The 71,310-nt window shown below is 39.3% G+C and overlaps 1 protein-coding gene across 1 annotated transcript; it reads right to left on the bottom strand.

Annotated features, from left to right (window-relative positions):
* Positions 1-26,824: 26,824 nt before the first annotated feature.
* Positions 26,825-64,144, bottom strand: gpr174 (G protein-coupled receptor 174). Its single transcript, XM_055178346.2, has 3 exons — positions 63,886-64,144; positions 32,938-32,993; positions 26,825-31,135 (listed from the first exon to the last, which is right to left on the bottom strand). Exon 3 carries the CDS (start codon positions 30,908-30,910, stop codon positions 29,933-29,935), a length of 978 nt encoding a protein of 325 aa, XP_055034321.1. The 5' UTR covers positions 30,911-31,135; positions 32,938-32,993; positions 63,886-64,144; the 3' UTR covers positions 26,825-29,932.
* Positions 64,145-71,310: the final 7,166 nt, after the last annotated feature.

Genomic DNA, 71,310 nt, shown 5'->3' with positions numbered 1-71,310 from the left:
CTAAGGTAATACAGCTGGGTGTTGAGGCATTCTCCTAACGTAAAATAAAGTCAGATGTATTCTCCAAACACACTGAAAACTGTTTTGAATAACTTGAAAGTTTAAGGTTGAGGCAATACTTAATCCAACCTAAAACAGGGGACATTACTTCATCTGTGTTTTCAGTAGATTACTCTTAATCCAACACCCCCTGCAGTATCTTTATTTTAAACACTTAAATCATAATAGAAATTACTTGACACGTTTTTAAAACTTCTTAACACACACCGGCCCGGCGGCGGGCCCTAGGGGGCGTTTTTACATGTTTTTGTACTTTGTTTAACCCTCTGGGGTCTAAGGGGTTTTTAGGGCCCTGGGGAAGTTTTGACATGCACTGACATTTGTGCTTTTTTCAGTTGCTTAAAAACATATTAATGGCAAAAGTCTCATAACACTGCGTTCAGCACAAACTGGGCTACAATATCATATAATCAACATGTATGTACATGTTTGTATTTTTGAGAGAAAAATCTTTATGCGTGGTTTTTGAAAAAGCAAAAATTTTAAGTCACTGATATAAGTCCACAAAACTAATTCTAAACATGTTTTCCCAAGACTTTTCAAAACAGGATCTAGTAGTCTAGAGTTTTTTCTTCAAAATGATGTGAAAATCATTCGGCCTACTCGTTCACATAAAGCAAGATATTGATTTAGAATTTCTAAGACACTTTTGCTTGGGAAAGGCTGTATGCATGGAGGCGGGGAAAGCTCCTGAATAATCAGTGATTGACAGCTGAGAAACAAAAGGGTTGCATAATGAGCCACATGAGCCTTGTGGGGATGTTCAACAGGAATGTAACTTTCTCTGTAGTAAACCATGATGGTTTACTTTTTAATTTAAATGTAAATACACACACAATATATATATATATATATATATATTACATTAATTTCACATGTAGGCTATAAGTTACCTTTTAAAAACCATAGTAGCCTAATCAAAGTGAACACAGGGTTTGTGTGCAGCAAAAAGCTCAAAAGAACAACTGCCTATCGTTGTTTGGACTCTTAGTTGTGTTTTTGTAATCATTATATCATTATAGTAGAAACACAACAAGGGACAAGCATGATAAACTTGCACGATAAACTTGCTCAATGTTTGTTTACAGCCGCTGCCATTACCTCACGTGTTGCTCATGAGGGCGGTCGGCTTGTTCGACTTCGTGCGGCGCTGCAGGGATCGACAGCCGGGTGACGTCAAACTACCGCGAGAGTGATCCGCAAAATCATATGGAAGAGTTTGCTTTTAAATCGCTCTCGCGAGACTCTGGCGTCATTCGGCTGCCGGTTCTTGTGGCGCCGCATTGGGTCGAACAGGCCTATTAACTTATGTGTGCACATGCGAGTGATCCTGTGTTTAATAAACGTGCTGTGCGGAGATATATGCTTAGACGCAACTAAATAAGGATTGTACTGTTTGCAGTCGCGTATTTTATAAGAATACCAAGAACCGCGTCGATTTCCTGACTCGCGTGTTTGTGCATGCGTTTCCCATCGCGTGAACTGTTTGACGGAAGACAAAGAAAACACTCGCGTCTGGAGATAGTGACACACATACGCAAGTAAATAAGGATTCTACTGTTTTCAATCGCGTATTTTATAAGAATACCAAAAACCGCGTCGAGTTTCCTGACTCGCGTGTTTGTTTATGTGTGTTCCCCTCACGTGAAATGTTTGACGGAAGAACAATGAAAACACTCGCGTCTGGAGATACCGACACACATAACGTACGCAAGTCAATAAGGATTTAGATGTCATGTTTTGGGGCAATCGGATGAAACAACAAGGAATGGAGAGACTGGGTTGTGGACTGGATTGCGTAAACATTGACTGCAGGAGGCACAAGTTATGCATATGGATGTCTCTGCTCATTCACTTCAATGGCGCGGGGGCGTGGCGATCTCTTCTCATTACAGATAATCAGGTAACATTAGAAAGACGGTCCCTCTCCTACTTCTCATACAGTTTACACCGAATGACAATATATGTTTTCAATCTCACTTACATCATTTAAAAGCTGACATTCCAAGCATTATGTAGACATTTATCTTTTGTTTATATGACATGTATGTGTGAAGTTACAGTTAATTTTCTGACGCGTTTCTGAAATGGCTTCACTGAGGGAGAGAGAACAAAACGCGCATCATGTTTATTTTCTTAATTTTGCGAAAAGCACAACATTCTGTTTTTATTGGGAGTGGACAGAAAAAAACTAGACACTTTAACGTTTTAAATGATGTATAAATCATATCTGTATGTCCAAAATCAGCAGAGTTATCTAAGTCTCTTTACGGAGTGATTGAAAAATAAAGAGTTGGCGGCGCCCGTGCCGCAGCCGACCCCAGAGTGTTAACATCAAATATTCAATCAACAATCATAAACTTTGCATTATTTGAAATCCAAATTCATGTTCTGAGCTTATTTTTGCAATCAACACAATGGTGTTGAAAGGGTTAAATGAAATGCAGACGGAAGGCATATAAAAAGGGATGTGGGTACTCACATATCTTGCCATATGGTTCTGATCATTTCTGACAATTCCCAAAAACTTCAACGTACATTGCAACGTAAGGGTCCACTCTTCAAAGAGCATCCCACGTTTTAATCCAAAACAACGAAAAATAGTGAAAAATCCAGCAATATCCTCCTTTGTTTACATCCGCCCGTCGGCTAAGTATGATCGATCATGTTTATTTTCTATCAAATATCGATTTTTATCCGTGAAAATCCATCTCTTCCTGCTTTGTTAGACTGTTCCGATAAATATCCCGCCCTATTTTTCTGTTTTGTCCAATCAGAAAAGGTTTGACAACTCAAAATGTCCTGGGAGCACCGATTTGCCAGATGTCCTTCAGCTCACCATAGGCTTTTGACTAGATTACGCCAAAACGAAGCCAACCAATGCATAGCCAGCAAAGCTTTGATGGGAAGGGGTAGTAACCAATCATGAAATGATTACAAGGATTCAACTAAAGTCCTATTCGCACGGGATTAGTATTACCTGGTGACCTCTAGTGATTTGTAATAATTACGGAGGTTGTCTGTGATCTTAATCCCAGAGCTCCGTCAGAGCTCCGTCGAGTTTATCATCCAAATCCTATTTTTCTGACTACCTTGTTCCTATTTATATAATATAACATATTCGTTTATCTCAAGAATACTTTACCGTGTCGACTATTGAGCAGTACTACCACGTGAAACGATTTATCACTGCTAAACACCCAGTGTTAGCATATAGCCCGCTAGCATCAACAAACAGGTGCCGGTTTTAGTTACCATTTTGCCGATCTAATGGCGGACTCATCCACTGTATGCTATTCAGACCTGTCCTCACCTGAGCGGGAAGCTGTGGAGCAGTTGATACCCGGTTATCGCAGATCCTACGCGACGTACAGCGCCCAGTTCACCCAGGCTCCAGACATCCACAAGCGACCGAGAAGTGCAAAAAGCGAACACCCTACACGGTGCAGCTTCACGGACCGCACTCGAGGGAACGGAGACGCCATCGCCCAGAATGAAAGCGATCGGGAAGCCGTGGAGGAGCCGCTGCCCGGCCGTCGCAGATTCAGCATGCCTCACATCACACTGGCTACAGACGTCCGCAGGCGATCGGGGCGTGCTGCGAGTGAGCTTCCCTCGCGATGTAGCTTCACGGACCGCGTCCAGGCGACCGAAGACGCCATCACCCAACATGAAAGCGGTAAGACTGCGCTTGTTATTGTAACCTGCATTACTTGCCACATGTACAGTTTAGCTTCTTCCATCAGCACAGAGGGTTTTACTTGTGCTAAGTGTATTGAAGTAGTAAGGCTGACGGAGAAGATTGCAGAACTAGAAGCGCACATCCAAACGCTAGTTGATGACAGCAATTCCGCTAATGCTACGAACGCTAATACCGCTAATGCTACAAACGCTAATACCGCTAATGCTACAAACGTTAATACCGCTAATGCTACAAACGCTAATACCGCTAATGCTACAAACACTGTTTCGGGTGCGCCTAGTGTTAAACGTAATACACATAGCTCGGTTCCATCATCTGAGTCAAGGGGGCCGACTAACTGGGTGACTGTCAGGCGGCAAAGTCGTTTCCGGTGCCCACCCAAGACCCCCCTGGTAATTTCAAACAGGTTCGATATTCTAAGCAATACACCGACTAAGACGTCGTTAAAAGTGCCTTGGTCATTGGAGATTCGATACTTAGGAACGCGAACATTGGGGCACCAGCCACCATAGTCGATTGTATACCGGGAGCCAGGTCTTCAGACATTAGATCAAAACTTAAAGTGCTGGCTAATGCTAAGCGTAAGTTTTCTAAAATTGTTATTCACGCCGGCACGAATGACACCAGACTCCGCCAGTCGGAGATCACCAAAGATAATATTAAAGAGATATGTGAAATCGCTAAAACAATGTCAGACAATGTAATATGCTCTGGTCCCCTCCCCGCCTACCGGGGGGATGAAACTTACAGTAGATTATTGTCTCTTCACGACTGGATGTCAAAATGGTGCCCTCAGCATAACGTAGGGTTTATAGACAATTGGAAGCATTTTCGGGGGAGACCTGACCTGCTAAAGAGAGATGGCCTCCATCCATCTCAGGAAGGAAGTGCGATTCTCTCTATAAATCTGACCAATAGTCTTACTTCGAATACAGTCTGACTATCCAGGGTACAATTCAGGCAACAGACGGATCAGCTTAACCGTCCATCTGTTAGCTGCCGTGATATGTCAAGATCACTTATATCCCAGCACTTCGAGTCAATCTTACCAGAATATCAACACATTTCAACTGTATCTGTTCCCCGAACAAATAAATACAGAGTACCGCTTGCCACATCTGGTACAAATCTGATTAATATAAAATTAGAAAACAATACATTAACAGATGAACCTCGAATGTTAAAATTCGGCCTTCTGAACATTAGATCGCTTACCAATAAAGAACCTATTGTCAATGAAATAGTTACAGACCAAAACTTAGATGCACTCTGTTTAACAGAAACCTGGCTTAAAGCAGACGACTACATTAGTTTAAACGAATCCACCCCACAAGACTATTATTATAAACACGAACCTCGATTAAAGGGGAGAGGGGGTGGTGTAGCTACAATATACAACAAAATTTTTAAAGTAAACCAAAAATCTGAAGTAAAATTTAAATCATTCGAACTAATGTTGTTAAATATGGAAATAACTGATCGTAACCACAAACAGCTCTCTTTTGCCTTAGCTACAATCTATAGACCTCCGGGCCACCATGCAGATTTCCTTAAAGAAATAGCAGATTTCTTGTCTGAGCTTGTAGTCACTGTAGATAAAGCTCTTATCGTTGGTGATTTTAATATTCATGTGGATAACCCAAAAGATGCACTAGGACGTGCATTTATGGATGTTCTAAATTCTCTCAATATTAGACAAAACGTGACAGGGCCAACGCATACTCGTAAGCACACATTAGACTTAATTCTGTCACTCGGGCTCAATATTAATGACATCAAAATATCACCTCAGAGTGATGCAGTTTCTGACCATTACCTTGTGTCATACACTGTACTTCTAGATAGGATCACTCAATCCACAACATGCAACAGATTAGCCAGAACAATAATTTCCACCACTAAAGATAGATTTATTAGCACTCTTCCAGACCTGTCCCAAATTAAACATGTAGCAGATAACTGTGACGATCTAGATATTGTAATAGAAAACCTAAACAATGTCTGTTCTAACACATTGGATGCCGTTGCTCCCATTCGAAAAAAGAGAATCAAAGAAAAACCGCCAGCTCCATGGTATGATCATCACACCGCAGCACTCAAAAAGGCAACTAGGAAAATGGAAAGAAATTATAGAAGCACAAAGTTAGAGGTATGGCGTGCAGCATGGAAAGAGAGTGTTAAACAATACAGACAGGATATTAAAACCGCCAGATCTACCTATCTTAGCAAGCTTATAAATGAGAATCATAATAACCCTCGTTTCCTCTTCAGCACCGTTGCAAAACTGACTAGAAATAAAGAACAAACAGAAACCAATAGTAAACTTCAACACAATAGTAACGACTTCATGAACTTCTTTTCTAACAAAATTACGCCTATAAGGGACAACATCGTAGCTACCCAGGCAGCCACCACTCTACCCGTTAGTTCACTTAACACTAGACTACCATACGAACATCTTGATTCATTTAAACCTACTACAATATATGAGCTCTCTAGACTAGTTACATCATCCAAATCATCATCCTGTATATTAGACCCCGTTCCCACAAAACTGCTTAAAGAGGTATTCCCTGTAGTGTCAACCCCGGTTCTAAATATCTTTAACTCATCGCTAGAAATAGGATACGTTCCAACAGCTTTCAAACTAGCAGTTATTAAACCGCTGATTAAAAAACCGCAGCTTGACCAGGGAGAGCTTAATAACTTTAGACCAATCTCAAATCTCACTTTTCTTTTGAAAATATTAGAAAAGGTAGTGGCAAGCCAGTTACGCACATTCTTGACAAATAATAGTACATATGAAAAGTTCCAATCAGGATTCAGGCCCCACCATAGCACAGAGACAGCGTTGCTTAGAGTTACAAATGACCTCCTATTAACATCCGATCGTGGTGAAATCTCAATTCTTATATTATTAGAACTTAGTGCAGCCTTTGACACAATAGATCATACAATCTTACTCAATAGACTAGAAAACTATGTTGGTATCAGTGGTCAGGCGCTAGCATGGTTTAGGTCGTATCTAACAAATCGCTATCACTTTGTTTATGTAAACGAGGAAGAGTCATATCACTCCCTGGTTAAATACGGTGTACCGCAGGGTTCGGTTTTAGGTCCTATCCTGTTCTCGTTATACATGTTACCTCTAGGAGACATTATCAGGAAACATAACATAAGTTTTCACTGCTATGCGGATGATACCCAGCTTTACATCTCCTCACATCCCAGCGAAACACACACGTTTTCTAAGCTAACAGACTGCCTTAGCGATGTTAGTGACTGGATGGCACATAACTTTCTTAAGCTGAACTCCAATAAGACAGAGATACTTATTATTGAACCGAATCGCTACAAACATAATATGTCAGATTACAAGTTGCACATAGATGGCTGCACTGTGGTGCCATCTTCCATGGTTAGGAACTTGGGTGTGATGTTCGACAGCAACTTATCCTTCGATAGTCATATCGCCAACGTTTGCCGCACAGCATTCTTCCATCTTAGAAATATCTCGAAAATACGCCATATACTGTCTAAATCTGACGCAGAGAAGCGTATCCATGCTTTTATGACCTCTAGAATAGACTATTGTAACTCGCTACTCGGGGGATGCCATGCAAATCAAGTAAACAAGCTTCACCTAGTTCAAAACGCTTCCGCAAGGGTTCTTACTCGATCTAAAAAGTATGACCACATAAGCCCAATTCTGGCATCTTTACACTGGCTACCAGTTAAATATCGCATACAATTTAAAATATCACTAATCACCTACAAAGCTTTAAATGGCCTAGCACCCTCATATCTTAGAGAATTACTATCAGAATACAATCCATCACGCACACTACGGTCGCAAAATTCTGGTGTCTTGATTATCCCTAGACTATCAAAAGTGTCTAAAAGTGGAAGGTCATTTTCCTACTTAGCCCCTAAGCTCTGGAATGATTTACCAACCAATGTCCGAGAATCAGACACAGTCGATAATTTTAAATCTAGACTTAAAACTTTTCTCTTCAACAAAGCATTCGCATAATTTGTCTAGTAAAAGTACTTATCTCGAAATAGTTATCTGTACGGAACAAAGCACTCGCGGTCATAACACAGACCAACCAAATAAATAAGTAAACACCTTATCTTAACTTATAGTCGGATTGCGATTTTGGAACTTTCGTGTTCTTGTGAATAGTATGCCATACAAACCCGTTTGCCACTGAACCTGCATTAACGACGACAGTGGGGCTTCCAGCCTTAGTCAAACGGGTTGGCACGTATGGTTGGGTTGTGATTTTGGCGCTTTCTTTGTATTGCAAATAGTATGCCATACAGACCCGTTTGCCACTGAACCTGCATTAACGACGACAGTGGGGCTTTTGGCCTTAGTCAAACGGGTTGGCACGTATGGTTGGGTTGTGATTTTGGCGCTTTCTTTCTATTGCGAATAGTATGCCATACAGACCCGTTTGCCACTGAACCTGCATTAACGACGACAGTGGGGCTTCCGGCCTTAGTCAAACAGGTTGGCACGTATGGTCGGGTTGAGATTTTGGCGCTTTCTTGTGTCTTGTGAATAGTATGCCATACAGACCCGTTTGCCACTGAACCTGCATTAACGACGACAGTGGGGCCTCCAGCCTTAGTCAAACGGGTTGACACGTATGGTCAGGTTGCGATGTTGGGCGTTTTCTCGTGATCTTGTAAATAGTATGCTATATAGACCCGTTTGCCACTGAACCTGCATTAACGACGACAGTGGGGTTACAGGCCTTAGTCAAACGGGTCGACAGGTTTCATTTTCTCTTAAAAATCGGAAGGTGACCCTTAGTTACCATATATACCGTCGCAGTGGGCCCCTAATTTGCAAAATCCTCAACTGTGGATAAAACAATTATGCCTCAATAGTTAGTCTGTCTGAAACTAAGCTGAGTAAACCACATCACTGTGTGACACTTGCATTACATGTGAACGGCCCCTACGCTATGATTTTGTTTTTCTCTCCCTGTCTCGTCCCTGGGTCCCATTGACCCTGAGGACAATGGGACAAACAGACCCAGTTCCGGTAGATGTGAAAGTTGGCGCACCTCTGATCTACTGGTCGTCCTTCAATGTGATGCCCAGCTGATGCCTGACCAACGACTACCGGCAGGACCCGCTTAATATCCGCTTAATCTCTGCTTAATCTCCGCTTAAGCTCCTTATCCGTTATCCGCAGATGATCATCATGTTTATGTGTCACGCAGATATTGTTGATGAAAAACTTGCATATCTTAATGCCCAGGCGAGAGTCAAGTGTTCAGTCAGTTAATAATAAAGCCATCGGCGTAACATGCTGCAGTTACCTTGTCCACGGAGCGGACGTTGTTGATACACAAAGAAAAAACCTTGTTTTTATTAAAAGCCGTTTTAATGCTGGTAAGCAATCAGTTATATTTTTGCGCCTTGTATTTGTGTTGATCAGATAAAGTAATTTTAATCTTTAAAACTGCATCTAGAGGCAGAAGACGCTATTCTGCCATCTCAGTTTCACTTTTTTCACACATTCAATGATTTAACGAAACGATTTGGTAGAGGTACCAGCGTGTCGCGGTGTTGCGTGATAGTGTTATGCAAAGCCTCAACATTATATTTGGGAGATAAGTCAGTAAATTGAAGTGAAATCACAGGCTTTGCTTATCCCGTGCGAACCGGCCACACGAAACTCAGACGTAGGTAGGTAATTTCTAAATCACATTAGGTCCCCAGATAATACTAATCCCGTGCGAATAGTACAAAAGTCTGTCAGTAAAGTGTACTTCTGCGCAAATCTACAGAAGCGCATGGAGAGAAATGCCCACGCCCCCTCCGTGCGCGTTTGTTTGTTTGGGTAGCATAGCAGCCGGCTAGGCTCTCCGGAGCCGCTGAGAAACCTCTCCAAAGGTTAGATATAACATCTCCATTGTGGATCGTCAACTGCAGATGACTTTTTTGTGTTGAGAGTGTTTTGTAGAAGTTGATAAAGAGCACGATCGCGGAGCAGAATACAAGACTGGATATAAGCGAAACCACATTGTCGACGAGAGATGGACCGGACTATGAGCTCAGCTGCTCTCGCTTGGATAAAGTAAGTTTGGGTTCTTTTGTTCATTATTTATTTTACGTTACATTTCTTGTTTCTTGTTAGCTGTTTTGATTATAAAGTAACATTGGAGATGACTAAGATATGAGTTTTACATGGTTCATTTTCTATGACATGTTATATAAATGCATCATATTTATAGCTATATGAATCCAATGCACAGAATATACAAACTAGAAAATAAGATATGTGGTGGAAAATATGAGTATTACCAGCTGAGAAATAAGACATTTGTAATTATAAATATATTCATGTAATGTGTGTGTGTGTGTGTGTGTGTGTGTGTGTGTGTGTGTGTGTGTGTGTGTGTGTGTGTGTGTGTGTATATATATATATATATATTGTATTATGTTCATGTATACATCATAGTTTCTCATACAAATAGTTGTATGTCTCTAACTTTTGACTCAAACTAAAATCCTCTCTTGCTTTGTGTGTGTGTTGTAACAGGTCTTCAGCTGACACAGAGAGGAGGACTGGAATCTGGAGTGCATTCATGAGCGACCACATTCAAAATAACAAGTATTTTCTAATAATGTGCAAATATTTTTTCTGAAATAGTTTTTTCTATGTGCTTTGGTGGGCAGAGAAGTTCTGAATTGATATACATCATGCAATATGTAGTCCTGACTCATTCTCTTTTGATAATCATGTCATTTTGTTATCATGTGTATGTCATGGTCCTGTCAGACATCCGTGCTAGATGTAGGTCTGAGTGCATCTGACAGGACGTGGCAGTATCATGTTCTGTGTGGGGACATGTGGGATCACATTCTGTGTGTGGCTGCCACATGTTACCGGTGTCTTGTTGCTGTCATGATCTTGCCAGACCTTAGTGTAGATCAGGTCTATGTTCTGTGGGCAAGGTCAGGGCAGCAGTGTGTGTACGTGGGAACACGTGTTCCTAGTGTTTTGTGGCTGTCATGGTCTTGCCTGACCTTGGTTATCATCCAGAGGGCAGGACCAGGGCAGCATTGTTTTATGTGGGAATACGTGTGTATTCACATCATATCTGTGTAACACGTATTCCCAGTGTCTTGTCACTTTCACCCTACTCCCTTATGTAATCATGTCTTAAGTGATTAATTATGTTCACCTGTTCCCCATTGATGTGGTGTCTTTATATTGCCCTTGTGTTCTCTGTGTGGTGTGCGTGCGTTGTTTGATGTATGATGTTTGTTAAATCCAAGTGTTCTGGTTTCCGTTTATCTGTTACAGTTATTTGTGTTTCATCACATTGTTTTGTTCCTTCCCGTTTTACCCCATCGTGGGTGTTTTAGTTTCAGTTTAATAAATAGTTATATTTTTGTACATCTTGCGTTTGGGTTCGTCTTCTGTTATTTTTCCACCATCCGGTTTACACGTACCGTGACAGTGTATATTTGGAGTTTCCAAGTGCCCCTTTTCTGAAAGGATGCCTGGACTTTTTTGAAATAAAAGCTCACAGAAACAACATTTTTTGGAGTATCATTCTCAAATTTGAATCACAGCATGATCAGAGATCAGTTTACCTATATGGTGTCCCCAGGTGTCTTACATGACCATTTCATACCTTTTTTGCTAAGTGAATGTTATTTAAAGAAAAACGGAAGTCATTTAACCTTTTAAGCGTCACCCCACCCTATTGAGTTAAATCTACACTCTTGGAGCTTTCAAACAATATACAGTTTGTCATGATTAGATAAGAAATCATATGCAAACATCGAAGTAAATGTAGTCGTCCTGCTGGTGGGACAGTGACATTTAGCAGAAAATACATTTTTTGAGGCACACTCTATTCATAAATGAATCAATTACTCTCCCTACATAATTTATTTTATAAAACACTGTTGAAATGTCTATTCTGGAGGCTTCGACCTTTCCAACGATATATAGTTTGTAGTGATAGATTAAAATTTACATCAACAATATTAATGCAAACTTAGGTGTCCCGTATTCGGGACGGTGACGCTTAAAGGTTCTCTAAGCGAATCTGTGTGTTGATTTTTGAAATGTGTTTTCAAACAAACTGAGCGTAGTTAACTCCTTCCCCTCCCTTCCGTGCTTTCATGAACGCGCCCAAACCCAACCCCCAAATCCTTCTTGGCGTTTATTGGTTAGAACACTTTGTTATGGTTACTGGTGTAGCTTTGGCCAGATTGTTATTATTGCAGTTTGTGGAGGCTGGGCTGTCTACAGAGATCGCGTTTTTTTACAGTTTGATCAGCGGACAGGAAGCAAGCAGATTGTGAGGAGATGTTTGCTGTATGTAACTAAAAATGTTTTATGGTCTAAAACGCGTGAATTCGCTTAGAGAACCTTTAACAGTTTAATGTATATTTTACCTTGTTTTACTCTGTTTCTTTACTACTCTGAGTTGTTATGACTATTAGGCAACAATAAGTCAAGTGTCTAGTTTCAAACAAGACCAGAATTATGAATATAGACCATAGGGTTTAAGAGCTGCAGATGTTTTAGTTTGGAGTTGTCGTTTTTCAGAAAATGTTCAAAAATAGAAGTGCTGGCTAACTAAGAAACATTAACAATTTATTTTGCCAGGCAGGTTACACTTAAATCAACCATTCTGTTATTCAAATTCATCAATAAAAAATATTAACATTAATATTTTATATTATTTAATATTTTATATCATTAATAAACCTCTCCACTGGTGGGTTTCCTTTGATTTCGGACAAAACTTGGATGTGTGCATTCTTGCCCAGAGAGTGTGCACACAATTTTAATCTCTTCAATCACTTCCATGATATTGTTTAATCTATCCCGAAGTGTTCGTGTAAGATCTCAGACTGCGTCCTGTGCATTCGCAAATCCATCAGCTCTCGCGCTCTCTCTGGTAAAAAAGGTGGTGCTTTGGTTCGCAATGCTCCGCTGATCGCACGCGCCTCTCAACAGACGGTCTCAGTACGTTGTGCTGGGTGCAGGGAGTGCTTATGGAAGTTTTAGTTTCCCAGTATCAGTTCGCATTGTTTATAATTTCGCATAACTTTTAGTAAAATTACTATTAAAAAAAGTATATTCAACCAGCCAAAGTGGCTAGTGGGATTGGCTGTCTTGCCTGCCACAGCCGAAATCTACCCGCATTTGGTGTTATTGTCAAGCCCTGCATAAGATCATGTTTTTTTTTTTTTTTGCAGATACCCAATTATGTGAGCCTGAAGGCTAGGAGGAAGGTTTAGGGTGAAATAATTCTTGATGAAGAGATAAAAGGGGTTGAATGAATGTAAACAGCCCCACCTGAGGGTCAAATGCAGATTATATTGCTTTACATTATTATTGTTTAACCTGCTGCCTTACAATATTCATACATACTGTATTAGAGCTGTGACTGTAAACTGACGTGTGAACATAACAGACCTTACAGTAGGTTTACCTACCTGTTCTTCTGAACTGCCAATAATCAATCCAAATGTCATAACATGAGATTAATTCAACTCTCTACCATGATGAAGACATTTTGTTACATAATATTGTTCACCCAAAGCAATAAATATTAAACAAAGTCTTTATTTGCGTCTTTATGCTAACCGATTAGCCAGATATGCTCACATTTACAAAGCCAGTTACTTAACCATCAATATCACCAATATCATGTTTATGTAATGATCTGTTTGAATCAAGATATCTCCAAACAGCTTCTTACTAGTTCCTTTTGAGGTTGAAGATATCTCCAAATAAATAAGTACTAGTAGTTATTCTATTTTTGATATCAACTAATCATTTCTGATAGTATCTATTCCAACAGTATCTTTTTAAATTTTACTAGTAACTAATCATTAGATACTAGTAAGTATTATTTAACACTGGTGCTTAATCATTAGACACTAGTACCTATTTATAGACACTAGTAGTTATTCATTAAGTACTAGTACTTATATATTAGACACTAGTGTCTTTTACAATAGGTACTAGTAACATTTTTAATCTTACTAGTCACAATTGTTTTTGTACCTGTCATATGTAATGACTAGTCAAAATGGCCACTGTAGAGTAAAATTAAAAATCTTACTAGTAAAATAAATTATCTTACTAGTTTCTATTAAAAAAGTACTAGTGTCTAATAAATAAGTAGGCTACTAGTATTTATTGAGTAAGTACTAATAACTAATTAATAAATTCTAGTATCTAATAAATAAGAACTAAAAGGTACTAGTAATAATTTAAAAGGTACTAGTATCTTACGAATAAGTATGGATATTTGTTTAATAGGCACTATTATCTAATAAATAAGTACTAGTATCTAATGAAAAAGAACTAGTATTTAATGAATAGATACTAGTATTGTCACGACAGGGTAGGAGAGACAGGACGCAAACGCAAGGTTCCAAATAAATAACATTTAATAATAAAAACACGAGGGCTGACAAGGTGAATACAGAAACTCAGGAACATGAACACAGGAAACAGACAGGGTATCGAAGACAATGATCCAGCAGTGAGCAAACAGAAGACAGAGGTATATATACACACAGACTAAATGACAAACAGGTGTGATGAGGCAGGTAATTAATCAATAAATGTCCAGGTGATAACAATCGGAACAGAGACAAGACATGACACAGATTTACCATGACATTACCCTCCCCTCTACGAGTGGCTACCAGACACTCACATAAAACACAACAAAAACAAAGTCTGGTAGCGAGAGTCCAAGGGAGGGGTGGAGGGCTTGGGGACCCTGGCGAAGCCGGCAGCTGCCGGGATGAGACCAACAGGACGGTTGGCCGGACTGTGCCAGGAGAACCGGAGCGATCGCTCCGAGAACCGAGGCAGACGAATTACCCCCCTCCTGGGAATCAGCGATGATCAGATGCCCCCGGAAATCATCTCCCATCCCCTCGAGGAAACGGAGACCCTCGGTAGCCACCCCGGGGAAATGATCGGGCGTGGTCCGTTTCGGATCCCCCTGCGAGCAGGATGGTGGTCCTCCGAGGGACCGTCGTCGACGACTCAACTGTTGGGGGACCGCCTGGGCCGATCCTCCTCCCGCAGGCCTGCAGGAGCGAGCGATCGCTCACGGTGGTCCCCAAGAGACATCGGGGCTGATGGGGAATGAACCCCGATGTCACTACTCCCCCTCGACGAAACTCCTGGGGGAGCCGCCCTCCGTGAACCTGCTGCGTCCAGTTAGGCTGGATCATTCTGTCATGACAGGGAAGGAGTGACAGGACGCAAACGCAGAGTTCAAAATATAAATAACATTTAATAATAAAATAGGAAACAAAAACACGAGGAGTAACAGGGTAGCAAAAACATAGTAACATCCAGAACAAGTAACACGGGAAACAGACATCGTAAGCAATGACACAAACACTGGTATAAATACACAAAGACTAATGACACACAGGTGGAATGAATGATGTGATAATTATCAAGTGTCCAGGTGATGACAATCTAGAACAGACACAAAACATGACACAGATCACCGTGACAAGTATTTATTAAATAAGTACTAGTATCTAATTAATAAGTACTAGTATCTAATAAAGAAGCACTAGTATATAATGTTTTGGTACTAGTGACTATTGGAATACATACTAGTCAGAATTGAATAGTTGATATCTGAATGACCGATCTTCATAGAAATCAATGGGAAAATTTTGAAATTTGTTACTAGTAACAATGGAATAATTACTAGTCACTATTCCAATAAGTATTAGTATCTAATGAATAAGCACTAGTATCTATTTAAAAAGTACTAGTATCTAATGAATAAGAACTTGTATCTAATTTTTAGTTACTAGTATCTAATAAATAAGTACTAGTATCTAATGATTAAGAACTAGTATCTAACGAATAGATACTAGTATCTATTGAATAAGTACTAGTATCTAATGAATAAGCACTAGTATCTAAAAACTAAGTACTAGTATCTAATGAATAAGAACTAGTATCTAATGATTAAGAACTAGTATCTAATCGAATAGATACTAGTAACTAAAAAATAAGAACTAGTAACTAAAAAATAGATACTAGTAAATGTAAATGAAAAAATGCTAAAAAGGCTTGCCATATGTTTAATATAACTGCATGACAGGATATCATCTGATCACATTGTAAAGTTTTAATATAACTGCATGACAGGATATCATTTGATCACGTTGTAAAGGTCTAATATAACTGCATGACAGGATATCATCTGATCACATTGTAAATGTTTAATATAACTGCACGACAGGTAACATCTGTTCACATTGTAAAGGCTTAGTAAAATTGCACAACGGGATATCATCTGATCACATTTTAAAGGTTTAATAAAAATGCACGATAGGTGACATCTGGTCCCATTGTAAATGTTTAATATATCTGATGGTAATAGAACAAAAATAATGATGAAGCCTTATTCCTTAGAATGAGAGCTTTCATATTAGACATGCCCATGTTTGTCATGTTTGAAAAATATGAAAAATGTGAATATTAAATTATATAAAAAAATGTGGTGGGTGATAGTGTAAATTGAGTGTAAATAACATATTTCAAAGTGCATATCTGCAGAAAGTAGAGATTCTAAGCTTTCAAACAGTATCTCATATGTGGTTCTGGGTCCATGACAGACCATTAAAAATTAAAGGAATATTTTATATGAAGTAATATAACTGCATGACAGGATATCATCTATTCACATTGTAAAGGTTTAATATAACTGGACGACAGAATATCATCTGATCACATTGTAAAGGTTTAATATATCCAGTGTCGGTCTTTCTTATACTCAAATTATGCAATTTGCATAGGGCCCCGCACCACTAGGGGGCTCCCTTGATCTCAAAATAATTTAAAACCACTATACCAAATCAAAATTATTATTATGTTAAATGAAAACAAGACACTATAATGTAAATAATTAGCAAACATGCAGATTTATGCTGGTTTTTAAAACACTTAATGATTTCTTTAATGACTGATACGTACTCGGACAACATGCAGGCCGTTTCTCAATCCGAAGGCTGCAGCCTTCAGAGGTCACATTTGTAGGCTGCATGCGATATAAAAACGTATTTCAGAACATTAATAATTACAAAGTTGACTATTATTCTTAGTTAATGGTTAATTGTTATAATATGTTTATGACTTGCAAATGAAATGCTTATTTAACCCAAATAAACCAAGCTTGATGACGTATGCAGCGCGCATATGTGATCCCCAGAGGTTGCAGCCTTCGCATTTAGAAACGGCTAAGTGATGTGCTAACGATGCGCATATTATATGCCCACCATTGCTTTAAAACGAAGCTATCCGTCTGGAGCAGAATAAAAGAAAAAAAAGAATGTGTAGCAAGGGAACAAGAGGAAGGTACATGTTTGTAATATTTTAAAGTCTTGTTAGTATTGTCAAACAAAGCAGTGTAATCTTTTTAAAATAATACTCCAGAACAGATTTCCAAATTCAGATTTCCAAATTGTTTCGTTTGCCCTTTATAGGTCATTTTCAGTAATTAATATTTATGTCAGTAAATAAAGTTAACCACATTTATGCACTTTAATGTGTTTGTCTTTCAGTTTGTTTATTTGGTAAATGGGTAACGTTTTAAAAGGTTATTTTTTACTGTATAAACAGTGTATATTTATTAGGGATGAGCGAGTACAGCATTATCTGTATCTGTATCTGTTAACCATATGAATTATCTGTATCTGTACTCGGAGTGGGTGTGACCTAACCCGGAAGTAAGGAAATGGGCGGGGCTTTAACCAGTATTTTATTTTAAGCATGCAATTAATATATGGGTTGATCAGAAATTGTTATATTTATTGCGGATTAGAAAAATATTTACAGGACAGCATCCGGATTGAGCTTCAGAGCAATGGTTTTGATCACGATAGCAAACGAACTATATTAACAGAACAAGTTTTGCAACAATGAAATCAAAACAATGCAGTGCTGCAGTATGCAATTATGAAGTAAAATGTAATGAACAACATAACATTCTTTTTTAACTTTAAAATTTAATTTTTTTATGATCAGTGTTATTTTATTTTTATTTAGAGTCGCATTCACGTCTGAACGAACCCACGTTTACCAAAACTCTGCTGGTTAGTAAGTACGTATTATTAACTGTACAACCCAAAGTAAAAAGCTGAAGAAACCCTAAACAAGGGGTCTCAAACTCAAACTGGCTTGGGCCCATTTCTGAGACTGACATTTCATCGGGGGGCCGCAGAGCTATTTTAACGTTCAAAAAAGTACAATATTTCTGTAAATGTCATGTTTATTTTCTATTATTTAATGTATAATAATACTTGAAAATATATAAGAAGTGGTTTTATCTTTTTAATATACATTATTTTTAGAGATGTTCCGATACCATTTTTCTCTCCCGATACCGATTCCGATACCTGGGCTCAGGGTATCGGCCGATACCGAGTACCGATCTGATACCTGGGTGTGTCTCTGTATAATATACAGCTGTACTACTAGCCCCAGTGGCGTGCACAGGGGAGGGGCCGCAGGGGCTCAAGCACCTGCCCCTTTTGTCTCAAAATGTAATGTGCCCCTCTCCAGCAATAGTAAATAATTATGATTATTATTATAAATATTATTATGAATTACAATAGGCATCTATATACAACTGCCAATAACATTAATAATACAAAAAAAGTATAATGTTTTATCCTTTGGCGGAGGTGGGGCGGTAGGCGGAGTTTCCTTTGCAGCACGCACTACATAGCAGTAGCCGCGAGTCTTCAAAAATAGCTACACGAGCATCACGAGCAGCAGGGCAGCAGGTAAGCTAATAGGGAAAATATACATTTATCCAACATGCTGCTACTGTAAAGGTTGCGACAGCATGTGAGTTATGCTTAACTAATTCGTAAAACTAGATTTCAGCTGCTTTCTGAAAATGTTCTCATACTTTCTGTAATGTTTTCATCAAAGGCCAATGTTACGTTACATCCTCGTGTTATTAGTTTGGAGAAATTAATCTAGTGCAATGAAATCTAAGACCAGGTCCATCTCTAAATTGTAAGGATGGAATTTATCTTTGATTTCATGGTAATGCTTACATGAATGCTGTATAAGTGCAGTTATTAGGTTCATGTTAACATGTAGTTAAAAGCTCTTACTGATCAAATATCATCGTGAGTGCAGCCTGATTCTTGTTGTTTACTTATTTAATGTAAAATATTGTACTTAACACAACAAACAATACATCATTAGAAAGGTCTAAGGCAAGCGTTTGTATTTGACCTTTGTTTTATTTAAAAAAACTTAGAGACAGTAATGTCTTAATTTGTGTCACAAGTTATGAAAATGAAAATCGGACTCCATACCTGTAAAATGAAATATGACCCGCAGTCGTCATGAAAGCACTTCACAAAACAACATTTCTCGGGGCTTCTGGTTCAAAGGCATGCATGTTTGGAAACATATTGATTGATTTTTTTATGTTTACTTCTAATTTCTAAAGAAAGGAGTAATATTTATTCCATTTTTATTCCAAAGCGGTGAGATGAGCCACTGTTGAACTGACCTTTACACGATTCTGTTCATTCATACGTGAAGCCTGAGGGCGCCCTCGTGCACCATCCCGCAGAGACACTTTAGAATTGACACACGAAGAACGCTGCGGTCCGATTCAGACACTTTTAAGGGCATTTATCTACCCTGCTGCTAATAACATGCAAATAAAGATGTTCTGATGGATAAAACAAGAAGACAATAAACTTAATTAGGATTATATATGGTATATCTGTGTTGTTCCGGTCATGTAGAGTATTTTCATAATACAGTATATTTATTTATTATAATGCAACGCTTTAGCACTTTGCAGAATACCAAAAAGAAAGAGTATATTATCTGTTTCATTTTGCGATCTGAAGCCACGTCAGCTCAAAACACTTAATCTACTATAAAGTTAGTTTGGAGCAAAAATATTAATCCCACTATTTGTTGTGTTTTGATGGTGTGCTAAACTAACAAAGCGGTGTGTTTTAGCTATGAAAAAAAGGTTTTAGGAATAATTTCAAATGGTTAAGCTTATTGTTTCTTTTTTGTAAGTGAGACATTTAATCAAAGAAATAATCAATTAAAGCACTGTGATAGATCGGTTAACTTGCTGATTTAATGATAGCTAACACTTTTATACACATATAAAGTTTACAACATGAAAATTAAGTCCTCAAAACTGTCACGACAGGGTAGGGAAGTAGGACGCATACGCAGAGTTCACAAAATAAATAACATTTAATGATAAAATAGGAAACCAAAAACACGAGGAGTAAAATGACGAACAGGTAGCAAACACAGGAACATCCAAAATGTGACACGGGGAACAGACAGGGTAGTAATGACAATGATCCAGCAGTGAGAAAACAGAAGACAGAGGTATATATACACAGACTAAATGACAAACAGGTGTGATGAGGCAGGTAATTAATCAATGAATGTCCAGGTGATAACAATCGGAACAAAAACAAGACATGACATGGATAAACCGTGACATTACCCTCCCCTCTACGAGTGGCTACCAGACACTCACATAAAACACAACAAAAACAAAGTCTGGTAGCGAGAGTCTAAGGGAGGGGTGGAAGGCTTGGGGACCCTGGCGAAGCCGGCAGCCGCCGGGATGAGACCAACAGGACGGTTGGCTGGACTGCACCAGGAGAACCGGAGCGATCGCTCCGAGAACCGAGGCAGACGAATTACCCCCCTCCTGGGAATCGTCGACGATCAGATGCCCCCGGAAATCATCTCCCATCCCCTCGCGGAAACGGAGACCCTCGGTAGCCACCCCGGGGAAATGATCGGGCGTGGTCCGTTCCGGATCCCCTTGCGAGCAGGATGGTGGTCCTCCGAGGGACCGTCGACGACGACTCAACCGTTGGGGGACCGCCTGGGCCGATCCTCCTCCCGCAGGCCCGCAGGAGCGAGCGATCGCTCACGGTGGTCCCCAAGAGACATCGGGGCTGATGGGGAATGAACCCCGATGTCACTACTCCCCCTTGACGAAACTCCTGGGGGAGCCGCCCTCCGTGAACCTGCTGCGTCCAGTTTGGCTGGATCATTAAATGTTATTTATTTTGTGAACTCTGCGTATGCGTCCTACTTCCCTACCCAGTCGTGACAGAATGATCCAGCAGTGAGAAAACAGAAGACAGAGGTATATATACACAGACTAAATGACAAACAGGTGTGATGAGGCAGGTAATTAATCAATGAATGTCCAGGTGATAACAATCGGAACAGAAACAAGACATGACATGGATAAACCGTGACAAAAACTTGATTCTCGCTGTTTTGTTTGCGAAAGTAAATAATATTTTCCTAACTTGCCTATTTTAGTTTGATGTGTTATTCATTTGTTACAACATTATTTAAATAATGCCATGGAAAGAAAGAATAAAAACACCAAAGTAATAAATACATTTGATTGTTATTTGACGTAAAACATTATGCCCTTTTAAGTCCGTCAGCCCCTGCCCCTGAGGAGGTCTGTGCACGCCACTGACTAGCCCTGTATGAATGGATATACTGTATTGTTCAAAATAATAGCAGTACAATGTGACTAACCAGAATAATCAAGGTTTTTAGTATATTTTTTATTGCTACGTGGCAAACAAGTTACCCGTAGGTTCAGTAGATTCTCAGAAAACAAATGAGACCCAGCATTCATGATATACACGCTCTTAAGGCTGTGCAATTGGGCAATTAGTTGAATTAGTTGAAAGGGGTGTGTTCAAAAAAACAGCAGTGTGGCATTCAATCACTGAGGTCATCAATTTTGTGAAGAAACAGGTGTGAATCAGGTGGCCCCTATTTAAGGATGAAGCCAACACTTGTTGAACATGCATTTGAAAGCTGAGGAAAATGGGTCGTTTAAGACATTGTTCAGAAGAACAGCGTAGTTTGATTAAAAAGTTGATTGGAGAGGTTAAAACCTATAAAGAGGTGCAAAAAATGATAGGCTGTTCAGCTAAAATGATCTCCAATGCCTTAAAATGGAGAGCAAAACCAGAGAGACGTGGAAGAAAACGGAAGACAACCATCAAAATGGATAGAAGAATAACCAGAATGGCAAAGGCTCAGCCAATGATCACCTCCAGGATGATCAAAGACAGTCTGGAGTTACCTGTAAGTACTGTGACAGTTAGAAGACGTCTGTGTGAAGCTAATCTATTTTCAAGAATCCCCTCAAAGTCCCTCTGTTAAAAAAAGACATTCAATTCAATTCAATTGTATTTATATAGCGCTTTTCACAATACTCAATTGTTTCAAAGCAGCTTTACATTAATAGAAGCAGTAAAAGCACAGAAAAACGACAGATAGCATAACATAATACACAATAGCATAAGCAGTCAAATTTGCTGCGGCTATGACGCGACATTATGAGCGAGCATATTACTAATGTAACGTCTAGAAGAAGAAGCTAAGTTAAGCCCAAGCAGGCTACCTCCCCGGGGTAAAAAACCCCCTAGGAAAAAAAACAAAAACCCCGGGTTGTTTAGCCGAGGAAATAAAAATAAAAGTCCTAGGAGGGAAAAACCCTTGGGAGATATACATGTATATACACACATATAAACGGATAAGGAGCTTAAGCGGAGATTAAGCAGAGATTAAGCGGATATTAAGCGGGTCCTGCCGGTGGTCGTTGGTCAGGCATCAGCTGGGCATCACATTGAAGGACGACCAGTAGATCAGAGGTGTGCCGACTTTCACATCTACCGGAACTGGGTCTGTTTGTCCCATTGTCCTCAGGGTCAATGGGACCCAGGGACGAGACAGGGAGAGAAAAACAAAATCATATTAGCGTAGGGGCCGTTCACATGTAATGCAAGTGTCACACAGTGATGTGGTTTAATCAGCTTAGTTTCAGACAGACTAACTATTGAGGCATAATTGTTTTATCCACAGTTGAGGATTTTGCAAATTGGGGGCCCACTGCGACGGTATATATGGTAACTAAGGGTCACCTTCCGATTTTTAAGAGAAAATGAAACCTGTCGACCCGTTTGACTAAGGCCTGTAACCCCACTGTCGTCGTTAAGGCAGGTTCAGTGGCAAACGGGTCTATATTGCATACTATTTACAAGATCACGAAAAAAACGCCAACATCGCAACCTGACCATACGTGTCAACCCGTTTGACTAAGGCTGGAGGCCCCACTGTCGTCGTTAATGCAGGTTCAGTGGCAAACGGGTCTGTATGGCATACTATTCACAAGACACAAGAAAGCGCCAAATCGCAACCCGACCATACGTGCCAGAAGAGGTTACAATTTGCCAAAGAACAAAAGAATCAACTGGCCTAAAGAGAAATGGAGGAACATTTTGTGGACTGATGAGAGTAAAATTTTTCTTTTTGGGTCCAAGGGCCACAGGCAGTTTGTGAGACGACCCCCAAACTCTGAATTCAAGCCACAGTACACAGTGAAGACAGTGAAGCATGGAGGTGCAAGCATCATGATATGGGCATGTTTCTCCTACTATGGTGTTGGGCCTATTTATCGCATACCAGGGATCATGGATCAGTTTGCATATGTTAAAATCCTGAAGAGGTCATGTTGCCCTATCCTGAAGAGGACATGCCCTTGAAATGGTTGTTTCAACAAGACAATGACCCAAAACACACTAGTAAACGGGCAAAGTCTTGGTTCCAAACAACAAAATTAATGTTATGGAGTGGCCAGCCCAATCTCCAGACCTTAATCCAATTGAGAACTTGTGGGGTGATATCAAAAATGCTATTTCTGAAGCAAAACCAAGAAATGTGAATGAATTGTGGAATGTTGCTAAAGAATCATGGAGTGGAATAACAGCTGAGAGGTGCCACAAGTTGGTTGACTCCATGCCACACAGATGTCAAGCAGTTTTAAAAAACTGTGGTCATACAACTAAATATTAGTTTAGTGATTCACAGGATTGCTAAATCCCAGAAAAAAAAATGTTTGTACAAAATAGTTTTGAGTTTGTACAGTCAAAGGTAGACACTGCTATTTTTTTGAACACACCCCTTTCAACTAATTGCCCAATTGCACAGCCTTAAGAGCGTGCATATCATGAATGCTGGGTCTTGTTTGTTTTCTGAGAATCTACTGAACCTACTGGTAACTTGTTTGCCACGTAGCAATAAAAAATATACTAAAAACCTTGATTATTCTGGTTAGTCACATTGTACTGCTATTATTTTGAACAATACTGTAACTGTTTTATGGTGTGCTTCAGACTTATTTTCTGTATAAAACATTAACAAATACATACAGTGAACTACTATTTTTATTATCTGAAAGACATTTAACAGTAATATTTATTTTTCTTATGAGAAAATCAGTCACAAATCTAACACTGTAAACTGAAAGGCTGTTTTAGTTTTAGAATTATTGGAAAAATCTGTGGAATTCTTCGGGATGGTTTTAAATTAAAGAATTTAAGCTATTAAATAGTACAAAATTGCATCTAAAATAATTACTTTTTAAAGGCTTACAATTAAAATGAATACACCAAACCAATGAGTCCTCTGAATTAAACTGGACCAACATGAACCAAATAATGTACTTGTCAATATAGAATTATAGTTTGTAGCCTAAAATGACATATATTATTGTTAATATATATTATAGCAAAATAAAAGCTTGTGTTAGTACGTTCTTATTATGAATTAAGCACGTATGAAGATAACTTCATCATTTTTACAATGCAATGTAAACTAACAAGAGCAGTCTTGTAAACTGATTTGAAATGATGATGTGTGCTGACTTTTGCGTCACATGGACGACAGAGACAAGTGAGATCTGCGGTTAAACTCAGTGGTAAGTTTTATTTCATCTCATATATCAAACGGTTCATACTCTTATCATTAAAAACAATCACAGCAAACAGCACGCGCAGGGTTCATGTACTTGTCAATGCTGCTCACAAACGCATGAGGGTATGTGTGCTTGTTGTCAATGACATCTCAAATCTCAAGCGCGGGGTATGTGTGCTTGTCAATCACGGGCATTAAATCTGCGGAGTTCTCTGTGGAAATCTGCGGGCACGGATTCCGTTGAGACATGTCATTCAATGTTTTATTAGTCTGAAATACTTACAAACAGCGGACATACGGCTGCATGCTTTCATTCCTTCGCCGATCTAATTAAACAATGGTTGCGTCACGCGTGTGGTAACTTCCTGGTGTTCGCATTCAGAGCAGCGAAGAAGAAATGAGTTTCGCTTTGCAGCGTTAGCTTTAGTGTTAGCTATAACGGGCATAACTAGGTTTATTAGGAAAATGGTATCGGATCGGTACATGGGTTCAAGTACTCGCTGATTCCGATGCCAGAATTTTTTGTGGTATCGGAACAACTCTAATTATTTTATAAAAGTAGCCTAAGTAAATCTTTTCTTAACCTTATCTTAACTAAGACTTATTATAACCTTGCACTAAACTAACAAATTTCATCCCTTTATACATTTATAAACTATTATAAAAAATTACCACTAAAGTTAAGTGTTTTTTTATTTATTTTGGACTGTTTTCAGTCATAGTATTGACTTCATTATGTTCTTTGTTATTTCAGTTTTAATGAATTTTCTATTATATGTGGGAAAATATTAATAAGTAAAAGTGATCCCATAACTTTTGAATGGGTAGTCAATTTTACATAAGCTAGTTGGACAGAAAATTTTTTTTACTGCTTTGTGTGTAATTGTATAGCAAGCTACATAATATTATACTTCATTATATACTTATAGCAGTATACATACTTTTATCCTCTGTACATTTCTCCTCATCTTTTCTCTTTTCTTAACCTGGGCACTTTGATGGCTCTTTTCTTATCTGTAGTTTAAAATGTGTTGCATTACTACCTCCATATGCGGTGTCTCCATTAGATGCTGTAACTTGATGTGAACTTACCCCACCGCAGCTCAATCTTCTCTGAGTAACAGCTGAGTATCCACCCGGAAGTAACAAATCTTCTCTGGACAAACACTACAAAGTCCCGACCAGATTAACTGATCGCATGGTTACAATGATATGATTGACGCGAGGTTCAGTTGAGGAATTAAAATCCGATCACGCATTCCGTTATCCTCGACCTCACGGAGCGCGCGGTTAATGGCTGCGTAGCAACGGGTGACGCGACCCATGACACAGAGCGCAACTTCCGCTCCCGAGCACTTTGGAAAGTAATGCTTTGACTCGTTTTAACGCGTTGTTAGACGCGACATGTGAACGAACACATGAACGTTTAAATCAAAAATCAAACGAATATAAAACAAAGTGAATAAAAATCTTTCTGCGGGCCAGATTATGTTATATTTTTAAAAGGTGACGCAGGCTGCAGAGAGAGAGAGGGCGGGCCGTAATGGCCTGCGGGCCGGGAGTTTGAGACCACTGCCCTAAACGTTAATGGAAAAGAACCGCGAACCCGAGTGACTGAGGGAGAGAGACAGTGAGCTGTTCTGTGTGTGAGTGAGCAGAGCGGGACACAGCAACACAATACATCTGTATGTATGTAGGGGAGGGGCGCTTTTACTACTAGCCTATCACAGAACGCTGACACAATCAGCTACCCAATGATGATTTTCATTTAATCTGAGCACAGATATTGACTCGTATAATACTCGTACTCGGCAGAAGTGCTTTATCCGTACCGGATACTCGTTTCAGCCGAGTATCCGGCTCATCTCTTATATTTATATTTAATTTAATTTGATTCATTAAATTAATTTAAATTTAAATCAGGTTTATTTTTAGTGCTTCTCACACCACATTTTAAATCAAAACAACTTTACAGCAAATACATGTTTCATGTTATAATCAGCAAGTTTATCAGTCAGGGTTTCAAGTAATGTGCATATGGGAATAATATGCAGCTGTAAGATAATACACCATGTGGTTAGTTAACAACTAACAGCAACAATGAATGGGTTTTATGAATGCACTGACAGAGGGCCCCTCACAAAGGTTTGCTTAGGGCCCCCCAGCATCTAGGACCGGCACTGAATAACTGCAAGACAGGTAACATCTGATCACATTGTAAAGGTTTAATGTAACTGCATGACAGGATATTATCTGATCACATTGTAAATGCTTAATATAACTGAATTGCAGGTAACATCTGATCACATAGTAAAGGTTTAATTTAACTGCATGACATGATATCATCTGATTACACTGTTAAGGTTAAAAATCCATCTTCTGCCATTTTCCCCCATGCTTGTTTCTTCTCAATTCCTGCAAAACTTCAGATGATTCTGCTGTTTATGTCCTGCTGGCTTAGAATATTAGCGGGTATATAGAAATGTTGGGGGCGGTTACGTCACTGTCGTGTTATGTTGAGATTGGCCTGTTTTTCGGTGGACTTTTGAATGCACAAGATTTACATAAGAATGAGGAAACATTACTGACATTCTTGGTCACCTTTAAGAAGTCTTAAAAATGTTCTTGTGAATACAGCTCCTGGCAGTTTACTAAATTATGTAAACCTAACTGACTGCTTAATTTCCTTTAACATCAGATCTGTGTACGCAAAAAGTGTAAAGGGTTTTAAGCTAATTGTTTGACTGACCTGTTTCATTGAACACTCAATGGAATTAAACAAATAATGGAACAATCCATTCAGGATCTTATCTGCATGCACCTACCTACTTGTCTGACCTCTCTGCAGCATAAACTTTCACCAATTGGTATTTTTTTGACAGGACAATGAAGGTTTCTCAGGAGACAGGAAGTAAACATAACATTTGATTTGGACATGCATTCATGCCTTGAAATGCTGCCACCTTTCGGACGCAGCCAATGAGCATGCAATATTGTAGGTCGGCTGTACAAGTAATTAGACAGTAGCTTAATAATAAAACAGTATACCACTAAGACCTCATGTTCATGACCATATGATTTTTCATTAGAACTGTCATCTTAGGATCTGGTCTTAGATCAAAAACAACCACAGATGTACTTAATCACTTGAAGATTTAACAAGATCCTAAGGAACAGTTCCTCCACATTTGCTTTTAACCATGCTGCGATGTAAACTAAAGCTGTTGGCTGGTTTGACAATGCCCTTTAATGTGTCTAGCTTGGATGTTTTAAAGGAAACATGTCAATTTACTGGCAAAAGCTGCACTTACAGTATAAGGGCATTTGGCATGGACTTTAACAAGGTACACTCTAAAAATGGCTGGGTTATTTTCGGCCCATAACTGGTAAATACCAGACAGAACACATGCTGGGCCAAAATTTACCCAATGCTGGGTTATTTTAACCCAACTGCTTGGTTATTATACCCCATGATTGCATAACAACAACCCAACATTGGGTCATTTTTAACCAATCACGTGTTCTGTACAATATTCATCCATTATGGGTCAAAAATAACCCAGGCATCCCCAGAGTGTATTATGAGCAGGAGGAGGATATTACAATACAGCATTTAATAGGTTAATACACTTTGATGCTTAAGCACTTTCAACAGATTCAGGGTAAAAGAAGTAATTTTAATCCCAATAACATAGCTACTGTACATTCAAGGTATCTGAACTTTACGTCAAGTACAAGTGTAGTGTCCATTGTGCACCACTGATTATTTATATTGTTTAATAGTTGTTAAGGCTACTAAGCTTTTAATAAATACTCAGCAGCTGAAAAAAAATCACATTTCTTAGCAAAAGACTTTGGGAATTAGATCCACAGTTCAAGGCTAGGTTTCCTGATAACGTTATCTCTTAGCCCGCTACGAAGACTCTTAAGTTAAACCTTAACTACACAAATACCTTTTCTAGGCGTGTTTCCCGAACTGTACCTTAGCGGGATTCTTAAGGTATACTTTCTTAAGAACGACGTTACAAGGTGCTTTCCATGGCGATGGTGATGAATAGGTTGATATCGATTGCTCGACAATCAATTATTCACTTAATGTAATAGGTTTAGAGATAGCAGTTTTCTTTATTAAAGAAACATTTCAGAATTAGTTCAAGTTAAATTTATTAGGAATATATTGTAAAAATATTTCAAATTGCATAAAACTAAATTCAACCTTGTATATTTATTTTATATCAAACCCGTGCAAAACACGCAACTTCCTTTCCAAACATATCATGCATAAACTGCTCCAATGCATCTGCTATGCCTTCACTTGAAAGGATAATTTATATTAGGGGTTCCCAATAAGTGCATCGCACAGGGGAATAAAGTGGGTCGTGCAAGTCACCTGGCTTGGCTGTGCATTACACTTAAAATATATAAAAACTGTTATTGTTCATTAGTTCACGCGTTTATTGTGCTTGGACACGCGCAAGTAGCGGGGTTACAATGCAAATAAAGCTTAATGGACACATTTCTGGATCCTGTCTGTCTACCGTAAATATAACATATAAAAATATATATTATATAATATATAAATATATAGTATGATTGCTTTAGATTTTTGCTTTGATTAGTTTTAATGGGGAAAATTTGTTGACCTTAGGAGACTATACAAGCAGTAATCAAGTGGAGCAGTTTATTTTGAATGTTTATAAAGAATGGCATGCAGTTGCCTCAAAGTTAGAAAACATTAAAAAAAACTTTGATGCAAAGTCAAATTAACATTAATAATCATAATTAGGAAAATCAACAATGCCTGTAGCATTTAATAGTTCGAAGCTGATGTTCCTTTGGGAAACATAATTAAAAATCTAACAACCATCAGTGTAATAATTATGTGAATATTTTATTCTTTAAATATAAAAATATTTGCTTAATTAAAACACGGAGTGTATTGCAATTATTTATTTATTTTAAAAATATTTAGTTATATAGACTGCAATGTAAGCTTTTATCACAGCGATGGCCCCTAGCGGAGTCAAGTGGGATAAGGTATAGCTAAGAGTGCTCCAGACCAACCTTCCGAAAGTATGACTTACAGAAGGTATTTGTAACTAAGAACATTTCGGGAAACACATATTAACGATAAGGTACATCTTAAGGTACAACTTAAGAACGACGTAGAGCTAAGAAGGTTTCAGGGAACCCAGCCCATGTCAATTTTATTTGTTTAGAGTTCCAAAGCTGAGCTCAGTCCCATTACGAAGGAAGGCTATTGTCCATTATCCAAAAACAATAATCCAAATACTTTTTCTGCCAGCTCAATTTCTCCTTTACTTGGATGTCAGGACCTCATTTGTGGTGCATGACATCCTATCATGGAGATAAAAACTTTCTTGCAATTCTGGCCTAGACAGGCGGCGCTTAAACTCATCAGTGGTGAAATAGTACATCACTGGGTCCAGGCAGCAGTTCAAGCTGGCCAGACACAATGTAATGGGATGGGCATGCAGCACCGCACTCCTAAACGCACAAGTAACATTAAAATTTGATTTGGCCAAAAAGTCTAAAGGAAAAGTTATGTGATATGGCACAAAACAGACCAGAAATACACCAGCACAGCTTAGCACCATCTTGAGAGCTTTGTGCTTTTCCCCTGCATCCTGAAGAACGCAGGTTTTCTCACGTAAACTCATTGCAGTCAACCCTGTGCAGGTGACCACAACAGCCAGCGGTAAAAGAAAACCAGTAAATTCTGCAATTGTTACTAGAGACACTCCTATTACTTTGCTCAGTTGCATCATAGGAAGCTCAGAGAAACAATGTTGTGGAGTAGAAGGATTTTTTCTTAGGATAGGAAATGGGAGGCATCCTAAACACACAACTAACCACCCGGCAATGCACCAGCTGCGGTCCTGACGTCTCCTCATGACATCAAAGCGCAATGGCTGAATAATAAGCCGACAGCGTCTCACACTTATACAGGCCAGGAAGTAGATACTAGCATACATATTGACATATTTCAAATAGAAACAGATCATGCAAGCGATCTGACCAAAAGGCCATGAATTGTTCAGATAGTAGTAAATGCGCAGAGGAAGAGACAAAACCTGAAGCAAATCAGCGATGGCCAAGTTGATCATGAATATTACAGCCTTCTTTGTCTCCTTAATGTAGGCATAAAAAATCCAGAGTGCCAGAATATTACCAATCAGCCCAGGAACAAGAATCACTGTGTAGAAGACTGCATAGATTTGATGCTGATATTGTTGCTCAATAGTTTTGTTGCAAGAGATGTTGCTGGAATTCATTCTACCTCTAATGTGAACAGAAACTGAGAACTTCCATAAAATATAAAACAGGATTTTTTTACTGTTCAGCCTGTTTTCTCATTGGTGCCGTAGATCCAAAAGTCAAAACCAGTAATAGCTAATTTGTTTTAGTTTCTTTTGTCTTTTGCCATTGTTATATATTCAGACACACGTGTATATATGTTCTTTGTTAGCATGATGATTGTAGTTCTTGGGTGCCCAGCTCTGAAAGAGAGAATATATAGGTTCTGGTTAGATAGTCATTCAATGCATTCTCACTTTCTAACATATCACCTACATTCTCACAAAATTTGAATAGTTAGGTCAGACTGCTCATCAGACTGCTCAGTGTTGTTTTTAAATAAGAGTAAATTATTGTAATGATCCTTTTTGTGTGTCTTGAAATTCTAGTTTGTTGTTGTGTTTTGCAGCCGGTTCCCTCTAGTCTCACCTTCATACTGAAGGTCTGGGAACAATGGCCGCTTTGAATGGCCAAGGACTGCCCAAGAGTCCATATGAGGGGTATTTCAGAAAGCAGGTTATGGACATAGGGACCAATCACACAAAACTCGTTTATGGCAGTTGCCTTTTTTGAATGATATTCTTTGGGCAGTGAGCGTATGCGTGCTGTTTATGCACACCGAATGCCTTGCGGTTTTTGCCGCCGGTCACAGCACGCATTTTTGAAGGAGTGCTGAGAGTGGAAAAGCAGGCGACGTCATTTGCGCATTTCCATTGTCCAATTGAATGAGGGGAGAGGCGGGCCTTACGTTGTGGTGAGGGAAGTTTACAGTTTCTTTGAAAAACCGGACTCCACTCGCTCACTCTCTCCTGTGTGTTTGTGCACCTCTCACCCTCAAAAAAGGTCAGAGCAAGCATTCCCTTTTTAAAGTTTCTGCTAATATGACAGTTAACAGCAAAAGAGCGCTCACCCTTCAATATTTGATGGACAAGACAGCTGATCTGTGAGCTTCGGAGAACTAAATAATCCAAGATTGTCAACAGTCAAATCCAGCTAATTGAGTAATCCACGTACGATGAATTGGCCCCTCTCTGTTCCCTTTCTCGCCTTCAATGGACATTAATTATCCATATCCATCCCTCTGTCTGTTGTCTTTGTAATTTATTGTTTCTGTTTTGTGATAAGACAAAAATAACTGTAGAACAGCTGACTTCCTGTTTGGTTTATGGCTTTGCTCCAAGATACTTTTTGTAGATCTTGCCATAATACAGAAGCTTCCTGGTTAGGATCATGAGTTTCTAGTTGTATATTTAGTATTAATAAATGTGAATAATGTTTAATATAGAAAGAGTTTGGTTCCAAAACGGAATAAATACATTTTGACTAATTTCGGTAAAAATGTGTTTTCTATACCAAGAAAATGACAAGATGAAAAACACTTTTTTTCACATAGCATCTTTGGGATATAATAACATTAAAAATTAATATCCATAATTTGATTTTCAAAGATTTATTATACATCCATACCAAGTTTTTTTTTTAAATTGCTATAAATCTATTGAATCAATATATAAATGTGCATTCATCTTAGCCATGTTATATTCATTTTGTTGACTAGTGGTATACAATGATTAAAAAATAAACATTATTTTCGTGTGAATACAATACTGATTTTGGTGGTAACTCTTTTTTTATGGGGTTTATCGCGTTTTGGAACCAAACTCTTCATATGTGAGGTACACTGTAAAATTATTTGCTGCCTTAATTTTTTTTATTTAATCAACTCAGATTTACAAGTCATTTCAACTTACTATTATTTATCTCGACAAAAGATGAATTTTATTATACAACTTATAAAAGGAAGTTGACATGTTTCCATTATATTTTATAAGTTATAACAACTCATCTCTATTCAAGATGAATAATAGTAAGTTAAAATGAATTTTAAATCTGAGTTGGTTAAACAAAAATTTAAGGCAGCAATTAATTTTTTACAATGTAGACACACACAGAGAATTATATAGGTTATTTTATGCTATTCTTTTATCCTACTTTTTATACTTACAGTAGTGTGAGGTGAGCACACCACACCATAAATGTCAGACTGTGGACTGCAGAGATCTGTGAAACATAAAAAAAGAGATCTGTCAAACCTGTCAAATGATCTGTATAATATCAAATATGAAATCAACTAATAATTGTAACGAGTGAGTAACGATTGCGGGCAACGTTTTTTTTAAAAAAAAGGCTGGCGGGGAATGAGTTAAGGACAGTTATCTTAAAATGTTTAAGTGTCTTTTTATCAATCAAGGTATCACTAACGCAAACCTTTGAACTCATTTTATATCTGACACAAATTAGCTTTCATTAAATAATTAGTCTATGGGTTCACTTACATTTTCCTCCTTGCACATTGTGCCAGTTCATTTCTAGGGCTTCACATACTTTTTCTTGCCACTATATTTATCCAATTTTGGCTCAGTTTTTGTCATTTCCCTGCTTCATACTTTAACAAACTTCTCCTAGAGTTTTTGTCGGATCATCATCATATTTGGTTGCATCTTAAGGCCTTCTTGATGCAAAATTTGCAATTTGCCCACGCAAAGGTTGAGATCTATAAAAACACTTGATGGGAAAATGTGCGCACCTGTAAGTAAACTCTGACCCATGTATATGTACATTTTGGAGAAAAGGGGAATTGCCGACACAGATGGTGGTTTATTGAACTTAGATTGAAGGAAGTACATGTCAGACAAACAATTACAAGTATTAAAGCCACACACACATTATATAAATTCACTCCATATCATACTTTAGATCCACATTATTATGAAAAATAAGTGTTATTTGTGCTTGTACTAAGTGATAATTGTTTCATATAGGCCATTATATCTTCTTGTAAAATCCAACCTTAAATCAAAAATCATGTAAACTAATTAATAATTTGTTACATTTATATAATAATTTGTTACATTTATATAGCGCTTTTTCTGCAGCACTCAAAGTGCTTTACATATGAATGGGGGAATCTCCTCAACCACCACCAATGTGCAGCATTCACCTGGATGATGCGACGGCAGCCATAATGCGCCAGAACGCCCACCACACACCAGGGCTGCGTTCAGCCCCGACAAAATGATGCACAACGTTTATTAAACAGAAACAGTGATGCGTTGAACTCCCTGTTGTGATGACACAAGAGTTGCAACTACGGTAGCTCAGAGGCCATTCTTTGTTTTCTTTTTTAAATGTTTCTGAAGCCTGATGAAATCATTATAAATGTGTGTTTAATACTGTAAAATACCCTCGATGTTACAGTCACTGACCTTGCTGTCCAGAATGAAAGACAACATTCCAACTTGAACCCATTGAGCGAGCTGTCACTTTAGTACTGCGTGGTTTATATACATCTTGCCGGTGATTGGGCCGACATTTCTGACACACCCACCAAACAAGAGAAAACGCATCTAAAACCTGTTGCACATCGTTGCACACCGGTGTAAGCTTGAACTTGCCCCAGCTTATTAGTGGAGAGGTGGTTGAGTGATATAGCCAATTAGTATATATAGGTATGATTAGTAGGCCAATGGCCAAGTTTGGCCAGGATGCTGGGGCCCACCCCCACTCTTTTTCGAATGACATCCTTGAACACACAGAGAGTCAGGACCTTGGTTTAACGTCTCATCCGAAAGACGGTGCTTTTTGACAGTATAGTGTCCTTGTCACTATACTGGGGTGTTAGGACCCACACAGACCACAGGGTGAGCCCCCCCTGCTGGTCTCACTAAACTATTTAAACTATTTAATCAGCGCTGACTCACCATCACATTGTCCACTGCCGAAGCAGAGGAGGAGATGGCCCATCTGCATGAAATACATGATAGCCATCAAATACTCTACCATTAGATAACTGTGCAGAACAAAGTAAATAACAAAATATTTTATATTCATCATCATATGTCAAAGTGTGGAAATACAGCCATTTAACTCTTGGACAATCGCTAATCTACTCATTATGTCCTCATTATAACAGTGCTAAATATAGTGTTCATAACATAACCGGCATGAAAAACATGCGTTCGCCTATTACACTATATATATATATATATATTTTTTTTTTATATACTCACACATGTGCAAGTTATTAAAAAAGAAAATAAGTAAGTAATAAGTACGTCTGTAAGTAAGAGCAAATGTCCATTTATGTTTTTAAATTAAAATTATTCATTTTCATATTTCTGCTCTTTGTAGAGCACTCTGAAGAAAAGTGTGCATATATCAGAAGTGCGCATTGAAGGAGCATTTATTTTATTTCAGTGATACCACTAAATCATCCAGTAAATATCAGTCTAACTGTGTATGTGTGACAATCCAGCATTCAGTTTCAGACCATACAATGTATATGCAAAAATAAAATAAAAATGAATCTAAACTTTATTTTTACTTTTACTTAATTGTAATTTAAGAAATGAACATTTAAATAAATAAAAACTAGTCGATTTTTTATTTATTTTTGTTTTTCTGTTTGCTGTGGGTCGTATATTAGCGGGGTATGACACACACTCTTTCAGTGACATTTTACAGTAATGAATTGTCCAAGGCCCATTAGTATTGCGATTGATCCCGATCACTCTTTTAAAACATGTTCATTAACGATGTTAAGATTAACCAGAAGAATGTATTGCAGGACTAACATAAAGACGATCACATGCAATTATTTTGCCATGACATATTTGATGTATCTTGGCTGTTATTCTGTATTTTGTCCAAAGAATATGTGAGAAAGCCATGAATCACGTCAAATGTGTTTATATATTGATGTGAAACAGATGGACAGGCTAACAAATACGTTAATTTATTTAACGTTACCTTGTTACTTTAAACCCTGGACTGACTCTCTACATGCCAGTAGTCACTTATGGTCATAGCTCCACCAGCTGGCAAAAAGTAGTGACATGTTTTACACTGATTATGCAAAGTCTAATGCAGTGTTGGGCAGTAGCGTCACTACATGTAGTGAAGCTACTAGTTTAACTACATTTTCAATAGCGTGGTTGTAGCGTTGCTGGTTTCTGAATCAAATAGCTTTTCAGTAGCATTGTTTTTTTTATCCGCGTCCACCTCCGAAAGATTCAGAGCTGAAACAAAACTAATGCTAAAGTAGCGACAAGATTTCACCAACTGCAATGTTTGTCGTCGAGTACAGAAATAAGACCACTGTCTCAAAATTCAAGCATCTCCCGAGGTAGATAACAGTGTAATAATTAGGGATGTGCAGCGGAGTCAGTATTTATATCTGTATCTGTAACAATCTCAAAATTATTTGTATGTGTATTTGTATTCGGATGGAACCGGTAGTGTATGGGGCTTAAAGAAGTTTGTCGAATTAAATGAAAAGGCCATTTTAAATGCAATTTTGCTTTTTATTATATTTATAACTTTGTAAATATCTTTTAATATAATGATATAAGCAGTTGCCAGAGACGCCAGACTAGAGGTTATTTTCAGAAGTGCATTCTTTCGTGAATTAATGTTGGCACAATAATGTAAATTTGACATCCAACCAAATAAACTTTACTAGAGTTACTAGCATAGAAAACACACTTTTTGGCCTTTAGAGCTTGCGCCTACGATGTAATGGATTACTGTATTGTAGCGTGTTAAATTAACAAACTCGAGCATGATGTGGAACGACTTTTTGTATTCTGACGCGAGTCACGGACAATACTGTACATGACCTTGAATCATTTATTGTGTCTGTCAGCACAGTTAGCATATGCATTGCCCTTCTGAATAAAGCAATAGAAACCATTACATAATTTTTTTTATTAATAACCATTATTAAAATCCTTTTTGTGTTGTGTTTTGAGCATTATTCCAATTTATTATTGGGATTTTTTTACTGCTTTCAAGTGAACTGTTCAGTGCATCCTATTTATTACGCTGTGCCATTTATTTAAGAAAATATAAAGCATTACAACAAACTTGCTGAGCCCATTATTATCTTTGTCCTTATAGACCCTTTTACTGTTTGTACACAATGATGATGTGGCAACGTATGTGGGCGCATTCTGGCAACGGAAGTATTGCGAGAATCAGCAGTGAAGCAAAGCAGACAGAGAAGGTTATTTTAAAAAGTTGACTTTATCAACTTTTTCAACACAGCTACCAGATCTGTGTACTTTAGTGGAGTGGATAGAAGACGTTAGCAGATGGCCAAATATAAAGTGCTGGAAATCAGCTTTGACAAACAGTTCAAAACAAGCAACATTTTCAACAATGAGAAGGTAACTAGAAACATTTTAATTAAAATCTTTTAGAATGGTTTATTGCCCTCCGAATTAAGAATGTCTGTGTTTTTGTCCGACCATCGCATAAAATTTCCAGGCCATATTATCTACTGTTTTTTTACAAACACCAAAGTCGTGTGGAAATTTTTATTTGCTGTCCAAATCCACATCTCTGAGATTTTAAAAGAGGATCAATTCAAAAGGCATTATGTGCATCCTTTTAGATCACTGGAAAACACAGTATGGTCACGCGCTTTGCGTTAATACTGCATCAGTGAAGTGTTTTTATTTTTAAACCTTGTGTGCATTTTAAACATATCTTCATAACTGAAATTATGAGAAGTAGGACTGATAAAAGCTTTGAAACGAGCACTATTAAACTAAAACTATTTCCATGTTTAATGCACTGTAATATGACTAAATGTCTCCTTTCAATCTACTAACCCTTTCCCATTGCTCCTCTCTCGTCCTCATCGAGCAAGCAAGGCCGCCGAGCCCAAATTTCCCGTCCTGTAGCTTCTACCCTACTCCGCTGAGTACCGGGTTTTTCCTTTTGTGTCTCACCACTGGTGGCTGGTGGCCATACCCCTCCTATGCTGTGAGCATCCCAGCTAAAGTCCCCGTCGGACGCATAAATTCGAGGGCCAGTGCTGCTCCTTTAAATTCATGCCTTGGCAATCATGCACTCCAGTTTTGACCACTGGTGGGGCTTAGCCGCCCGATGCCAAGAGCATCCCAGCTCTGTTTCCCGTTTTTTTCTCGGTGGGGCGTCTCATTTGTTTCTTTTTTAAAGCCATTCAACCCGGTTTAATTAAAGGCTACCTAAGTGGTTTTAATTTTTTATAAACTAACCTTCGGCAAATCTTTATCAGCTTCAGTATAAACAATTCTCAAACTTCACTCCTTATCAAAACTATATTTAGAAATAAGGCCACCTGCCCAGACTTTAGGCAGCCCATTACAATTGCAAGTACTGCCGCTCAAAAGTCCTCTCTCATCAATAAATTCAGGCTCTTAGTTGCTGGTCGTCAGAAGCATTCAAATCCTACATTAGATTCAACCACTTCCATATCAGTAAAGGTCATCTATCATTAGATAGTTTATTTGCTTCACATGTGCACTCTTGAAATCAATAAATAAATGAAGAGTTTGGTTCCAAAACGCAATAAATCCATTTTGACAAGTTTCAGTAAAAACGTGTTTTCTATACCAAGAAAGTGACAAGATGAAAACCACTATTTTCTGATAAAAACTTTCCCATTATAAAAACATAAAAAATTCAAATCCATAACTTGATTTTCAAAGATTTATTATAAAAACAAATTCTTTTTTCCACAAAATGCAATAAATCCATGAGTTTTTGTTTCAAAATGCTAGAAATCTATTAATTCAATGCAGTGCTTTAAGTGGGCCGGAACGCCCCGGTACTCAGTACCGCCACTTCTAAAAATAGCTCTTGAGCGTACCACCACCTCTACGTGCGCCCAGAACGTGCTTTTAGCGTACCGGAACGCTCATCTGTTTAAAAATCAGAGGTTTAATTTAATCATTTGGCTGCGCTCCGCTTTTCAGAGCGCCCTTAATGTACGCTTCCTAATTCGTTCCACCGAGAGCAGAGACTACATTACCCATACACCCTTGCGTTTACAAGTTAAAAGCGCATGCGTCCTTCAGTCAGTGTCAACGTGCTCTGGAGAGGTGTGTGTTTGTGTGTGAAACGCGCAACCATAGCTTCTCGGTTAAAATGAAAATACAATGAACACGTAATATATGCCCTCCTTGTTTTACACTCTGAGTAGTAAAAGAACGCCGTCAGAATCAGAGGACTCGTTGGCTGACATCCCACCAAGCCAGAATGATAGCTGCAGGTCAGACGCAAGCCTTGTAGGTACGTGATAATCTCCGCTGTCGCGGCTTTCAGTTTGGTTCCCCTCGACGCAACTTCGGATTTCCTCAGGCGATGTGCAGAAAACACTCTTGAAATTGTAATATACATTTAGTTTAATTGCTAAACTAAAAGTAAACGAAATTTCAATGAATTTAAACGACGTGCACAGTAGTTTTACCACCCGCAAAATGGAAAACAATGGGACAAAATAAATGACTTTAATCAGAATTTCAAATGGCCAGTATTTTGTTATTCTTGACCCCATAGACATGGTCTTGGTGTCATTTTAAAGTTTTTTTCAAGCTTTTTCTATCTGAACCACTAGTTTTAGCATTTAACCATGCTGAAAATTTTACTCACATATCTACCTTTGGCACATTTTATTTATGTTTAAAAACTCTTTCTACAGTAGCTCTTTCTAATGGTATTTTTTTCAAAATCCTTTTGCACATTTTAGGGGCTTTTTACACCTGGTCACTTCATGCGTTTTCTCTGATCGGATAGCTATCTGATCGTAAAAAGACCAGGTGTAAATGCCCTCTGAAACGATTTCGAGACAGATTTAAATCCGATCGCTCAAACCACTTCAGGAGGTGGTCTGGGACGCATTTCAGAAAAGTGTAAATGCATCTGGTTGATGAAACCACATATGTCGCGCTTTACTCCTCCCAAACGTAAACACGTCACTCGCAAGTAAGCTGGAAGAGCGCCAAACAAACAAAGATGACACGCCTATTGCTTTATGGAGTGATGACAGCGGGTAAAAAAGCTTCCTAGAATCAATAAAAGAGTCTAATGACAAACTCAAATGATATTAAACAAAGAAATAAAACGTTAAGAGAGAGTTTTGTGAAAGCTTTCTCCGTCATGGACCTGCATTAAATCACCGCGCGCTCTCTCTGCTGCGCTGTACTGCGAGCTTCAGCTCATGCCGAGCAAGGAGACGCGCGTCCCCTGCCCAACATACAGTACAACATACAGTGCTGCGATTTGTTGCATAAATGTCATCTTACGTTTTTTAAGGCGGAGTAATAAATAGTGTATTTGCATTTTGGGCGGAGGTAAAATATCGGATTCATATCCGTTTTGCCAAGACGCATTTATGTGGCCAAATGTAAATGGAACAGTTTTAACAAATCAGATAGCTATCCGATCAGAGAAAACACATGAAGTGACCAGGTGTAAAAAGGCCCTTAGTTATGTTCAGTAGCTATTTCTAGCTCAAGCAAATCCACAAATTTATAAAAGGATTAATTATTTTTTACACGGTCGTCTGTTGACTGCTAAATATAAAACCCCTTCAATATAGGAGTCGAGTCAGCAAAAAAAAAAAAATAGAGTACCGGCACCTCTTTTGGGCCACTTAAAGCACTGATTCAATGTACAAATGTGCATTCATCTTTGCCATTTTATATTCATTTAGTTGAACAGTTGTACACACTGACTAAAAAAATAAACATCAATGGCATTAATAAAAACACTTACTTTGTCATATTAAGATCACTGTCATTGCAGCGGTTATACTTGACGTCGTTGCTTAGCATTTTTCACAGTGATCAGCTGTAAAATGTTTTGGTCCTGCTCAATTTTAGTTGACTTTGAGTAAAATAATTTAAAGTTATTCATAAGATCCCCTGGGCTCAATGTCTTAGCATGAGAAACTTGATGCTGTCGGGAGCACCAGTCTCCCCAGTGCTTCGCGTAAATTATTAGATGTTGATGACAATCTTTCCCATCACAGAAAACAACCACAGGTTTATCAATTCCATTAAATTATTATTTTTTGTTTGTTGATCACGAAGTACAAAGTAGATGAGGAAAACTTGGACTCCGTGTACTCAGCGCCAGGGGCGTAGCCAGTAATGGGCCAGGGCGGCACTGGCCCGCCCACATAACTCCCTGGCCCGCCCAGGCAAGTTTAATCAAAATACATTTTTTGTTTATTTTTATTATTCAAATGTATTTAAGAAAATATATTACTATAATCCTGATTTATTGTTGACCGGTGTGTGTATAATTTGCTTTCTAAATAAAATGGAGTTTTTAAAGCAAGTTGTAGTAAGCCTCCGGAACGTAATTGGTTGCTAAGGGTTCTGACAGGTAGACTCTGTGGGGAGCGACGGGCTCTGGCGGCCAGCCAGCTAACGTTGCTAACTGCTTTTTTAGCTAATATTAAAATTGCCACAATAATGGCTAAAGTTTCTTTAATGTGTTATTTAAAAAAGCAAGAGTTGAGGAAGACGATACGCCACTGCCTCCATCTGCCGAGTCCCACCAGCCCAGTTCTTCAGACTCATCAACCCACAAGGCGGCTAGTCAGGCACGCTGGTGGCGCCGGTTGCCGCTTGCTCCCTGGCGGCAGTTCCAGTGCGCTCTCCAGTCAGAGTGACACAGATTGACCCGTCGATCTAACGGCAATTGATGAACCACGCACAACCCAATTTGAATCCACGAGTACTACGAGCCTCAAAAACCTGTGCCTTTTGTTTTTTGAAAAATAACTCTGTGACTCTTTGGACTATAATGAGATCATTTCTGTTTTCAACATTAAACCCAGGCGTTTACGTCTTGTTTTGTAAAATGAAAACAACAAAGGTAAGCCTATTGTTTAACTCATTTCCTTAATTTTTGCTCGGGAAGTGATTTAACTAAGTGGTGTGTTGTGTATAGATGTATGCCTTATAGGTTAAGTTACATTGTTTAATTTAAACGAGTTGCTATTTTTTGGCACAAAAGCTTAATTTCCACCAGGCTGATTGCACTGTATATGGTTGATTTAATATAAATTAGGCAGTGTGTTGTTATTTATTTCAAACCGTGCTCTGCTGAGAGTTTTCATTATTTCAATTTCTTGTTACTTTTAGTCTACTTTATTTCAGGTGAACTGTTTTTGCACTACTGACTAGCCTAAATAAGACTGCCTGGCCTGGTTTGTCCAGCCTTTATTGAGCTATGTGTTGGTTGAACACGTTTAAACAGTGTTTTAGTATTGCCTTCGCCGAAAATTGCAAAGGAAAGATGTCACTGTTTTTGCAGATTTTCTATTCTTTTTTCTACTCTTAGGTTTAATTATTATTAAAGTCATTTTATTCTAGGATAAACTATTGGCCCACTCACTTTTGCCCCGGCCCGCCCAAAATACAATTTCTGCCTACGCCCCTGCTCAGCGCGCCGCCATTGTTTGTTTACATTGCGTGAACGGTGGGCTGTAATTTCTGGAATGGGTTTATTGCGTTCTGTAAAAAAGGAGGAGTGGCATTTTGGGAAAAAAGGGAGAAAAGATGACAGAATAACGGTGGATATTGGATTTTGCGTAAAATTAATTATTTACTTTTAAATGCTGACCTGATATAATACTGATTTTGGCACTAACTCATTTTTTTCAAAAATGCTGTTTATTGCGTTTTGGAACCAAACTCTTCAAATATTTATATATATATATATATATATATATATATATATATATATGAAATTGTATACTGCCCTCCAAAGGCTAAGTGCAGTATCTACGCAAACACTGAAAATTAGAAAAATGTTTTTTTACACCAGCCAGTCAAACATGTTACTGCAATTTTGGCACACAAAATTGGGACAAAATTGAACCAGGAGACTTTGTCACAAGACACAACCGATCTCACAAAGCCCATTTCAACCCCTAACTCAATTTTGACCAAATGCGTAGGTACTGCGCTTTGGCTTTGTAGGGCAGTATCGTGATCATATATAATTATTTCTCAGTCACTTTATTAAAATACAACCAGAAGATACAGAAAATGTGTATGTAGTATTTAAAAAAGTATAAAAGAATAAGCTGAAGTGTCAAGTATTTAGGGTAAACTCCCCATCCACTTGAGCAATAGCAGGCAACTGCAGTAGGCCTATCTCTTAAACCTAAATAAAATTAAATATGAATTTCTAATTCTAATCGAATGGCTTCAGGCACCAAGCCAGGAAGATGGTCTATTCAGGAATGTGCCAAAATAAGACATCAGAGTAGAATTGAAACATCTCTTCAAACCCAAATACAACGACCACTTTTGTAGCCCCGCCCACAGCTTCGTGTGACACACGTGTGGGCCAGGGGTAAAGCAAACCATATAGGCAAACCATGCAGTGTCTCAACAATCAGTAAACATGTCTTTAAAGATTGCCAAATGTAACCAAAATGGCTTTTAAATACATTTTTCCTGAAAGACTTTTATTTTAAGGTGGTGATTTGTTATGAATACCCAACAAGTGTTCGGTTGTGGAAGAACCGTCTATGGGAAGAATACAGACACTGTATAACGGAGGCTCGGAACATACCATTAGGAATGCGTGGTTAAAGTTTGTGTTGCGTGGGGAGTGTTTGTTTACTTTGTGTACCACGGATTCATTTGTAAAGAAGCCACGAGTCGGTGCTGGATTTGCAGAGAGACTGTGATTAAAAGCACCACTAATATTGCATCTTGCAGGAATGACACAACAGTACACACAGTAAGTAAAACATTTGACTTAATTTAAGTTGCTATGTTTTACTGTTGCTTAGTAAGAGATCGCTTGATATGTCCTGTTGTAACATCAGTGTCTAAACACGTATTTGACTGTTTTAATTTACTAAAAACATTAAACGATTAATAAAGGTGCAACACTTAACAATACGACTGTAATATAACGATAGAAATACACAAAGTTAGTGATAAAGAATGACTTATCAGTCGCAATTTAGATTCTGATGCCCACTTACTGTGTTGTATATGGTAATTTAGGCAAGTTGCGTTTACAAGGTCCAACACTCAACTAAGCTTTTTTAATCATATAACTGTGGTATGTAGAGGTAATTCGTGCCGATAACAATAACTGCAAAAATTCCGACAGATTTTTTTTTTCTGGTTGCTTTTGTTGCATACTCAACAGGGAACTAAGACAGCAGGGAAGCTCTGCTACTGATCTGCATTAAAAAGTAGTAGATCACCCTCTACTGGTGAAAACTAACACTATTAATGCCTCGTGCTGGTTGTTGTGACACGTGATGTGATATGCACCGCAGCAATAGGGGATACATCGCACGTGAATGTAAAACCAAGTAAAAAGGTACAGTACACTAAAGTTCACGTTGTCATATTATCTATTACAAATGACATTCCTGTTTAAGTAAGAAATAGATGCTGCATTAGTTGTAACTTATATGTTTCCCAACAAGGCTGAGATGATGCTAACATTAATAGGCTACCTTAACCCCCTGGGATCCAAAAACGCGGGGCCGCGTTTTGACGTGTTTTTTCCTTATCATGGCAGAATCAACTTAAAATACTCCATCATTAATAATCATACACTTACGTGTTTGACATCATTTGAAACGGTAAAGGGTCTTCTTTAATATGTGTTCATTCACAATAACAACAGATCTTTGTGTTTTTGTCAAATAAAGAAAATAAACAGGGTGTGCATCCAGACATTTCTTTCTCCGCCAGCTGTCTCTCAAAACACGTTACAAAAATCAATTGAAACTCTGCGAATACGCGTCACACAAGCATGATACACATATCCAAAGAAAGCCTGAAATGTCTACTTTTAAACAAGCTAAATATAATCAAAAACAAATATTGCCTGTTTATGTAATCTGCATTGAAGTAAAGAGAGTACAGTTTTTCCTGGCTTACTTCATTATCTTTAATTTGGTCACGCCCACAGCTGTTGACATGGTAATGAAGACACGAGCTGTTCAACCATAACAAGCAAAGCATAAAGGTTGATCAGATTTAAAGACTTTACCACATGTTTGGGAGATAAACTTTACACACACGTGAGGAATATCTTCATTTATGTCTGGACATTGAGGAAGAGAAGCATATACCTAAGAATAACAATGGAGAACGCACTGGAGCTGGATTAGAAGTAAGTAACGTTAACAGTTAATTTATACCATTTATATTTGTTATCATGTAACTTAATATGCTCATGGCTTGTGCAGTTCAGCCTACATACAGTAACGTTAAGCAACCTTAGCAGACTGCACGCTTCGGATTGAAAAACTTTCGCATTGTTTACAAACGGACGCGATCTCATGTAATGCCGGATTTCACTGTTGCATGCTGTAACAGTGTTAAACACAGTTATTCACTTATATCCTTCATGGTAACTTTCAGTAAGCCTGAACTGCTGTATCTTTTAAGTGTGTGCTGTAATATGATTCCATGTTTACATTTACAAACAAATCCGCGTGACCTCCCGTAATGGCGGATATCTGTTACATGCTGTACAGTGTTAGACACAGTTATTATTCACTTTCATATCCTTCATGGCAACTTTGAGTAATGCTGCGCTGCGGGATTTGCTGTAAAATGATTCCATATTGTTTACATGCAAGGCAATTCCATACATTGCGCTTTACACGCGACACCGTTTTTATGAGCGCTGCATTACACGGAGACGCGAGCTCGCGCACATGGACGCGCCATATGCGATGTGTTTTTTAAAGTTCATACGCGCTTACAGAAACACGTTTAAAACAAAAGCTAGACGATAAGGGGATGGGCATCTGAAAACAGTCATCTGAAAACAGCTTTTTATATTAATTGCTGCAGATGTTTATCTGAGATAAAGTTTATGTACAAGATAGTATAATGTAACTTAGTATCAGTGACATTTACCCATCAGTTATATAAGTAAGGGTATTTCTGTGGACAATTTATGCTAACAGCTGTTTATAACTCTCTTAGAGTTCTGCATCTCTCTCATCAGCACAAAACTATGAAGTGGAAAAACACTTTTTGGACATAAAGTTATATGGTAACATGAGCCACATGAAGTTTACAGCTCTGTTGTGTATCAGTTTCTTAGTTTATACAAAGTTTTTGAATAAGGTTTGTTTCCAAATAAACTTAAAATGTCCTACTAACCATCATTTCTATTTTGATTATATTGTTAACTTAATAAACCTCAAACAAACATGTATACATTTGTCCTCACATTCTTTACTGTAGTTCATTCTCACATTCCTGCCTCATTATGCAGCTCATTATGCGAGCCTTTGTTTGCTAGCTGTCAATCAATCCTTCTCGCATACGGCCCCTCTAAACAAAAAGTGTTTTACAATTTCTAAATCAATACATTGTTTTATGTGAATAAGTAGGCATGGTGATTGTCACATCATTTTAAAGAAAAAAACTCTAGACTACTAGATTCTGTTTAGGAAAGTCTTGTTAAAACATGTTTAGTATGGGTTTTGTGGACTTATATCAGTGACTTAAAAATTTTGCTTTTTTAAAAACCACGCATAAACATTTTTCTCTCAAAAATACAAACATGTACATACATGTAGCTCATATAATATTTTAGCCCAGTTTGTGCTGAACGCAGTGGTATGAGACACTTGCCATTATTATGTTTTAAAGCAACTGAAAAAAGACCAAATGTAAGAGCATGTCAGAACCTCTGAGAGTGTCCCAAAATGGTCGGACCCCAGAGGGTTAAGCGTAGAAATAAACACCACCACACAAATACGAAACAATGTGTACATGTCTTGATTTTTGCTGCGTTTTGCCGTAGTCAATACCAATCACATTTGTAATGTTTGTAATAGGCTAAATACATTTTTAAAGCGTCCGATTAGAGAACATCATTTAGCCTTCATGCAGCTGAGAGAACGTCTTTCCCTGAAGGAAGGGAACGGAGACGTCACGTTGTGACCGACAAATTGGGAACCGCTCCGTGGCGACCTATCTACTTCGAGAAACTATAAAAATGCCAATGAACGTATTATTAATGCAGGTATTTGCATAATGCAGGCGCCGCCTCACCAGGTACGTATATAAGCCGCAGGTGCACAATACCAAATTGGCTATATTATTGCTGAGAAAGCCGAGGAGCAGTGCCCGGCCTGGAAACAGCAATGGAACAGCAAACTGTGGCGACGGGACGTGACGTCTCCGTTCCCTTCCTTCAGGGAACAAGGGTTACATACGTAACCGAGACGTTCCCTTTCATTTGGTCGCTACGACGTCACGTTGTGAGCGATGAATTGTGAATCCCTACCAAAACGCCACTGCAGCTGAACCCTTCCAGTGCCTGCAAATGCCCTCCGCCCTCCACGTGGGGGCGTAACCTGAGGCGAAGTGCAGAAGGCTGGTCACTACCTGTTCCTTAACCCACAATAGTGAACCAGCGAACTGGGAAAGCAACCTAAACTGGGCGAAGCTAGGAACACTGCGGAAGCCATCCCCTAAGAAGGTTGACTGTATGACATAAGAAAATATGAAACAACCGACGGGTTGCTCATATAGAAGTCTCTGAACAGTACATGGTATTCAGAGAGATGCAGAGCAGAAAACATGGAGGATTTAACCCCACGGACTATACACACATATAAACCCCCCATAGGGGACAAATGTGGGCGCCTAGCCTACACAGGTTTACAGAGAATACATCTGTGATAGGCTGACAGCGAATGCTCCGCAACATTGTCCATCAGGGCAGTGGAGGAGAGCAAAAACAGTTTTTGTGACATTTTTGCCTCAACGGCCTTCCATAATGGTGCAAATGTGCAGCACCAAAATAGAGGCTCCAAGCCGACACACGAGCCGACCCTCAGTGTTCTTTACTGGTTTAAAGAGAGAACCCGAGTGGATACTGGCTCGACACGAACACTATGGAATCTCGTGAACGTATTAGGTGTTGCCCAGCCTTGCAGCTCTACAAATGTCCGTTATCGAGGATCCGTGAGCCAGTGCCCAAGATAATGCCACACTACGTGTAGAGTGAGCACGTAAATTAAATGGGCAAGGCACTTCTTGCTTTTGATATGCAAGGGCTATAGTATCCACAATCCAATGCACATCCTCTGCTTGGTGACAGCTTTCCCTTTTTGCTGACCATCGTAACAGACAAAGAGCTAGTCTGAGGTTCTAAAGCTTTGCGTTCTGTCACGTAGTGCACGGACAGGGCACAACAAAGCCATGGCTGCCTTCTCCAAAGGCAGCGCTTGCAGGTTCACCACCTGATCTCTGAAAGGAGTGGTGGGAACTTTGGGCACGAAGCTGGGCCGGGGTCTCAGTGTTACGCTGGATGCTTGCAGGTTCACCACCTGGTCTATGAAAGGAGTGGTGGGAACTTTGGGCACGAAGCCGGGCCGGGGTCTCAGTGTTACACTGGATGCAGCGGGCCCGAACTGAAGGCACAAATCGTCGACCGAAAATGCATAAATGTTCCCTATCCTCTTAACAGAAGCCAATGCGAGGAGAGTTAGAGTTTTCATAGTGAGTAATTTAACACTCACAGAATGCAGAGGCTCAAAGGGAGCTTCCTGGAGTGACTTCAGCACCAAGGACAGGTCCCAAGGAGGAATAGAGGGAGGACGCGAAGGAATAAGCCTTCGAGCGCCTCTGAGAAATCTAATGACCAGGTCGTGCTGACCCACTGTCCTACCGTTTACGGGTGAATGGTGAGCTGATATCGCAGCGATATCGACCTTAATAGTGGATGGTGACAGCCTATTCTCCAAAAGACGCTGGAGATATGAAAGCACGACACGGATCGGGCATTCTCGGGGGTTTTCACGTTGGGAAGAACACCATTCGACAGGTTCCATTTAAGCGCGTAAGCCTGTCTCGTAGACGGGCGCTCACGCTGCAGCAATGGTGTTAGATACCTCTTGCGGTAAATCACTCAGAACCTCCGTGCCCCATCCAGAGACCACACATGGAGGTTCCAGAGGTCAGGGCATGGGTGCCATAATGTGCCCCCTTGTTGAGAAAGAAGTTCCTTTCTCAGGGGAATCTTCCAAGGAGGGGCTGTCGTGAGGAGAGAGAGTTCTGGAAACCAACTCCTGGTTGTCCAATACGGTGCAACTAAAAGCACACTCTCCTCGTCCTCCCGGATTTTGCACAGGGTCTGCGCAATGGGGCTCACTGAGGGAATGCATATTAGTGAATAAAACTGGCGACAATGGGCCGTCTCTGGGTAAGCAAACAGATCTATCAGTGCTCTGCTGAAACGTCTCCAAATCTGCTGAACCGCTATGGGGTGGAGTCCCCATTCGCCGGGGCGCGCAGCTCGAAATGTAAATGGCACAAAGAGACCTCAGATTCTTCTGACTCCAGGTGAGGAGGTGACGGGTGAGATGCGACAGGTGACGCGAGCGTAAACCGCCTTGGCGATAGATGTACGCAACAGTATTGTCTGTGCGAACTAATAAGTTTTTGCCCCGTAGCTAGTTGCTGAAACGGATGAGCGCAAGATATACAGCCCAGATTTCTTGCAGTTTATGTGCCAATGCAGCTGGGGTGTTGTCCAGACCCCTAAAGCCACAAGCCCGTCGTACGTGGCCCCCCACCCCGTGTTGGAGGCATCTGTGCATACTATTGCATGCCTGGACACCTGTCTCAGAGGCACACCGGTCCGACCACGGGGCGAAAGTGCGACGACACGCAGGTGTAATGATAACACGGTAAATGCCGCGCAGCCACGCTCTCCCCGGGACTCGGTCGTGAAGCCAATGCTGAAGCGGTCGCATATGGAGCAGCCCGAATGGGAGGACTTTGTACTGATACGCTTGCCCCTCGAATGCAAAGCGGAGAAACGGCCTGTGCCGGGGAGAATCAATACGTGGAAGAACGCGTACTTCAGGTCGATAGATGCGAACCAATTGTTTGGATGAATGCATGTAAATATGCGTTTGGGCGTCAGCATCTTGAACGACATTCTGTGAAGTGCACGGTTCAGCGAACGCAGGTCCAGGATCGGTCGCAAGCCGCTGCTTTTCTTGGGTACAATAAAGTAAGGGCTGTAAAAACCTGACCTCATCTCGGCTGGAGGGACCGTTCGATCGCGTCCTTTGCCAGTAGAACAGCGATCTCCGCACAGAGGACGTGCGCATCGGCAGCTCTCACCGCAGAGAAACGAACGCTGGAGAAATTGGGGGGCGCCGGGAAAATTGGATCGCATAGTCGAGACGAATCGTGCATAAAAGCCAATGCGACGAGCTGGGAAGCTGTTCCCACGCCCCCAGACACCGTGCGAGGGGGACTAATGGCACGATCGGTGTACCAACGGCGCGCAGCGGAGGTGATCGCCGGTGTGTGCATTTCAGCCGCACCAACAGCAGTGTTGTGTGTGGTAACACTCACCTGAGTTTGCTGGTGGGTGGATGAGCAGGAGAGGCTGTACTGAATTGTTCAGGAGGTGCACCATTTTTCTCCAGAGACTGGATGCGACGGGCATTTATACACTAAAGGAGGTTTCAGGACCTAAATCCATATTAAGCTTTCAAGAACTGTATGAGAGGTATGGAACAGAACCCTCTTCTCTGTTTTTATACCTGCACTTAAGGTCGGCCATAAAGGCCTATGGGGTTCCCTGGGGGAAAATCCGAAAACATCCGATCATTGCTTGGTTTGATTTGTCCACTTCCAGTCACTTCACTTCATGGATGTACGGGAAGGCCTTAGAGGCTACAGCTAATTGCTTAGCTATACAGTGTACATGGGAAAGAGACTGCGAACAAGAGGAACGTATTACAGACTGGAAAAGAGTTTGGCAGAACATCATAATTTTCTTTTTCTTCATCTAGAAATCCCAATCACCAAACGATCCATTATAATTTCAGTCACCGAACTTATTTGACCCCACTTGAAAGATTTCGTACTGACTCCACCTTTAACCCCTTTTGTGATAAATGTCCTGACCAACAACTTGGATCCTTTTTCCATATGGTGTGGAAATGTGGGAAAGTTCAAAGATTTTGGAAGGAGATATGTGCTATTTTATCCAAAATTATTGAATGTCCTATACAGATGATCCCCTCTGTATTATTACCGAATGACAATTCTCATTTGGATTTCTCTAAGTTGCAAAAAATTGTCTGGCTGGCTGGTTTAACATCAGTAAAGAAACTGCTAGCACAACACTGGCTTCCACCTCACTCCCTAGATGCACGCAAGTGGTTGTTTTAACTTCAGGGACATTATAATGCTAGAATTGTCCACAGCTTGGGTGAACTTGGCATGTATCTCTACATTACAAATCTGGGGCCTCATTTATAAAGCGTTTTTACGCACAGATTTGATCTTAGACCGTGCGTACGCTCAAATCCACTCCATCGCTCAGATTTATAAAACTCGTCTTTGACGTGGAAAAGTACTTACCTCCACGTCAGGTTCCGACTTGATGTGCGCAAGTTTCCTTGTGGCAATATTGCAGTATTGCAGGTAGGCATATTCGAAACTTTTACAGCGTCAGCATCATCTGTATTAGAGCTTATTGGGCCCAAAGAAACATAACCGCAGCCCCCTGCACGTTGTGTCCGAGCCCGGCCCGACCGACAAATTAACTGTAATCAAGGGCGTAACTTTGGGTCTACCATTAGGGAGGTTAAACTTGCGGCATATTTAGTTATTTATTTATTTATTGAATTATTTTCTTGTGGGTAACATGCTAATTTGCCGTTCCTGTATTAGAAATACATTGTGATACTTTTACTGATTTAGACTACCTAACGTAAATTCAGATGTTCACTTGACTATTTATGCCATAATGACACAGTAGTTAAATTAAGTGTTTAAGCACTAGCCAGCGGTGGCAGTTTCCACATTTTTTGTTTGTTCAATATTTTATCAAAAAAGAAACAAGAACTTAAAGATTAATCAATTTCATCAGTGTATTGCCACCTACATGCAGCAAATCTATTATGAACAATTCAACTCTCAATACATTACACAATACAGGGTGGCACACTGAAGTGCAGCTTGCACCTTTATTCAGAACAGATTTCAAATATTGTTGGGCATCACCAAACTCACCATCCACTAACAAAATCTAAACAAAAGCATGTAAAAGAAGGCCTATCTGTAAATCACATTTAAGGTATGTTACAACATATTAGGCTGCAACTTAACACACATACCATTCAGATAAAAACACCAAACACCTGTTTACGTCTCAGTGTAAAAGAAATCAACTGTGCACACACTGACTAATTAGTTAAGAGGTCCAATTTGTCCTGATGGATGTGACAAACTGCAACATGGTACAGCCTCTGCTGTGTCATAGTTGTGCGTAACCTGGGGTCTGTTTACACTTGGTATTAAGATGTGTTTTCATCGATCAGATCACATGTGGACGAGAGAAACACATCACGTTTACACCTGGTATTTAAATCCGTCTCTTTTGTGCACTTTCGACCGCTTCTGTCCTGAATACTGTGAGGGTGGTCTGTCGAGACGGTGGGCGAGTCTCTCTGCTGTCATTCAAATGCGAGCGGGAGTAATGATGAGTTTATATGTAAAAAAAGTAAACATGCTGCACAGTGTTTTTACGTGTACATGTTAGAGCTTTCTCTGAATTTTCAGCTCAATTGATGAAATAGGATTGCGCAACTTTCACACGCTTTCAAAATGAAACTACGGAGATCAACTTTAGTTTTATCAATGAAAGGCTAAAAATTGCACTGTTCACCGTGTGTTCGCGCGTGTGTACCTCCGTTTGGTCAGGATTTTTCCTCTTTTGAAAAATCGTTGTCTGGCACGACTGGCTGCCTTTCAGTGTCCTTTATTGCTGGCAAATGAAATTAATAAAGAAAACGAACAAAAGTGTTCATTCGGAATATGGATTTGATTTTTGCGGGGGTCATGACCCCCATAACCCCCGTGCAAATTACGCGCATGACTGTAATTATAAGCCCGAGACCAATTTAAACTCGACAATGTTTTAATAGTGCGCCATGACGTTCTCAACTACAATTCAGAGTTGTTTGAACTACAGAAATCTGTTCAGAATTATCTTAATAAACTAATGCAACAAGGACGAAGCATGTAAACTGCGCTGTTGGTTTATTCAGAATAGGAACATAATAAAAAACATGCAACAATAATGCACACAGAAAATGAACAAGAAGGAAAGGCATACTACTCCAAAATAATTTAACAAGGTTTTAGAATATATTCTAAACAAAATATGTTGGCCTATTTTGATATTTTAAAATGTATGGCTATTCCGATGCAAAAAAATGTGTCCATTAGTTCAGGAAACGATTTTCTAGTTCTTCAAAGTATAAAAAAATAGCAAAATTGTTTCACGGTGTTCAACGCACATGTAAATGTTACACAACGTGCTTATTAAATGAAAATAAAAAACGAATTCAATGATTAAAAGGACGTGAAAGGAACTGCATTTTAAAGCCTCAATGTAGCCTACAATAAGGGACATGCGACATTTAAGAGTGATGGGTATTTAAAATTTATATTCATATAAATTATTCCCATGCATCGATTTTAATGTTAAACATCTGTAAATCCAAATGAATCCATATGGAATATTAGCCTGACTACGTCAGACTTCGTACTTCCGCTAAATTTCATTACGCTTCTGTACTCAGTCTGAGATACCTCCCATTCAAACCGTTTTCCTCCGGTCTCAAAACGACCGTCCAATCAACGAACAGAGGGCGGGCTGAGAGCCGTGACGTAGACGCTAAACGCCGAATCACGGTTGTAGTTTGTTGTGGACATGGAGACACAGAAAGCTATTTGCTCTGTTGTGGAGAACCGGCACTTGCCAACTTAAACCCGAACAAGACAAGTGTTTGTTAAACATTTGAATGGAGATTATGTTGTTGCCCTACTCCCGACAAGTTTTTGGAAAAGTTTAATTTATCAACTTTACCGATCGTCAGCGAGAAACTGTGTGCAGCACAGCTTGACGTGCACAACGATCGAGAAATCATGGAAGGGAATTATATTGTTCACAGTTAATGGTGGAGGACGCGTGGGCAAACATTCTTTGGTGACATTCCTGATTAACCAGAAAATAAGGTAGGGAGATTTAATTTACATATGGTTATGGTTGTCTGGTGGAAGAGTTTGAGAGGAGAGAGGGGTGTTCCTCCCGTTAGACGTGAGTGGAAAGCCACCGTAAGGATAGTGTTCAACTAGCTCTGGCCCGATTTACTTTACATAATCTGCTAAAGTCGTTCATAGCCATGTTAACTCTGGTATTTCGCTCGATGGGTTTGTTTTCACATCCTACGTGTATTTTACAGCAGAGATTCGATGCGGCTGATCCGGCACATTAAGCACATCATATCCAAATGTTATGTGTGATTGGCTTACGTTTAGACCAATGATTTTAAACTTCAGACAAGCCCCTCCCACGAGAAGGAAAACGATTGTCAATGATGCCCAGCCAGACTCTGTCTATGAAGCGAAGCAAAATAGCAGAGGATGGTATTACCAGGCTAATGGAATATATTCAGACAGTTTATGATACGATCTTTAAATTTTAAAGTCGAAAAATCTCTTAATTTTACACCGCCGTGCAGGAGGCAAACTGAAACAAAACTTTTAAGACACAAATATTACGTTTACATGTAAAAAATATATTTAAATGGGTAACACTTTACAATAAGGTTCATTAGTTAACTACGTTAGTTAACATTAACTAATAATGAACTGCACTTATACAGCATTTATTAATCCTTGTTAATGTTAATTTCAACAATTACTAATACTTCATTAAAATCTTGTTAACATTAGTTAATTCACTGTGAATGCGAATTCAATCGTTTTAACATGGACAAACAATTAAACCTTTATTTCTATTAACTAACATTAACAAAGATTAATAAATGCTGTAACAAATGTATTGATCATTGTTTGTTCATGTTAGTTAATACATTAACTTATGTTAACTAATGAACCTTATTGTAAAGTAAAATAAAACACATGAATTGAAAGGTCCACTTATAATCGCCTTAACTCGAGTGATGTCAATAAAGTTTTCATGTTAGAATTTAGAAATATTAAAAACTTAAGCAATCCACAACAAAGATGTTTTTTGACCACTGCCATTGTAGCAGTCAGAGAATTTGGCCTTTGATAATTTAATATTTATATGCTAATGAATTAAATAAGGGGCGTTTACAAGGCGGAGTTCTAAGAGCATTCGGCTGCGCACAATTTTAAGATCATTTGTGATTTATAAACTGCACATCTGAAAAAGAGGTGTATGCACGTTTTTTTTGTGCATATGCTCCTTTTCTCTGAATCACACGTACGATCATTTCAGAAATGGTCTTAGATGAAATGTAGGATAGTTCCTACGTCGCACTTTTATAAATGAGGCACCTGGTTTAGTATATTGCCCAAAGTAATGATCTGGGGCCTCATTTATAAAAGTGCGACATTTAACTCTTTCCCCGCCATTGACGAGTTATCTTGTCAATCTGCAATACCGCAATATCCACCAGGTGATGCTATTCCGCAACTTTTAAAACCCGGAAGTATTGCCCTAGGGCAAACAGCTGTATGTCCGTTTATGTTTTAAAGATCGCTCTGCATATGATCTCTATCAAAAGTCCTTCACAAAAATGGAATTATCTCAGCTTTTTACTCAAAATTTGGTGTTTTTGATAAAACCTACACATATTTGAGAGGTAATAAAAACAGAACACATGAAGGTAGGATGAAACGGATTATTTTGTTTGAAAGCAGAGGGTCTGTTCTTTTAATTCATTTATTGTATGTTTATATATTTAAAAAGGAGCATTTTCTGGAAGGCATTAAACTTTTGTGAAAATCATGAAAAATGCTGGCGGTAAAAGAGTTAATAAAGCACATGTTCTGTAACATTTTTATGCATGTTAAACACTGCGAAACAATTTTGCTATATTTTTAAATATTTTTTGAAAAGGTGACGAACTATTCAATTCAATCTAATTTTATTTATATAATGCTTTTCACAATTGGTAATTGTTTCAAAGCAGCTTTACATTAATAGAAGCAGGGAAACACAGAAAAATCGACAGATAGCATAACATAATACAAATAGCATACGCAGCTAAGTTAAGCCAATGACGGCTGACTACCCAGGTTGAAAACCCCCCTAGGAGAAAAACCTGACTTTTAGCCAGCGGAAAAGTCCTAGGAGGAAAAAACCTTGGGAGAAAACCCTGAACCTATAGCTTGGGCGCTCCCTTTTTGCATCGGAATAGGCCTACATTTTAAAATATCAAAATAGGCCAACATATTTTGTTTAAAATCTATTCTAAAACCTTTTTGAAGTTATTCAAAGTTATTATTGAATGTTTTCATTTCTTGAATAAAATGATTTTTAAAAATGCTTATTCATTATTATTCTTAACGAAAACTCAACAAAAATAAAATAGTACAATGACAAAGTCGCTTAACATCTTATGTTATTTAAAAAACGAATTTGACTGTGGTAGCTGTGTTATAAACTAACACAAATAAATCAATTATATACCGGCAACATAGTTATTGTAATAATGTTCTAGCCAGCTTAAAATGTTAATTTTAAGAGTGAGAGAGAGCGAGAGAGAGCGAGCGAGCAAGAGACAGATGTTAACAGCATTTAATTCTGCGTTATAAATAAATCGTCCTGCAACACGTTATACAGTTAAGAAACTGTAGGGATAGATAAAGACAGTAAAAAAATATAAATATCTTTATAGTGACGTCACGCGAAAAGGCGTGATCATGTGTAAAATCGTGTTTAAATAAATCATTGTTAGTGTGAATCATCAGAGGTGAGTGAGAAAAGGAACAACAACAACAATTATGTCAAGGCTACAATTAAATACACAGTTAAAGAAACAAAAGTGCCCTCATAAGTCTTTATTAATTTCCGGCAAGTTTGCGATAGTGATGTCATGTGAAGGGGTGGGGGCACGTGTAAAATCTTCTGGTGCCGTTTTGTCCGATGCTTTTTTGACCGAGACCTGACTCCTTTTCATCTGATGTCTGATACCTGACTCTGATAATTTTTCATCTGAGGCTTTTTCGTCTGACACCATTTTTTCTGACAGCGGTTTTCCTGAGACCTGACTTTTTTCATCTGATGTCTGATACCTGACTCTGATAACTTTTCATCTGAGGCTTTTTCGTATGACACCGTTTCTTCTGACAGCGGTTTTCCTGAGACCTGACTTTTTTGTATGATGTCTGATACCTGACTCTGATCACTTTTCATCTGAGACCTTTTCGTCTGACTCCGTTTTTTTCTGATAGCGGTTTTTCTGAGACCTGACTCCTTTTCATCTGATGTCTGAGAAATTATTGTGCAATTTCGTAAACTTGACATCGGTTTTTCTGAGACCTGATGTCTTTTCATCTGATGTCTGACACCTGACTCTGACATCTGAGGATGTCCTAAAATGTACACCGTACTCTCCACTCAATTGGATAGACCTATGACCTATCAGAGCAACGGAGTGTGTGACGTATGTTGAAATGTCGTCTTTTGCAGCTTGACTGAACTGGTAGTTATTTCGCTACAATGACACTAACATCATTGTGATTAACATTTTATACTAAGTTTGAATAAGCGAACGTACATCAACACCTACTATGTTTACAACATTTCATTTATATTACATTTGCATCACTGTGACACAGTTGCTTCTTTAACTTTGGCCTCCATAAGTGCAACCAACTTTTGCCGAATCCCGTAGGAAGGACGGCAAAAACATAAACAAATGCCTTGCTCGCGTTTCTCTGTTCCTCTTTTAAAATCAATGCTCTGTCGATATCTTTTAGAACAGACTCAATGTCAGAATCCACACATCTGAATTCTCCAGCGGCAGCCATTTCGCTGTAAACAGATTCAACACACACGCTCTTTGGTGACATGGTTGATTACGTTACTGTTGATCATCTGTCCATCATTGTATAAAGCCCGCCCTCACAATTTGATTGGTCGACCAGCTTTGGGTCGAGCATAGTAGCTCCTCAACGGAAAAAACCCAGACCGATCTTCCCATCTTCAAAATGTGGTGGGCAGGGCTAAGATGTTGTCTTTTTTTAAAGTGCTCCTTTTTAATTTTACAATTCCTGTGACTTTGTTTTCTTTGTAACCTTTCTGTGCCATATGTACCCTATTGTAAAGAGACCGTGGGGTAATTTGGGTGGGAGGGGAGGTGAAGGTGGGTAGATAGAGTGACATGAGTTTATATGCTTTCATGCGTATGTTTGTTGTGATGGAAAATGAATGAAAAATGCAATAAAAAAAGATCTCTATGGGGTTTATTATTTTATCTATGTCAATGGTGCACAAGAGAGTACCAGAATTATTTCCCACTTCACGCACTGACAAGCACGATGTGGACATGAAGTTTCAGAGTTTTGTATTCGTTTTATACATGTTAAGGGATAGAATAATTATAATGAAATGCACTGGTTGTTATCTCATCACAGGGCAGGCTTAGCTGAATCGTAATCAACAGAACTGCACGCGAACTGAGACATAAGTGAGTCTGCAGCAAAATACCACAAACATGTAACATGTCCACATTCAATGGTTACAGAACTAACTGATGGACTAAATCGAGCGTTCGCTGAAGTCCAAGAGACTTCGCTCGCACTACAGATCCACTCGTAACCGGCTGATCTGCGCGAGAACTGACCCGAGATTTTCACTCAGAGCCGGAAACATTGGAAACTCGAGAGACCTGCGAATCTGCTCTGACTCGAGAATCTCTCAACTCGTAACCGGCTGATCCGTGCAAACTGTCTCTCCGGCTCTGGGGGCACATAAGCAGGACACAGTTTTTTTTCTATATTATTAAGCTATTATTATTAGGCCTATTTTTTTAATGGTCGACCATACACACCAAACCTAAAACTTATAAGCATGTTATCTCAGAAGTGAAAGGCTTTTGTTGTGAATTTGCTTTTGAGGAGACTGCAGTCGCTCTATAGATCCACTAACCGGCTCCGGCTGATCCACGCGAATCAGCCGGTTAGTGGATCTGTAGAGCGAGTGCCATGATCTGCTAGTCTGCAATGTTTCCGGCTCTGAGATTCTCGAGTCGCGTGGATCAGCCGGTTACAAGTGGGTCTGTACTAAGTTTCCTTGGCGATTTAGCAATACTGACTCAAGTGATTCAAGTGACTCACACAACCCGGATCACTTTAGTGAGTGACTCACAATAACCCGGATCCTTAAAAGGAGTCGAGTTTGCCAGGCCTAGTAAAGAAAATGTAAAATTAGGAAAAGCATAATAGAGGCTCTTTAACCAATTTAACTCTGTGGACCCTGTCCCGGGTCCAAAATTAATTATTATGACTTAAAAATAAAATATTCCTTTAATTTTTATTGGTCTGTCATGGACCCAGTACCACATATGAGATACTGTTTGAAAGCTTAGAATCTCTACTTTCTGCAGATATGCATCACTTTGAGAAATCTTTTACTGTCACAAAGTTATTTACACTTAATGTACACTATCACTCCCCCCATATTTTTTATATAATTTAATATTCACATATTTTATATTTTTCAAGTATGACAAACATGGACAAGTCTTATATATAATGAAAGCTCTCACTCTCAGGATTAAGGGTACATCCTTATTTTCCCAGCTTAAAGAAAAAAGTTCTAAGAATGTTCCCTGAAATTTCCCAACATTCCCAAAAACGTTCTGCAAACGTAAATAGTGTCCAGTGTTCTTGACGTTCTAAGAACGTTTTTGTGTTGTCTGAATGTTAGAGGAACGTTACATTTTACCATTTTAAACATTATGACAATGTCCGCCGTCGGTGTATGAATGTGGGAGTGAATGGGTGAATGTGAGGCAAAATTGTAAAGCGCTTTGGATGGCCATAGGTCTGTTAAAAGCGCTATATAAATGCAGTCCATTTACCATTTATGTTTTAATGTTCACACAATGTTTAAAACAACAACTGTTTATTACTTATTATTATATTAACTTATTTGCTTGTTGTGTTAATGATAGAGAAACTTTGCATTTTATTATTTTAAAACTGTTATAAAACATTATTTCTGAATGTTCAGTAAATATATTGCTGTAGAAAACACAATTCACTTATTAGGTTTAAATGTTGATGTTCTGTTTCATTTTAAGTCACCATTTTACTAAGTCACCATTTTTCATTTTAATTAATTTACTAATCAAAAGTTTATTTTCTGTCAATAATGTATATGAGATCCAGCACTTTCACAGCAGTTTGTCATTTAGGAGTTTTAGAAACTTTGGACAAAAAATATCCGCTGTATGATTGGGACGCACAAACATCAAGAGTCAGAGTATGAATCTCAACCATGGTGACAATTAAATAAAAAACTTTATGCTGCAATGCATGCTGGGTATCAACAAATTACAAATCTCATTCAGGACTCCCAACATGCACTGCAGCATGGATAAATAATGATTTTTTTTACATTTTTCTTTGTCACCATGGTTGAGATTCATACTCTGATTCTTGATGTTTGTGCTTCCCAGTTATACAGCGGATATTTTTTGGCCAACGTTTCTAAAACTCCATAATGACAAACTGCTGTGGAAGTGCTGGATCTTATATACATTATTGACAAAAAATAAACTTTTGATTAGTAAACTAATTCGATGATCTTTACCACCAACCACCACAGAATTACACTATTAACGTTACATGTTCATAACAAATGTGATGTATTAAGACAAAGTTAACATAAGCTAGCAAGCAAAAAGTCAAGAGTCCAGCTAAAACAAACACTAATCACAACAATGGTGACTTAAAATGAAACAAACCATCAACATCTATACCTAATAAGTGAATTGTGTTTTGTACAGCAATATTTTTAGAGAACATTCCGAAATAATGTTTTATAATAAGTTAAGTTTTAAAATAAAAAATGCAATGTTTCTCTATCATTAACATAACAATCAAACAAGTCAATATAGAAATATAGTTGTTGTTTTAAACATTGTGTGAACATTAAAACATGACATTGTCATAACGTTTAAAAATGGTAAAATGTAACATTCCTCTAACGTTCAGACAACACAAAAACGTTCTTAGAACGTCAATAAAACTTTTTACGTTGGCAGAACGTTTTATGGGACATTGGGAACTTTCAGCGAACATTCTTAGAACTTTTTCTGTTATCTGGGAATTTCTTCTATTATCATCACATATCCAACAATCATCAAATGAATAATGAAGTAAAAAATCCTCCTTTGTAAACGTATGTGAAACTTGAGTGGGAACTGCCTCAGATAGCACAGATAGCCACAAATGCTACACCATCTTTTATCTTAGGTCCTACTCTAAAAAATGAGTCCATTCACAGCATTTTCTTTGGTTGTGTGCATGAATATTTCCTTGCTATTTATTATATGTTCAAAAAAAATGTTATATGAAAAATTTATTTTCACACCCTTCAGTACAATAAGAATAACTTTTGAATTCGACATGCTAAAGAGATCATTCTTTTTTTGGGTGTTTACTGTCTGCTGCTGGTAACAACCTGGGGTGCGTTCTCCGATAACGTTCTCTCTTAGCGCACTACGAAGACTCAAAAGGTACACCTTAACTACAGGTATACCTTTCCTACGTGTGTTCTCCGAACTATACCTTAGGATGTTGCTTAAGGTAAACCTTCTTAAGTTCGACCTTAGCGGGTGCTGTACGTGGTGGAGGTTCTGAATAGGTTCATATCGATTGCTCGACAATCAATTATTCACTTTATGTAATAGGTTTCGCTACGTTATGAGATAGCGGTGTTCTTTATAAAAGAAACATTTTAGAAATAGTTCAAGTTCAATTTATTAGGAATATCTGTTAAAAATATTTCAAATTGCAAACAACTAAATTCAACCTTCTATATTTTATATCAAACCCGTGCAAAACCCACAACTTTATTTCCAAACGTATCATGTTTAAACTGCTCTAATTCATCCGCTATGCCTTCAATTGAAAGGATTATTTATATTAGGGGTTCCCAATAAGTGCGTTGCACAGGGGAATAAAGTGGGTCGTGCAAGTAATTGGTTGTGCATTACCCTTAAAATATATAAAAACAAACTGTTGTTGTTCATTAGTTCATGCGTTTATTGTGCTTGGACAGTGGATGCGCAAGCAGCGTCCTTACAATGCGGATAAAGCTTAATGGACGCATTTCTGGAGCCTGTCTGTCTACCTCAAATATAACATATAAAATATATATATATATATATATATATATATATATATATATATATATATATATATATATATATATTATATAATAAATAAATATATATTATGATTACTTTAGATTTTAGCTTTGATTAGTTTTAATGTGGAAATTGTGTTGACCTTAGGAGACTATAAGCAAGTGCGGAGTTTGTTTTGAATGTTTATAAAGAATATGGCATGCAGTTGCCTCAAAGTTATAAAACATTAAAAAACTTCGATGCAAAGTCGAATTAACATTAACAATCCTAATTAGTTTTATATTTTTTATTTTACCCGATTTATTTATGCAGCTAAAATACTTGCCGGTAGACTATGATTTAACGGATATGAAATGCACAAATGAAATCGTAGGATTCGCTGTACAGCTGCCAGTTTCACCAACTCTATCACCCAAAATATATTTTTTAAATAGTTTCTTAAGCCTGTAGCTTTTAATAGTTCGCAGTTGATGTCCCTTTGGAAAACATAATTAAAAATCTAACAACCATCAATATTTGCCTAATTAAACACGGAGTATATTTTTTACAAATATTTAGTTATATAGACTGCAATGTAAGCTTTTATGAAAGTGATGGCCCCTAGTGGAGTCATGTGGGATAAGGTATAGCTAAGAGCGCTCCAGACCAACCTTACGAACGTATGACTTACAGAAGTGATACGTAACTAAGAACGTTTCGGAAAACGCGTATTAGCGATAAGGTACAGCTTAAGGTACAACTTAAGAACGACGTAGCGTTAAGGTAGTTTCGGAGAACGCAGCCCAGAACTGTCAGCAGTCTGCTAGAGCACACAGAACCAGAGTTATCCACTTTCAAAAACAGTGTTTACAACATAAAAAGATAAAATTTGGTGTTTCATCATATGAAAATCAACATAAATAACAATATTTGTCACAAACAGCCAGCTTTTTATGTAACTTCAAAGGGTTTTCTGTAAAATGATATAAAGAAATAGCATTTATTCCACTATATGTGGTTATGGGGACACTTTTTATTTTTAGGTGGAAATTAAATACAAAAAGGGTATTATTCCTCCCATCAGTTGGAGTAAAATAACTTTTGCATTTACTATGATAGAGAAAAATTCCTTTTTCCTCTGTAAGCTGACAATTGCTGAAATCAAACAAAACTGGCTGCATGTTTCGTTACTACTCAGGGCCAGAGTTATATACTTTTAAATACAGACTTTAGAAGTTTATTAGAGGACTGACAACACATACCACCATGTTTAGCACTTTCAACAGTGTTTTATGAAATGGTTTCCTGTAAAATGATACCAAACTTTTGGATGTACACCTCTGCATGTGGGTATGTGAAGCTTTTGAAATTGGGTAAGCCAAATCCAGGCGAAAATCCCCAAAATAGCCTCACAGTGTAAGAAGTTAAAGGGAAACCAAAGGTGGACTTTGCTCCTATCATTTTTGACGCATTTGGTTAATTTAACTGAAAAACGTGACTCGGATGTTTTTGAGAATTAAATGTGTAATAAATCACCCTCCTGTCAATTTATAAGTGAAACATGTTTTTTGTAAAAAAGTGCAATTGTATGGATTTTTGCTATAGATTCTAGCATATTTATCACAATCATGTGACAAGCATGAGCAGAAATTAAAATTCATGTGACTTATGCTCAGATCCTGTAAAGGTGAACAGGACTAAAGTATTCATCAGATTTTTTTGCTGCCTAAAATGAATGCAGTTCCTGCCTCTGTAAGTACACCATCATCACATACAGTACTGCACTGCTCAATATATTTTATTTTCATTTTTACTTAGTAGACTAGTAAAGGTTTCATAACGGTATATCACGGTTAACAAAGTTTAACACAAAGCTATAGATACAACTGTACAAATGCATCCTACCGTTCAATAACAAGAGTCTCTTACCTTGTTAAATGAGTTACCCATGTGTCTATACATAAATGGATGACAGGAACACACATAAACCCACAGACATGATCTTAAATCATGTGCTGGATGATTTCAGCAGACAGACTCCCCATTTTTCTCCATTTAGATCACTCCAACCTCTTCCTTATGCAACCCATTACCTACAAAACTTTGTTTAGAATTTCTACCTTTATGTTTTTAAATCCGTAACTGTCTTATCCTACTTTCTGTTTCTGTGTTAGCTCACGCTCATTGGTTTATCATGTCTGTAGTTTCCTGTGGGGGAGCAAACAGCACTTTACCGCTTTTTTAAACTCCTACTTCTGCTATTTCACACTGTGCCACTCACATTCTCCAGAGAGATATTGCTAGTTGGTTTTGCGGATTTTATAAACACATTCAAATTAGATAACATAGTTAAATAGCAACAGTAAATGACTGTATGCTTACAATTGGAATATGTCAAAAAAAAATATATGTTGATGTGCACTGTAAAAAATGCAGCATGAAGTTAAAACAACTTGGTTTTGTAAGTTAATTCAACCTACTATTTTAAGTGAAGGCTTTAAAAAGCTGACATTACCTATAAAATCAATTTGAAGTTATTTAAATTTTTAAGTTAAAGTAACATAAAAATATATGCAGTACATTAGTGTTACATTTACAATGTACATTGTTGTGTACATTCAATTAAAGAGGCAACTCAGTACCATGTAACGAGTGACTCAAAAATAAACAGTAAATGGACTTGTAGGCCAAGTAGTTGACAGTTTGTTCTAGCAAGGCAGGTGTTAACTGAAATTGCTCTTGATGCATTTGCAGCTACTGCTGAGAGTGAATGTGGCACGGCATCCTGTCTGCAGTTCCTCTCCCATGTCTGCATTTCTAAAACAAGAGGTGTGGAAAATACTAATGTAGTTTGGTTATACACAGTATTTCCAACATCATTTAATACTGTCCTTCACTCAAAATTAACAATTGGTAAAACTTTACCAGTACTTTATCAGTAATGTTAACTACATATACATTTTTCAACTTGTATACATTTCTTCTGCTTGATGTATTATAAATGTACATGGAATACCAATTTGCTGGGACAAGTCAGCCACTTGACCAAGACTTTCTTTTGTAGCCTACATTAAATGTATACTGCTTTCATTATTCTGGTCCAATTACAATCTTACAGATTTCGTTACTTCACTATTAGTAACACATTTCAATACCTCCATGTACTCCATCCTAGACTATGTTTATAGTAGAGTTTGGAATGAAATACTACTTATTACATTATTCAAATAAGAAAATACATTTGAATAACTCATTAACTTAATGTACTCCATTCTAAACTATATTTAAAGGTCCACTGAAGTGCCTTAAATAGAACACGCAGCATTATTTGATGTGGTGACGTCATTTTAACTAAAACAGGAAGTTAGTGCGGAAATATCGAGAAGACCCACCGCCTTTTTTAATATAAAATTATATTTTTAGTTTATGGCACAGCTCAAAGCCACATTTCTCAGCTTGTAAATGCCACAGTTGTATTACAATAAATTCTAATAGAGAGTAATATGAAACTATTATTACAGAATAAAAGCAATGATAAAATGTATATGAAATTTATGTTTGTGTGTATATAGTGGTGTTTGTTTTCGCTTCTACTCATCAGTGATGTTTATAATGTTGAGGCTGTCTAACCGTTTGTGATGTTTGACCTCTTCCACACTGTTTTCATGGCAGATTCACACATATGATCCACTCTGTGCTATCGTGCTGGACCAGAGAACCATGTGTGTGTGAGTGAGTGAGTGAGTGTGTGTGTGTGTGTGTGTGTGTGTGTGTGTGTGTGTGTGTGTGTGTGTGTGTGTGTGTGTGTTTGTGTTGTAGCAGCTCGCGTGACACTGATGCGATATCGGACTTCGTTCATTTTAATTAATAGCATATTTACACTGTCCGAGTCTTCTTTTATCCCCTACATAGTGCACTATATGCCATTCCACACATAAGAACTAGCAAATGTATTAAAGAGCTGTTATGTTGCTAAAAGCCACGTTTTTTGTGTATTTGGTATAAAAACATATTATTTTCCACATAACATACATTATTGTTGCTCCTCTTAAGCCCTGCCTCCCTGAAATGCATTGATTTTGTACAAAGCTCATCGTTCTGAAAAGCGCTGTGCCTCTGATTGGCCATCTAACCTGTACTTTGTTGTTGGCCTGAATACTTGTCGTCTGCCGGAAATGTGACGCTACTTACCGTATATGGAAAATCAGCCTGTAATGCTGACAGAAGTTAATGTCGTCCTTGCTACCTTATCAATAAGAGACGAATGTGATCTAGAAAACGCAGATAACCAAGCTGGTAAGTTAAGGATACTAAAACAGAAAACCCTGTCTGCATTTGTGATCATAGAATGACAAACAACAAGTGATACCCTGCACTGCTTAAAACTTGTGTTTGAATCATGGTTTAGTCAGTAGTAAATTCTTTAAATATAAATACATAGACAACTTACAAGCTGTGTCAGAAGCGGGTTTATTATAATAATGACCGTCATGTCCATGTCAACAAGCCAAGGAAGTAAACTGTTGTCTACAATCAGTGTGTTTGTTGTATTCAAGAAAAGAGATCTAAGTTCGAAACAATAACTTGTGTCATCATTTACTTGGGGATTTGTACCTTTGTATATCGTTAATAGTGTTGTTTTTGGCGGCCTGTTTTAATTTTAGTCTAGTCTTTTTGTCAAGCTGTCATTTTAGTTTTTATTAGTTTTAGTCACGTTCATACTCTTTTTAGTCTAGTCTAGTTTCAGTCGACTATGAGGTGGTTTCCCAGACAAGGATTAGCTAAAGCCAGGACTAGACCTTTGTTTAATTAAGCAATATAACTAGTTCTAACAAACATGCCTTGCTTAAAACATTACTTGTGTGCATTTTGAAGCAAAACAAAAGGCACCATGGTCTGACACAGACCACAGATCAGTGGCACAGACCAACAATGGTGCAACATGTATTGACCTAGTCCTAACATGATTTACTGAGAGGACATTACCGACATCAATACACATCATTCAATATTAATCAAAGCAATAAAAACGACGATTGAAACTAACATTTTACACTCATTTAAGCATTTATGTAAGCTAACTGGGTCATAGCAAAGTGCATCCCTTACGAAAATTAACCATGTTTTTACTACAGTTATGACCAAAAAAACATGGTTACTGTAGTAAAACCATGGTTACCACAAAATAACCATGGTTTTGACAACCATGGTTTTCAAAAACCATAGTTAAACCATGATTAGTACACTAAAACCATGGTTCCCTTTCAGTCGGTCACTACGACGTCACGTCGTGACCGACGAATTGGGAACTCGCTTAGAGAGACCAATCTGCTTCGAATACTACTAAAACGCCAATGAACTTGGCATTGAGATATTTGCATAATGCTGGCGCCGCCCCGCCAGGTGCGTATATAAGCCACAGGTGCAAATGTAGAAATCAGCTTTTTATCGCTTCGAAAGCCGGCAGTATCTGCTACTGAGAAGCTACTTTCTGATCTTCTGGGAACGGTTGCTGAAGTTGATTGACAAGCAGTACTGACACAGCGGACGCTCGCAGTATTCCACTGCTCTGCATATTTTTTGTTTTGAGTTTAGTGTGTGCGTTCCCTCTCCCTGTGCGCATCATCAGCTGAGCACCAAAAGAGTGATTTCCCTAAAGAGTGATACGTGAGAGCTCTGTGTCTTTTTAAAGACAGCCACTCTCTCGTATATTCGGAGATCAGCGTCCTTTTCAGGATAGCTTTTCCTCCGTGCGATCTTGGGTGCGAGAAGTACAGGGATTCCAGTGACGGTCACGAGCGCTGTCTTCGTGCTTGCGCATCGAGCACTCCGAGGCTGCGTTCGTGGAGAGCTTTTGTTCTCTCTGTGAGAGCATAACTCTCTTGGATTGCGGAGCCGACTGTCGTTTCTATGGGAACGACGTCCGCGCCTTTGTAGTGCTGAACGCCGCCATGGTGCGGCTGTCAAGCGCTCGCAGGACGCTCTTCGCATCACTACGCTGAGTAGGACGGAGGATGCGTCCTTCACCTACCGGCCTTCTCATCCTCAGCCGGTTGAGGCTCCGGTGGAGACTGCAGAGTCGTGTTCTGCGATTTCTGCCGAATCCATTGGACCTCCTTCTGGTCCCGTCACTTCTGCAGCATCAGAGGGGTGCCCATCTTTTCCGGCACGAAGAGCTGACGTGATTTGCGGCCGTCTCGGCCGTTCAGCTTTCACCCCTCACCTCCCTCACCAACGGAGCCGCTAAGGACGGGGATCCCTTCAGTAGAGCGGGGGGTTGCGATGCAGCTGCGTTCCTGGAGGGACCACCCAACCCTTCCCTCCCGTGTTTGTATAGACAGTCTTCCGGGTTACGGGCGCTGCCCATCAGGCATGCGGAGACGCGGCTTCAGCCCTGCACGTACTAACGTCACTGCAGGTTCACCAAGCGAAGGCTTTAAAGGTTTATGAGGGAAGCCGCGACCTTCAGTCGTGCGATGTCCACCACAGTGTTCAAGATTGCCACCTTTGGCTATGTCTGGCTTACATGACGGACGCAGACGAGAACAACTTCTTGAATGCTCCTGTCTCACAGACCGGCCTCTTCGGCAAGCCTGTGGAGTCGTACAGCTCCGCTGCGCAGACTGAGGCGATCTCCTAGGTCATGCCCCGGCAAAAGAGAGCTGCCCTTGGTCCACCACGCCGGCTCCTCAGTCTGCCTCTCACCGTCGTCGTCCTGGGGCGGCCACCTCTGTTCCCCTCCTCGGACCCCATCTCGGCAGCGCATGGGAACCGGTCCTCAGCAGCTCGCCCCGCCCGCTTAGCCGCTTCCCGTGAAAATCGGGAGTTTAAGTGGCCAGTAACGGGCGACCCGGATTGTCAGAGGATCACTCTTCAGGAGACGGTGATTCGCTCCTTCCCCCGGTAGAGGGTCGGGTGGAAAATTCTTGGTTTGCATCTGTTCCACCGGCTGTCCAGCCGGTACCCACTTAACCACACATAAGAGTGCATTCCTCTTCCCTCTCCAGGTCTCCAGAGGATCAAAGAGCCCTGAGCGGGCACACCAGCTCACCCTATCTCTCCTCTATCGCCAGCGGGTGTTTTTCCGGAGTCTGCGCTCTCCGCGCAGGAGACCAGACGACCGTCACCCTCAGCGGGCTCAGGTCAGTGTCACACACACACATACTGTAGATGTTTATGCTGTCACAGCAGACGCACCGGCAGTTTCACCTGTCTCGCTTCGCTGCCCCACCGCTTCAGTTCCCAGCCCGTCTCGTTGAGTTTTACGCACTGTCCGTCTCGGTTACGAAATACAATTACCGGCACTCCCCCAAATTCTACGGGCATTCGTTTCACTATAGTGAAAGCGTCCGATGCACATGTACTGCGTGCAAAAGTCGATGTCCTGCTGGCGAAGGACATTTCGAGCCGGTCCCTCTTACCGAGAATGATGATAAGGTTTTTTCCAGCCTTTATCTCATATTACCCAAAATACGCGGTGGGTTACGACCGATTTATTTACGCACCGGCTCTACAAATGTGATCCTTTAGGATGATACGCCGAGGCTCGTATTTCAATATTCAGATCGGTTTGCAGCCTTAGACCTGTAGACGTGTACTTCATGTGTCCATCTCCCCTCGCCTTAGACCGTTTATTCGCTCTGCGTCATGGGGTGGGCATGTTAATACCTAGTACACCATTCGAGCTGTCTCTCTCTCCCCGTGTCTCCATGAAAGTGCTAGTCACGGCATTAAAATCTCTGAGAGAGAGCGTTGTTCGCATTCTGCTTATATTTACGTCAACTATAATGGCTCGTTCTTGGCAGACGTGCGCGAACACAGAGATTTAATGCTTCAGCATCTCGCTCGTTTAAGTCATCAGGTCAGCTGGGAAAGGAGCAACTTTGCCCCGTGCAGAGGATCTTTTTCTCAGTATGGAAATAGACTCGGTCGATTTATTGGCGTGTTTTACAAGAGCGCGCAACCAGTCAGTTCTGACTTGCCTCGGTTTAATCGAGGGAAGTACGCGGTCTCTCTGATACAATTTCAGAAGCTCCTGGACATATGACAGCATGCTGCGGCTGTGACACTGCTCGAGCTGCTTCATATGAGACCGCTTCAGCATTGGTTTTACGATCGAGTCTCGAGGAGAGCGTGGCGCAACGGCATACACTGTGTAACCATTACACCTGCGTGTCATTTCAATTTTACCCCGTGGCAGACCCAGCATTTCTTATAGCAAGATATTCCCCTGAGTCGGGTCTCCTGGCATTCTGTAGCACATACGATGCCCCCAGCACGGGATGAGCAGCCACGTATGACGGGGTTGCAGTCTCAGGGGTGTGCATAGCACCCCAACTGCCGCGAGCGGTGCGCTGTATATCTGGGACTTGTACGCTCCGCTATGGAGATGCGAGGGAAGGATGTATTAGCCAACACCGACAACATTGCGACTGTTGCGTTATTTACAGTTAAGGCGGTTTTTGCGCTCTCGTCACCTGTCGCATCTCGCTCGTCATCTCCTCCTTTGGAGTCAGAAGCATCTGAGGTCCCTTCGTGCCATTCACATCCCGGGTACGCTCAATACAGCGGCTGACGCGCTTTCCCGAGCTGCGCGCACCGGCGAATGGCGACTCCACCCCCAGACGGTTCAGCTAATTTGGAAGAAGTTCGGTCGTGCGCAGATATATCTATTTGCGTCACCGGACGATACCCACTGTCGCCTGTTTTATTCACTAACCGAGGGCAGCCTCGGCGTAGATGCGTTGGCACACAGCTGGCCGCGGGGGATGCGCAAATACGCATTCACTCCAGTGAGCTTAATCGCACAGACACTGTGCAAAGTCAGGCAGGACGAGTAGAGCCTTTTATTAGTCGCCCTGTACTGGACGACCAGGAATTGGTTTTCAGAGTTAATGCTCCTCGCGACAGCCCCTCCCTGGCGAATTCCCCGGAGGAAGGACTTTCTTTCTCAAGGAAGGGGCACATTTGGCACCCGCGCCCCGACCTGTGGGATTTCCATATGGTCGTTGAGTGCGCGCAAGGTTTAGGTGATTTATCGCAAGCGGTATCTAACACCATCGACGCGGTACGAGCACCGTCCACAAGACGGGCTTACGCGCTTAAATGAAACCCTTTTCGTCACCTGGTGCTCTTCGCAACGCGAGGACCCCAGAGAATGCTTTACATTGTGCTTTTATATATCTTCAACATAGGTTAGATGGTAGGCTGTCACCCTCCACCATTAAAGTTGATATCGGCGCTATTTCTGCTCATCACTCACTTATTAACGGCAGATCAGTTGGCCAGCATGATTTGGTTATTAGGTTTTAAGAGGCGCTCGCAGGCTAAACCCCTCGCGCCCTCCCTCTATTC

The sequence above is a fragment of the Misgurnus anguillicaudatus genome, chromosome 16 (assembly GCF_027580225.2).
Source record: "Misgurnus anguillicaudatus chromosome 16, ASM2758022v2, whole genome shotgun sequence".
Lineage (NCBI taxonomy): Eukaryota > Metazoa > Chordata > Actinopteri > Cypriniformes > Cobitidae > Misgurnus > Misgurnus anguillicaudatus.
Note: the sequence above shows the minus strand (reverse complement) of the source record. Positions and strands in the feature narration are given on the sequence as shown.

Excerpts from the sequence above, each read along its gene's own strand:
- gpr174 (XM_055178346.2), bottom strand. The coding sequence starts at position 30,910 with ATGAATTCCAGCAACATCTCTTGCAACAAAACTATTGAGCAACAATAT.